Below are 72089 nucleotides of genomic sequence, written 5' to 3' on the forward strand. Positions count from 1 at the left end.
CAAATAAAATGATTCGAGAAACCATAAATAAAAATCACGAAATAATGGTGTGTATACATCGTATATCTGGTATTGTTGTGTCTCACCTTGCTTGTTCGAAGATGTTTTTGATGGAACTAACAACCATTGGAGCAGTGCAGAATCCAACCAGCCCTACAGTCAGTATACTCAACCACAATGTGCTGTTCAAGTAGAAAATTCATATTATTTTCTTCTTCATCACCTTTTGATATTCAGCCAATTAATCGTTATTCACCAAACTGCACACTTTTGAGCGGTAATGCTGGTTGTAAGAAATAACAAATGTGAAACCGGAACCGGAATCGGGCAATATAATAAATTGTCTGTATTGATGTAAAGCAACGTGTTTGTGAGGACTTGCTAAAACAATATCAGCCCATTCATTGTCATGTCATAGATGGCCTCCGTAATACTTGCGTACTCCCGTGCGCGTCTCTTCGGTTTGGTGAAACACAATAACCTCAAACCAGAATTAACTACTTTGCTTTTTAGATTACGTAATGGAGAAACCTCTATGCATTTCCGTCCTAATAACATCACTTGTAGTATAATTAACATCTTCAAATATAGAAAGTTCCATGCGTCTGCCTAGCTTCTCAAGACAGAAGTACTGCTTTTGATGGTATCACTCCTAGTCTGGGAAAAACATATGTCTATTATATATGCAGCACATTTTAACTAGTTGGTGCACTTCAAGTGTAATGACCTTAACCCTTAGTTTTAACCAATCGTAAATTCTAACTAAATTTTCACGTGTTTGATTTGTTCTACATTTGCAAGTAAACATGCAAATGATGCCGGTCATATTTACAGAAATGGGAATTTTTGTGAAAATGGCAATACAGTTTACGAATGACCTTAATTCGTGACCTTTTGTCTTTCTCATCCTAGATAAATGCTTCTCGAGTGCTCAGGCTATGCACTTGAGGACGACCTTGACCCAGACTGATCAATGTGTCCCTAAAGTGTTCGAGGGATATATTGGACATATTCGTGAGATGATATCCCTGAGCCTTCCAAGCATAGCGTGGATTCAACAACCATGGCGGAAGAAGCCACCTTCTGACTTAACAATGGGACTGCTCGAACGTTTTGCTTTGACCATCATACCAGTTTCTTCAACTTACGTTGGTACACACGATATGAAGGGAGCTGGTCCGAGAAACAAAAAGACAGTTGCTCCACAACACATGCCAGCAATTGTCACTGGAACGACTGGCAGCTGAAAGGTGAAGAACCAATACAACATTATTGCATACTTGATCGTAGAACATTCGAGTTCAGCTGAGATGATGAGGATTGATTGAGTGAGTGAGGTGCGTTACGCCGCATTGCTATAGTGAAGGAATGGTCTGTCAGCAATAATTACTATAAAAAAACTATATCACGACGGACTGTACATGTTCCGAGTCTTGGCTAGCAACATCGGGGATAAAATGTAATAACAGCGATCCAAGGAGTCGGCTAACGCTGCAACACAATTATCGCAGTCACCTTGTTTGACCTCCTTTAAACAATCTCTACGATTAGTAAGGCAAACCCTGAACATCCATGGGGGCGCAAATGAACAATCTTTAGCTTGTCCAAGCTGAGCACATCTTGACAAATATATGAATGATAATAATAAACCTGAAACACGTATGGAATTCACAATGTATGAATCAGATAATACAATTGTTTAAACTATGTTAAGGTCGAGATGACGCTGACGAGTAAACCGGTCTTTCAGATTTACTGCGTTGTAACAAGAAAAACCTGGCAATTTTATGTAATCCGACTGTGGCCAATAAGATATACTTACAATCAAGGTAAGTATAAGTGGTGTTGGATTAAATTCGCAATGTTTACTGACGCCTAATTTGGTCTCGATATACTTTTTACTGTTGGTTTAAGATTAATGTATGGGAGAAGAAATGAACTGCTGAAACTGCACCTTCAGCCTGTGAGTTGCAAATTAAAGGTTTTGAGTAGATGGATGACTAAGGGGCAGATTAAAAGGCATGCCACAAAATCAGATTATATGTCCTTTTACTTTTGTTTTTACTTGTTTGATGAATATCAAAGTCGTTAAAAAGGTTTGGCCTCAGCTGCGAAAACTGAGCTTGTTTCCCTGTTTTGTCTGACTTTTCATGTGAGTGACACTTCTGGTTTCATCAGCCGCGAAAAGGCAGAAGACAGAAGTCGGTACGAGGACATGATACTGTAAAGACCTTTTGTCTGGAGATGATTGATTTTGATCCACAGATGTGGAAGCAGCTTGGGTCTACTGCCAAACGCGGACTCAGACAACCCAGTGGATATCTTCCTGTAACAATTCACAAGGAAATCTACCTTTGATCAAAAGCGTATTGCTAACAGTTTCAATAATTTTTTTACACACATATATGCTTCCAAATATTACTCATTTCTCTCTCCCAAAAACTCCCGATCCCTTGTCGGACGAGGTGATCGGGTGGTCAGGCTCTCTTACTTGGTTGATGCAAACCATCATATCCCATTCGTATTCAATAATTTACAGACCACCGTTAAATAGCTGGTATTGATGTGTGCGACGTTAGGCAATAAAGAAATCGTATTGTTCACAACTACAATTTGGTAGCTTGAATTGTTCATTTGTGCCTCAGGATTCGGGGTCAAGGGTTACGCAATTCGAGAAAATATAGCTTAAATTTCAGTACCTATTATCAAAATCAGATTCTGAGAATTAGTCATAAAAAATCATTAATCCTTCATTAAAACTCGTTTATGATTTAAGTCATTTTCGGACTCATATCAATCATATTTTTTTAATTATTACTCATAAGAAAAATATCATTCAGTAGTGTATATATTTCTCCCATCTCGTCAAGTGTTGGTATTCTCAGACCTGGTAGAGATAAATTCACTATGGATAGCGCCAGTACTGTTTATGGCCGTGTGTTACATACACTTTGCACAAAGTTGCAGCCTCTCTCAAATGTACGTACAATCCTTTCCAGAAGAAATCCACAGGTCACTGACGCTATTGAAAAGGCAGCCGGGTTTGCCACAAAAATAAAGCCAATCACACTTTGGGAAAGGTTGAACTGAAAAAAGAATTAGTAATTCGTTGTATAATCTTGGTTAATATCGACAACCTGCTTTCACGTAGCATATTTTGAAAGGTAAGGTTTACATAGATATAATATGCACCTGTCTTTAGTTTACCTGCACAAGATGCTCAGCATACACAGGATGCATGATAACCGTAGCATAGAGAGCAACAAATATACTGAAGATTCCAAACCAAACTTCAGGCGAACGTAGAAGCGTCAAACTCGAGGGGCTCTTTGTTGATTGAATATCTACAAATATATGGTTGTATACGTTAGTCATCCCGTCAAGCGGGGGAGCATTTAGCACTTTTTAAATTTTGCACTTGTAATTTGTAGATATGGGATCACCAATATTGTAATATTGCCACAGGAATAGAAGTATGTTATAATCAAACGGTTCATATACTCGCACATTTTGAGAGAATTGAGGGACACTGTTTAAATGATGACACATAAGTACACTTTCAAATAGTCTATGAACAACATCAGGTTATTTGTTATAATCTTTAGGTGGTGGTTGTTTAAGGGAAGGGCAACATCAACATTACTTCTAACATTTTGAAGCTCACATTTATAATAACAATAACAATAATAATAATAATACACTCCCCACTCGAAACCGTCAATGTGTGATTTTGCATCAAAATGTTAATATGAAATGTAGATTATGCAATAAATTGAATGAGGCTGTCCAATACATTGTCAGTGGATGCCCCGCTTTGGTACAAACACAGTATCATAAGCGACATGATGGAGTGGCTCGATCATTTTATTACCGTCTTCGCCATGCTTTTGGTTTTGACACAGAGGTCCATCCAGAATATGTAGAGGGCGTCATGGAAAATGATGAATACAACATTCTTTGGAATAGGCCCGTGTACAGCCTCATACGTATCCAGGCCAACAAACCCGATCTTGTTCTTTTTGATAAATCGAATGAAATCAATTATGTAATTGAATTTTCTGTCCCTTTTGACACCAATGTGATTGACAAGATTGAGGAAAAACATGGCAAATATGCAGACCTCGATTTTGAAATGTCACGCTTGCATCCCAAGTACCAAGTTGTCCCGACTCCCCATTGTTATCCCCCGCCCCAACGAAGTTGGCGGGGGATATAGAAATGGGTTCCGTCCGTGTGTGTGTGTGTGTGCGTGTGTATCCGTGTGCGTCCCGAAATTGTTCCGGAGCATAACTCAGAAACCGTTAAATATTTCTCTACAAAACTTTGCATGTCTATCAGACTCATGCTGAACTGGTGCCTTTTAGGAATTTTATAATTTTTTATTTTTTACGTTTCCATGGCAACAAGTTGGACTTAGGTTTTATAAGGGTGCTGTTCGTTTCCGGAGCGTAACTCAAAACCCGTTAAATAATTTCTTACAAAACTTTGCATGTTTACCAGACACATACTGAACTGGTGCCTTTTGCTATTAAGGAGTTTTACATAAAAAATTTTTTTACGTTTCCATGGCAACAAGTTGGACTTAGGTTCTATATGGTAGAGTTTGTTTCCGGAGCGTAACTCAAAAACCGTTAAATACTTTCTTACAAAACTTTGCAAGTTGACCAGACACATACTGAACTGGTGCCTTTTGCTATTTAGAAGTTTTATAATTTTGTATGTTTTACGTTTCCATGGCAACAAGTTGGACTTAGGTTCTATAAGGGTGCTGTTCGTTTCCGGAGCATAACTCAAAAACTGTTAAATACTTTCTTACAAAACTTTGCTTGTCTACTAGGCACATACTGAACTGGTGCCTTTTGCTATTTAGGAATTTTACAATTTTTTGTTTTTTACGTTTCCATTGCAACAAGTTGGACTTAGGTTCTATAGGGTAGAGTTTGTTTCCGGAGCATAACTCAAAACCCATTCAATACTTTCCAACAAAAACTTTGCAAGTTTACCAGACACATACTGGACTGGTGCCTCTTCTTATTTGGGAAATTTAGAAATTTTTATTTTTCACGTTTCCATGGCAATAAGTTGGACTTAGGTTCCACAGGGGTGGTGTTCGTTTCCAGAGCGTAACTCAAAAACCGTTAAATACTTTCTTACAAACCTTTGCATGTCTACCAGGCACATACTGAACTGGTGCCTTTTGATATAAAGCACTTTTAGAAATTTTTATTGTTTATGTTTCCATGACAACAAGTTGGATTTAAGTTTCAATATAGGATTGGTTTACTTAAGGAGTATAACAAATAAACTGTTAAATATTTCCTTGCCAAACATTGCATGTCTATATATAAAGCGCATACTGAACTAGTGCCATTTGATATTAAGGAGTTTTAGAAATGTTTATTTTAGAATTTCCATTGCAGCTATTTTGACATCGGCTAAGAGAAATGTTGGGTCAGTTACCTGGTTTGGGACCATAACATGTTACAATGGGCGGGGGATATAGATGACTTTGTCAACTATACGCTTGTTCTCGGTGCCTTAGGTTTGGTACATCCCAATCTGTTGACTGACACTGGGAGAGTACCCGGGTTTGCTACCACGAATACAGCCCTTCTGACAATCTTGGTAATGTGGAACGCTGCAGTGTTGGGGAGTCTTCATATTCTCTGAAAAGTTCCGGGTGGGTTTGACAATGCAGCGCTTCCTAGGAGAATTCCCATTCGCTGTCTGGGCTGCGTATTGAGTGGGCAAGGGATCTGAGCCAATGATGAGCCTAACCAGTCTGACTGCCAGGATCACCCAAACTCTCTTTGCTGCAGTTCTATTTTAATTTGTACATAATAATAACAACAACCATGAATGAACGTGATTTTCTTTTCAGAAAACCTTCATAAAGAAAGATAAGTAATATACGTTTGTACAGAACAGAACGATACGCAAGGCAAATTACACGTTGATATATTTAACTTGACTGGGTAGAAGGTTAAACGTATATTTTCAACATCATTGCCCCACAATCTTTGTAGTAAATGAAGGTCAGAAATCAATGTTTTGCCATGTTTCAAAATAATATAGACTTAAAATATGATATTGATATAAGCAGAAATTGAAAAGTTATTAGGAAATTTGATATATCATGATATGCATGTACACAACTTTCCAGTTTTATGTACCCTAACAACATTCCAGCTTCATGAACCCATACATAATTGCACATTTATGAGCAAAGTTGACATCTTACATATGTTGCCATGACAACCACATGTTAGATCGGATATCAGGTTATACACAACATTCCAGTTTCACGAACCCAAACACCAATCCAGTTTCATGGACCCATACGACCTATACATAATTGCACATTTATGAGCAAAGTTGACATCTTACATATGTTGCCATGACAACCACATGTTAGATCGGATATCATGATATACACAACATTTCAGTTTCACGAACCCAAACACCAATCCAGTTTCATGGACCCATACGACATTCCAGCTTCATCAACCCAAACAACAATCCAGTTTCATCAACCCAAACACCAATCCAGTTTCATGGACCCATACGACATTCCAGCTTCATCAACCCAAACAACAATCCAGTTTCATCAACTTAAACACCAATCCAGTTTCATGGACCCATACGACATTCCAGCTTCATCAACCCAAACAACAATCCAGTTTCATCAACTTAAACACCAATCCAGTTTCATGGACCCATACGACATTCCAGCTTTATCAACCCAATCACCAATCCAGTTTCATGAACCCATACCACATTCCAGCTTCATCAATCCAAACAACAATCCAGTTTCATCAACCCAAACAACAATCCAGTTTTATCAACCCAAACACCAATCCAGTTTCATGGACCCATACGACAATCCAGCTTCATCAACCCAAACACCAATCCAGCTTCATCAACCCAAACAACAATCCAGTTTCATCAACCCAAACACCAATCCAGTTTCATGAACACATATGTTTTCAGTATAGATAGCGTAAACATCTAGGAATACCATTCTAACACAGCAGATGTTTTACTCCAATTCGATGCCTCTCATTGAGAAGATGTGGTAAAACCGTCCATACGAGGAACCGACTGGAATCAACTAGAATAGTTTTTGCGCAGATTATGGTATATTTGGTATAATAGTGGTATTTTGGTGGCTTTTTGGGGAAATATATTTACTCTAAATACTGATGTTCACGGCAAAGCAATTGGTCACTTCTTGCCAAGTTTCATCCTTTTAGATGGTCTTAGGTCCATGCTCATATGACAGGCCCCTTCTCAATATGGTAACAAACTGGGTGCATATAACCGCTAAACTACGATGCGTCAAGGAACTCCTCTGGTTAATATTTCTTGTAGATAACATATTTCAGGTAAACGATAACAAGACACTTGATAATGCACGTATTTCCCATTCGCCTACTAATAAGCCCAATTGTTATATCACAACGTGATTATAAATAGAGAACAACTAATGTAAGTGTATATGTGTCTTGTGTAGGCTAAAACTGAATGTTACCCTTGACGTGAACTATTTCTAGAATTGATGCTTTGCATCACCAATTGGTGTTACATACGGTCCAGACGAGGGAGTAGAGCATAGGAGACACACCCAAAGATAACTGTACAGGCACCCATCGCCCAGAAGGGAAGTCCATACCCTCCAATCTGCGAGACGAAAGCAAGTAACACATTATTAAGATTTCATTGTTTCATTTACGTTAAATGTATATCTTCCATAACACATGCATGAAAATGGTTATGTCGCCTTAATTTGGAATTCCCAAACTGATACCTGATAGAGTCCTCCTCCTATTGCTGGTCCAGCCATAAACCCGAGGCTAATCACCGTCTCCAGTATACCCTGTGAAGATTAGGTTAGAAAATGCGTATTTTTCAGAATACAAAATGCATGTTAACCCACGGCGCTGATACCCAGTTTACATGTATGTGTAAGAATTGGGGAAAGCTGTAGGGGTATATTTTACGTTCAGATGTTGTCCCAATCACGAAAATTGATGATAAAATTGCAAAAAATGCGAATAATCATGCAAACACGAAATATCCCTTAATGCGTATTTAAGTGGAACGTTAATCGCATTGACCGAAATATTTATTTCGTGAATGACAGTATATGAAGATATTCTCACGGCTTTATATTTTGTGTTTTGTGATAATTTCAATTAGTGTGTCAGCAAACAGCTTTTGTGAATCTGATGGTGATACTGCGATGCTCATGCAGTAACTGACAGACACATTGATAAGTGAGTGATTATAATCCCACCCATATGAAGACCAGCATAATGCAACAGGCACAGTTAAACTGAAAGGATAGTATCAGAGATTCAAACTTAAACCTATCTAGACAATAACATGAAAAACAAAAATGTAGTTAACATAGATATTCTCAATATATTTAACAAATCAATTTCTTTCAGATATTGCAAAATCAAATGGCAGCTTACAGTGCTTTGCCGATATATAACAGCTGGAGGGATATTTTTAAAAAGTTCTTCATCATAAAGTTAGGCACAGTTTCAGGAGCACACCTATTGTCAATACGCCATTATCGCAATACAACCTCATCATGCCTTCGCGAAAGAGCAAACTAGATATGACCTATGATTAGCCCACGTTCATTCAGTTTCTTGACATCTACATACCTTTGGCTGGTCCACGTCTTCTGCAAACGACCCGGTATGTATGACGTGTTTACAGTGTCAGAAGAAGAGACTAATAATGTAGTGTAATCAGTATGTTTAGCATCATTTAACAATGACTGAAAATATCCGATATCAATGGTTAGTCATATATCAGAGGGCAAATTAATGGGTTGTCTCTATTAATGGTAAGTAAAACATGGCTCACATATACGGTAACAACGGTTTGGGGAAACGTTTGTCCAACAATAGCAAAACTAGAGGTCAGTACTGCTGCTGTTCCCAAGGCTTCTACTATTCTGAGAATAAGACATGAAACGACAAACAGCGGACCTGCAGGAAGGCAATTCATCCATCTGGAAATACAGAATGGTACATGGGTAAAAACTGGTGTTATGCATGTAAGGATTAGTTTCATAGTCAGAGTCCACATCTCGACAGACGTGATTACGCATCAACACGGATCCAAATCTTGAATGTGTGTGTGTGTGTGTGTGTGTGTGTGTGTGTGTGTGTGTGTGTGTGTGTGTGTTGGTGAGCTGTGTGTGTGTGTGTGTGTGGGGGGGGGGGGGGGGGGGGGGAGTAAATGCCACTGAACCCTTTCCGTAATCAGAAAACCTATCTGCTGAAACCCTAGTCCATTGTTCAGTTCCAAACATATCTACTGAGTGTATATATGTTCGGCATTGAACAACATGTTTGTATTTTACCTTATGGGACTATTGATGTGGTGTAGTCGTCAGATCATTCGATTCATACCTTACTAATTGCATGTACAAAGCTGTATAGAGCTTCCTCGCCTCTTTAGCATTATGCCTGGTCTGGTCTGGCCTGATCAGGCAAGGTTTCAGCTATGACTGATTTTGTTTTCCAGTGTAATTTTGCTCCCGGGTTGCTTACCTTACCCGAAATTTTCAGGTTTAACCATGACATTAAATTTCATGCAAATGCTTGATTGTTTCAATTGCAAACATTGTCGCTAGCATCTCATAAACACAGAGGGTTAGTTAAGTAGACAAAGAAGCATAACTACCTCCTGAAAAATCATTTAAGTGAGCACGTACTTCAAAATGGTTGCGGAAAACCTTTTCTATTATATGCCCAATCTTAAGCATGATACACAAGCATATGCTTCTCACTGAAAGTTGATCATCATGAATGAATGACATGTACCACTAGTGTCATTAGATTTCCATCACTTGTCACTCAAAAGTATTCCAAAAATAGACCCACTTCATACATTTTAAAGTGTGCAGAAATAGTCACGTTTGTGACAGTCAAAGCAGCAAAGTAACATAAAAGGTGTTTAACGAGTATCATTACAGTTATGTCGAGTTGTGTCCCATATAAGAACATTTGTTGTACGCTTCATAGATTTATCTTTGTACCGTTCACAACTGGAAGATAAAGTAATTGCATTGTGATTTGTACTTTGGGCCATTTGGTCTTTATACTGAAAACATGTATGTATGTCTGTCTCTCTGTCATATGTTAAGTTTTCTCCAGGCTGTGATCACCTCGAGGATGACCTTGATCCTTGACTTCACTGCACAATGTGTAAAATATACTCACAGGGCTGTAAAGGAGATATATATATTGGTTTTTTCACATAATAAATATATTCTACAGTCATGGAATAAATGTGGAATATATATCTACGAGCCAGCTCTAGCAAGCTCACAAATCACACAATCAGGAAAATTATTTGTTTTAATTCAGAGGAGAGAAATGTATTTTGTAATAAAATATTTCATGGACTATATGTCTTTTGAATGAACATGTGTTTTGCATGAACAATGATTGCGGAGGATGTCTTCTAATATCCCTTTATTGATGTAATTTGATGTAAGTTGGCAAGTGCATCTAGTGGTGCTAGCTTTACAAAGGGAATATTTTGTAAATAAACAAAACTCAGAAATAATAAATGATGCTTCAAACATACATTTGTTATCTGCATTCCACATTACCTCAGGAAATTAAAGGCATTCTCTCACATAGACTTACAAAATACCCCTTCAAAATAGACTCTACCAAATGGAAGATTATTTACTCCAAAAACATTTCCTTTCATTATTATTTGGCTGGCCTCCAAACACTTCAATTTGAAAAAATAATAATAATAAAACATAACCCTGAAAATGCACCCCAAATATACCAAATGACAAGCGCATAATTTTACCCTCCATAAAAAATGGACTCTTCCAAAGTTGACAAATATGGAGAAAATATGGTTTGAAACACTGATATGTCTCGTTACCGGTTTTATAATCATACTCAACACATAATATGTCTTTTACAGCATAATACCCCCTAAAGTGCCCCTGTATATTGTGCTAAACGTGAGTTGATAATTGCCTCGTCCACGAAAACATGAAGAAAATCCCTATGACCATATTACCAGAAATTACACCGACCAAATTCATGGTAATTCTCACACATTATTAGTGGGAAATATTCAACTTATAAATATCGTACCTGAAAAGTGAATTCCCCGCAAACAAACATTCATAAATAATGACACTGGATGCTCGTGCCTCGGTTCATGTGCTCTTCTGAGAGCGCAGCGTACGACAGACCAAAATACTAGTTTTCAAAGGGCGATCACTCCTGCCTTTTAAAAACAATGCACACCCCAAATAAAATCACGGGCGCAGAACATAGTCATGAAAGTTTTCAAAACAATATGTTAGCGTAGTCATTGTGCTGCATGATTTCAAAACAGTCCGGCGGCGTATGTGCGGCGGTTGTCAAATTCAGGCAAAACCTTAAAGTATCCTCATTTACAAGGCGCTATATCATAAATTTAGCCACCATCTGTTCAAAACGCAGAGTCATGTTCGTAATAACTATGAAACTATTTTCCTTGATTCAGAGTAACATGAAAACGTTGCCGCCGGATACGCCGCAACGACTTGATCACGTTACAGACGACAGTTTGTTTTGCCCTCAGGAAGATCATATTTCTGATTGTTAAACTAAATAGCTACATATGCCAAGCTTAACGTATTTCGAGCGTGAAGGAGATGTGACGTGCACCCCACTGGGCGACCCGACCTGTTACCAGGTCAACAATCCATCCTTTAAGTTAATTGTTTTACACCGCACACAGCAATATTCCAGCAATGGGACGGCGGACGGTAAATAATTAAGTCAGGTCCAGATTGTAAAGGGACCAATATCATGTTCAATGATCAACACCGTATGGTTGCAGTGACAGAGTCTGATTACCTGTCAGTTAAGTGGCTTCTTTTGACCGGCAAGAGGTCCAATTCTTACATTCAGAGATATATAAGGTGTCGCCATATTATAGTTTGTCTTCAGTCTCATGCTGAGGCGCATGTCATACAATAATAATCATATGGAAGCAACAATGAATAAAATCTAGCACTAATTTTACCCGAACAGTACTTCACAGGTGCCAAACATCCACAGCCCAGCAATATAGAAAGAGCGTGGACTAAACTTGGACAGCTGAAGAAAATAATGTTAATGGCTATTAGACAGATGCCGCTGTCAACACAGCTTTATATTGAAAAGTAACCAGTTGATCTTGTACTTTAAAGAGATTATGAATTAGCATCATGTTATTGATATTATTGTAAATGTTAATACAATACTAGTGTCATTAAAAAACGAACGATGACAATGTTTATTAACTTCATTTTCTTCTTTTAAAGTTAAACTTATATAAAAAACCTACCAAGTGTCCAATAATAGGCGATGTCAGAAAAATGACAAATTCAGAGCAACCATAGATGATTCCTGTGACAGTTTCACCCACGCCCTTTTTTGCAGCCTGGAAAAATAGGTGATTTATGTAGGGCATACAATCAGGTTTTGTGTTCCGGGTCAGGGAAGGCATCCTGCACCATATTCTTGTCATAACAGCAGACTTGAATGAGGATATCGGATATTAAAGCTGTCTGACCTGTATGCATGTTAATCATCGTACCCGACCGATTCGAATGTTCCTAATACTATATCAACATGGGTTGCGCATGGTCACTACTGGACTATTTATACGCCGTCGTGATACAGCTGGACTACAGTGTCTGACGCCTAAAACAACATTATATATCCACGGTAATATCCCCTGATTTATCGGGGTTTGAGTTGAGGTGAGGTGAAATGGGGTTTTCCATCGCGTTCATGACTATTGCACACACACACATTTATATATATATATATATATATATATATATATATATATATATGTGTGTGTGTGTGTGTGTGTGTGTGTGTGTGTGTGTCCGTGTGTGTGTGTGTGTGTGTGTGTGTGTGTGTGTGTGTGTGTGTGTGTGTGTGTGTGTGTGTGTGTGTGTGTGTGTGTGTGTGTGTGTGAGTGTGTGTGTGTGTGTGTGTGTGTCCCACTCCGGACTACTGCCGATTTATAGTACTAGGTACTAGGTACCATGCCACAGTTTAACATGAATACCCCACTCAAACACAATCGAACAAACACAATGCCGAGAGCCAGGCAGGGTAACAAGTTCCATCTTTTAACGTCTTTTGGTATGACGCGGTCCGCTCTCCAGGCGGACGTCCTACCACTTGACCACGGAGGCAGTCTCGTGGTTTGAGAGCTGTTACAAACAAACTGTTCGTCAGACACGTCCTATTATATATTTCGTCCAGATACCCTCATGATGTCAGAAGATTGTTTTATACATTTCGGAGTATTATCAGTATTATTGTATATTATAATCCTACTGTGACTCTGCAAATAATTCTGGTTGAGCAGTGAGAGGTTGGCAATGAAAATATCTCTCACTGACACAGCTGCCATAATGACCGTATCAACGTGGATCAGGTATGTAAATGTATTCCATTTGAATAAATATAAGAATGTGTCAAGTGATTTAACGTTTACTATATTTAGTACCTCTATTGCATAGAACGGTGCAATGAGAGAGACACAGCACAGTACGAAGAAGTTTGATGTCGCGATCACTCCCAAAAGAAGCCTTGGCCTTGTCTTTGTTTTTCCGTTACTGCTGGACTGATCCTCTGTTGTGATTGGCTCTGCCATTGCTGGATATCAGTCACTGGCCAAATCCTATGAAGTGCCACGTTTTGTTAGCTGCGAATAAATGGCAAACGTGCAACATCAGGCAGTATACTAAAATTATTTATAATTTGTGTGGAATTGATTTTTTTTAACACAGAATTTATGTTACTAATATTAATGCCATTTCGCTTCAATTAAATTGGAACGGAACTAAATTGCTTTTCATTGCGTGAATAAATCAATACGAATAATTACATGTCTATGAAAACGCACTGGTGTCATCACCAGTTCAAGCTGTAATGTTCGAGTTGTAATGTTATTTCAGAGTTTACATATTTCCTGTCTGTGTTGGTATTACAATTTGCCGCAGTGTGTTACAATTTGTCGTACCTGCCTCTCAATAGAAATGATAGAAATTGAAACAAAATCGCTTTCATATATCATTTTATATGCTGGAGGTTAGAATCGACCATGTTAAGGTCAAACACTGGAACTCGAATTATGTGTGGGGTAAATAAAAACATTAATAATTTAACGTTTAGTAGCAAATGAATAATATTTTATTACAATAAAATAAATAATCGACTCTGGACCAGACAATCCAGTGATTGACATCATGGTCCACGCTTTTGGGATACGATGACATGCATCAACCAAGTCAGCGAGCCTGACCACCCGATCCCGTTAGTCGCCTCTTACGACAAACATAGTCGCCTTATACGGCAATCATGGGTTGCTGAAGACCTATTCTACCCCAGATCGTCACGGGTCGCCCCAAGTGTGACCCCAAGGAGTGTAACCCCAAGCCCACACACTTGTCATTTTGCGACTGTGTATATTGTCTGTCTACTGTATGTATGTGGTTTTGCATTTGGTTACTTTTGAAATGTATATGTATATGTGTATCTACTTGTTTATAGCTAGTATGAATTTATCTTAAAGTATATAAACACTGACCACCATAGCCAGTGCATTCACAACAATGCTACCTACTGTGTTAGTACGCGTATGAATTGTGTGTATTTGTTTGAAATGTTATATTGTATACCCGATTGTTTCAGGGTCTTTACTTTCAATACCATGTGGAATACAATTATTCGAAGAACACAGTAGCTTCTGTTGTCTGTGTGGGTTGGACACAGTCCTACTACATGTTCGCTTGAACAAACAAGGGAATATATGGTGGAAGTCAAAATAGAAATTGCATTGGACATATTTTGATGCGTCAAATTCGTAATTTCCTCCACGTATCTACCTTATAACCTTTCAACATCTTTACTTAGGCCACTACTCATGATCATGTGTCACTGTCGAATATCTACAAAACTCGCCTGAATACTGTTTGAATCTGGCAGGAGTTCGGTATTTTCAGGTAGGTATCCAATCCGCACAAGGCAAGTAGATAAAATTAAAATGAGGGCGTAACAGGGATTTTTATATAGATAGAGCCAGCCATCTAGAAACTGTCTCAAACCGACACTTCACGGACGACCAAATCTACCATGTTTGTTCAAATCATCCAAGGCGATAACTATAAAATACACCTACTCTTCCAACATATACATTCTGTAGTAGTGACAAGAGCATGAATTCTCAGATGAACTTCAAATATAATTAGACATATGCATTGAGGACACTAGGATTTAATCATTATTTTGATATCTGTACAAGTGTAGACGGTAAACTTTCCACCATTACTGGCAATTATTAATGGCAAATCTTGAGTAAAATATAAACTCAAACTAACCCATGTATGTGTGTTGAGATATACATCTATAACCCGTACATTCTTTATGTACATTTCATATCTTAACCATTGTCATCACGGATTTGATTGAATTGGTTCAAGTGTACACTCTATTGCACTTAAAACTAATTAAACTGAGGCCGAACTGTACTGTAGGCAAAGCGAGATTGAACCCTACCAGTTAGAAGACCCAATTATCCTCACAGCTATACCGCTGTGTATGAATCACCACAGACACTTGGGTTAAATCAAAGTGGTAAACGTCGGAGGTCTGCAAAACCTCGGACGTTCCTCTCAAATCAAGCTGAGACGCTGGGATATAACCGAAATACTCACTCGCTGCACAGTGACAGGTGCGTCCTTATCATTAACACATCGTACAGGATAACAACCTATTCAAAACAGAATGGGACTCATTAACATACGAGGTAAACCAGTAAAATAACGTATTGTATAACTATCGCCCTACAATCCTGACAATTATGGGACTCAATAGTATCATACAGACACTGTCCTATTAAGATTAAGACATTCGTGACCAACTCGTGTTATTCCGGGACAAGCCGAATAGCGACTCGTGCCCTTTTCCTGGCCATTTTTCGACCGTGTTCCGTCTTAGCGCAAACGGGCATACCTATAACAATTGTCAACTCGTTGCGTAATGGTTCACATATATTTCCCCATACATTATATACATTTCAGATGCAATTTAAACCACATCGGGACGTGCGGAATTATACAGTATGATTGAACACATCTAACTGTGTCTTGGGTACAGTTTTAGATGCAAGACATATGTAAAATCAAAACTTATTTCTGAAGGGTTCTTTGACGAAGAACTTGAGATTTTACGAGCATTTTGATTGCTTTGTCGTATTTTCGCACATAACATTCATCGATAGGGGGACGAGTCTTCTTGCAGGTTACGGAAAGGGGCGACTGGTGACGAATGAGATTAAGACTGCCATGTTCGTAAAAAACAAGGGGCGGTTAATTCTAATTCCACTCGTTGCCGACCACAGCACTCGACAATTTCAAAGCACTTCAATCATCGTCACTGACAAGTATTGCAAATACATACATGCACTGCCGTCTCTACTGTTACGTAACACATTGTAAGGAATACAACAACTGCAGTCCGATTTACTTTGTGACCATTAACTTAGGAAATGATCATGTGTTCCATGGATAAAGTCATCACACTTACATTCCAAATGTTCAAAGGCATCATAAGCAATCTATGAGTCATCACTGCAAACGTAACAAAGCCATAACAATATGGAATATAAAAGAAATGTTTAAGCTTTGCGAGGAGAAAATGCGTATTACCTGAATAATAAGGAGGTCAGTTGTGTTAAACAAGCCACTTCATCGCCACTAATGGTTTCAATAGGATACCACCAGCGGCAGCGCTACAGGTATCTATATGTCAACATACTTGACACTAACTAACCGCCCAAACCAACGCCTACCTCAGTTTTAGCTTTCGGGATCGATTTTGGCAGATATTCGAGATTGCTGAAACCGGTTTAGGTTCACGAAATATACAATGTACTGACCTTACTTCATAGATATATTACCAAGATTACCATAAAATCATGTGTGACGATATATTTCCAATAATCCACTATACCCTTTACCATTCAGATTAAAACGACATTAATGCGCGCATTAAACAATGCACGTGACATGGTACCCATCTCATCGTCATTGACACGTGACTATAATTAATTATATGATAATCACTCAGTGAAAGTAATGGTCATAGATTAACATTTTATTGGCATGTACAAAACGAAAAAGCTCTCATATTAACAGTAATGTTTATTATTTGGTCTTGTATTTCTGGTAATTTGCAGCGATGATTCGCTCAGAAGTCAGTTGGCAATTTATGTACGTCAATATGGACAGGATTCATGTGATCTCATACACATTATCCCTATAGTTTTGGGCACACTGCGTGGGTACCTTTAATGCGTCTAAGTGTCTTGCAACAGGTGCAGGTACATCTTTGTTGGCTGTTTCTGTGTTGTGTTTGCTGATCTTGTGCCTGGTTGGGACCAACTATGGAATGAAAACTCCGCACAAAACAGACAACATAGAAGGTCTTCCACCTCCAACAAGGCACTTAAAAATTCCAAACCTGACAGTGGCAAAGGTCCAACATAATACACCAAAACCAAATATATTTTTGGGACAAATATATTGGAGATACATCAGATTCAAAAATATATTTTGTGAGAATCTAAAAACAGGGGCAAAATGCAATGGTCAAATGGGGGACACAATTTAAGTCATTGCACAAGAGAACATATGTCTTCAAAACCGCTAACAACTACACTTGCACCAATTTCATATAATTTCATATCATTTTGATCAATTGGTAATATATTTTTCAATATGCCAATTGCTTTGAGGTGACTTGTGTTCGCTAAAATGAATAATTAGTCCTTGTATTGTCTGTTTATTTACATATTATACACGATATTGACACCATCTCGCAAACATTTGATCCTAAGTTGAAGGCCGATGGGTGTGTTTCAGCTCATTGTAGCACTGTATACATTCAAAAGACAAAGCTTTACTCCATTAAGTATCTATGTCAACTAATAGTTATTGTAGTCATTAGCTTTGTTTGTTCCTTTGTTTTTGGCTCAACGTCCCACTGACCAATGATCCAGATATATGACGGCGGCCTGTAAATAAGTAGTACTGCTTGAAAACTGGAGCTATCATGAAGATAGTGACCCATGAAAGTACCAGTAATATCACAAGTGACATCATTCTCATTTGTGCACAAGAAGGAAATATACTTTGAAATTCTATCCTGAAGAGATTCAGTGCTCTCTGTGGTGCTTTGCTCAATGCTAAAACACTAATAAGCAAGTCAATGCCTGGAAATGGGAGAGTTTTCTTGACACCAACTTTCACCAAATCTGACGCAAATCAACAAAATGGAAGGTGCCTGTAATCCCACAAATACTCTCTCATAAAACTAAGTAATACACTTTCGAAATTGTCAGGTAGCTCAGCAAAGACGTAAGTGCCCTGTATCTCTCATAATGACATTGGGTCGCAATGTTGATGTATCAACTTAATGTAACGCATAACCTTTGGAAACAAAAGGCAGAAGCTCGCCCTAACAGCAGCAGACTTTCGTAACTGAACGCCACCTCGTACTCATACTCAGTTTTAATGACATCAGATATAAGCTTGACATTCACAATAGCATGGGGACAGTTCTGGCCCTCAGTATTCAACACTCTGAAATAACATAGCATGGAATGTGATCTACATCTTTCTCTCCACGACCAACCCGAATTCTTTTTCGAACAACCTGGGGTATCTGATTTCTTAGGGAATAATCTATCCCCCCCCCCCCCCCCCCCCCCCCTAATAGGATTTGAACCCGTCTGAACAGCAGTCGTCGACATTTCCTGACCTGAATTACCCGACTTACCTGTTGTGAAAGTACCCAGACCATTTCTGGGAGAGTAACCACACTGCCTGACATTATCCCTGTGAGTAACCGAGTAATCATCTTCCGAGGTCATTCCCCCCTTTCTTTCGACTGCCTGAACTATGAATATATGCCTCAGGGACCAAATCATTAGCCTTTAAAATAGCCCTTGTCACTTCATCATATTGTGGACATCACATTTTGCAACCTTCTCAAAGTACAAGAAAACGTTGTGAACTTCCTTTTCTTGAAAATGAGGCACCAAACAGATATTTCTTGTCACATCAAAGTAATTGTGATCACATTAATTTTCAAAAAAAAAATTCAATTCCAATTTCCTTATTTTGACATCTCTTTCCTCCAATTCTCTTCTCTCTTACCTCTCTGAATGTTTCCACTCTCCTCTTTTTCTTTTTCATTCCGAAATTATAATTCTGTCTTTAAAATATCTGACTCTTCCTCAATCAACAGTGTCAAAGCTCAGCCAGCCATAAGTTCCTACTCAAACAAATATCCCAGAAATAGTTTTCACTCTATTTTTATTGAAGGCTTGGCATCAAGACTATAACCGTTAGCTACAACTAAACATTCTGATTTCTTCAAAACCCTAAATTGCTCCTCACATGATCAACAAATGTCTTAACCTCATATTGTTATTGTTATTGATTTTACGACACATATCCCAGACGGACATAACCACACAAATTCAATAAATAGTAATGTTATTTTGAAATATACAGGGTTAAGTTTTTACGCGCTACGTTCTCAAAGGAAATGGTGTTGGAAGCAGTCACGCTTTCAGATAGTCATCCCTCCAGCTCTTGGCACGTATATAGTCACTAGTCAAAAGGTTGAATCCCCTCGTCTTGTTCTAAAAACGTACATCGGGAAAGCCTTTACCCAGATAGTATGTCAAGGAAGTGAATCAACGTCTGTAAATAAGCTCCTCACAGCGGAGCTTTACTGGAAGCATAACGAAGGTATCGAGCGGTAGGGTTGTGATTACATTGTAAACAACTAAGGAAGGTCACTCTAATTTATCAGGGAACACAGATAACACCAACGCTCGAAACTTGGACATAGCCTTTATGTTTTTAGTCAATGTCCCCAACACCCGGAGGATGGACGTAGGCTTTATGTTAGTCTGTGTTCAAGGATGAGTGTAGGTTTTCTGTTAGTCATTGGTCCCAGCGCGAAGGCTGGATGTAGACTTTATGTTCCTCTATGTTCCCTACGCCCGAACGATGAATGCGAGCTTCATGTTCGTCTATGTTCCCCACGCCCGAACGATGAATGTGAGCTTCATGTTAGTCTATGTTTTCCAGGCTCGAACGATGAATTTGAGCTTCATGTCAGTCTATGTTTAACACGCCCGAACGAAGAAGGTGAGCTTCATGTTAGTCTATGTAACCCACGCACGACGGATGGATGTAGCCTCTATGTTAGTTTGTATTCCCAACGCCCGGAGGTTGGTTTCCTTTGTTAGCTTCTACCCTTTGTTATTTTCCACCTTTTGTTATCTTATTAATTTTGTTGTCCTTACATGTATATATATATGCTCTCTGCCTCATGGCATTTATTCACCTGATGAAGGAGTAAGAATATACTCCGAAACGTTGTGTTCCTTATAATAAAGAAGTTGACATCAATATATTCTCTTCCTCACGTGTATCACTTCTAAATGTCTTTCAAAGACCTAATACGAGGATGATTGAAATGTTTGGCGCCAACCTATGATGGCGGCTTTGATGGATTTGGTTCCTCCAGATGGTGGAATAAGTCATCCACCGCAGAAATGACGTCGTCATGTGCATAATGATCTGACGTTACACGTTCTAGGAAACATGTTTAATGTGTTCAAAGCCAGAGTCATGCATTGCAGCCATGGCGACAACATAAGCAGATTGGCATAGCCATGCATGGTTTGACCTTTCGGGAGATACCCAGGAAACCGACGCCATCACTTCGCCATAACAGACTTTCCCTTCTGCAGACATTAGATGTTTCCACTGCTTTGCCTGTTGTTTAGTGTCTGGTTGATAGTAATGAACCTAAGTCTCATTTATGAACCAATTGCCCAACAAAATCGTCTTGGTGTGCTTCAGGACGGCGTAAATTCTTACCATAAATGGTGAATCTGGAGCGTTTACGATCAGGAGAAGCATTGGAACCCAACTAAAACACTTGTCTTGCAAAAATCATTCCTCAGAATGTTCTCACCTCACTCACGAGACTGGCGTCATATAGCTGGAATACTGTTGAGTGCGGCGTTAAACAACAAACAAACGAAACAAGATGCCTACGGTATTGGCTATGTGACGTGTGGATATTCCCCTCTTAAACTCCTCTGCACACCACTTAAAAGACAAATGGACAAGCTACAGCATGTACAATATTCAGTTGCCAGACTCGTCACACGATGTAGAATGCGCGACCATATAACACCAGTCCTCAAAGAACCGCATTGGTTACCAGTGAGATAGATGTGTGTTCAAGCTGCTGGTATTTGTCAACAAATCAGTCAATGTTCTTGCTCCAGTGTACCAACAAGAAGTCACAAAAAGTACCAACCTAAGCGGGCGTTACGATCTGCAGATGGTGGTGCCTTCAGCCCGGACAACGACGCATGGGAACATGACCTGTAGCAGAACTGGCGCTGTTCATAGAATGAGTTCCCAGTGGATGTCAGGAGAGTCAAGGATATCAGCAGCTTCCGGTCAACCCTCAAGACTATCCTCTTCAAATGAGCATATGCCTGAGTGCTCTTGAGAAGGGACTGTCTGTATGAGATGCGTTAAATTAATCTATAATCTATAATTTAGTAGTAGTGGTAGTAGTAGTGTTGCAAAGGATAGAGCACCATCCTCTAAAGTTTACATAATGTCCGCATGGATGGCTGTTGGAGCTCCTTCAGTTAGAGATATTTTATGACAGTGTAGTAGCCAATCTTGTTCATTTTCAGCAAGAGCCAAGACCTTATCACTGTCATCCCTGTCATGCCATATTGTTGAATGTTGGTTTACACCTGAGAAAGCAATACTCTAGATATAGGCCGGTGACCTCCAAACAGGCGAGTCAGATGCCTGCAAACAAGTGGCACACAGTTAATGTATTAGCAACTATGAAACGAAATAAAATAATTTTGTTCTCTGTCAGACTCTAACCGGGGGATTCTTGAGGCACTGAAAAAGATGAGTGGTCGCTTTTGTGAGTTCGCTGATTGGGTGTATTCGAACCCAATGTCATGGATCGCTGCTCGTGCTTGTAGTGACTGTTCTGTCCGTGGTAGTAGTTCTTGATATCATTGACTATGGCGTTAAACGACACTCATTCTTTTATAAGGTCACATAGGGGTTATCCATCAGTGCCATTTAACACTCAGCAATACAGAGGTTAAGGCCATTTACATTTCACAAGGTGATCGAAATGCAGGGCTCACGATTACTTCATCGTGGCCTCTGCATGATAAAGCATTTGAAATGTTATGGATGTTTTCTGCAGTGGACATCAGAACTGTGTCGTATAGACTCCGACAATGACGGATTGACCAATGGACAGGAACTTGGAGGTCCGGACTGTGCGGACTCCAGGTAAACTACCGCCCAGGACTACAGGCATCACATCCCCTGGTGAGATGCAGTATATCTACCAAACAGGTACCTTAGAACAGTTACTCATCAGGAATGGATCGAGTAAGCAAGCCTGGTGAATTGTTTGATGTTGTGGATCGTGATTTCAACAGTAATTTGCCTGGTCCAGACCAATGTGTTGGCACGTCGCTGTGCTGAGGCTGGAATGTCAGCTACTCACGCACTTCAAACTACTCCCAAGCATAACATTGTAGTGTCGAGTAACGTTTTATGAATTTGATCCCATGCTTGTAGAACGAGGCGACTAAATGGATGGGATGGTTGATTGCGTCTCAATCGTACCCCAACGGCAGGATAAAACAACATGTAATCAAATATATGTGCTCATGCACGCGTATTCATTTTGTTTTTGCACGGATGCCCAGTAGTCCCAAACGCTACAATTAGCTTGCAGAGTTGCGTCACTTAGGCGTGTTAGCCTACTATGATCGTGGGTTCGAATACTACATTAGGTTTAATAATGGTCATTAGCTTGTCAGCACCGTAGGAATGTTTAACCATCTGAGCCCTGCAACAACGCTGACACGTCGTGATAAAACTGAAAAATGTTTAAAGTTTCATTAAACCAAACTCACTCACCCAATCTTTAACTGTCGGGGTGTTTCTTCAGGTGTGTGATCCGTGGGGCGATGCAAAATGTCAGGAAGCAAACAAAGACATATGCTGTGCCACGGGAGAATCTAAATATGGGGGCATCCACGGTGAAGGTACATGTAAGTTGATATACACAATGACGGAAAGTTGATATACGCATTGAAGATGAGTTGATTTCCACACTGATATACACAGTGAGGGGATGTTTCTACGTGCAGTGAAGAGATATTGTATTACATGTACTCAGTAAAGATATACAAGGTATGTTGTATAAATGAGTTACATGATGTTTTAGTTTATTTAAATCTAAACAATGAAGGTTGATTTAAGTGGCAGCAAATCATTGAACAAGTCTTAAAGTATCAAGGGACTGTCGTGACCTGATTTGTTTAACAGAGTGTCATCGAGTGAAACTATTAACGCAGGTTTTGTGCTAGCTCTTAAGCTCTCTGTCCTCGGTGAACATGGCAGACTTGACTCGTTTAGAAGTTTCTTGTTGAGACAGTTTCTAGAAAGTTGGCTGTTCGAGAGGGCGATCAGGGGCCTTTTCGACCTGACTTGTTACCCATGCTTGGGAGCAGGAAATACAATTTTGTGAGTAGATAAAGTTCAGAGAAGATCATCGTTTAGTAATCTAAAAAGAATAATAATGGATGATCGCATTTATTTTGTGCACATTAAAGCGTTCACTCATCACCCCGAAGTCCCGGGCTCGATTCCCTACATGGGTACAATGTGTGAAGCTCATGTCTGGTGTCCCCCGCCGCGATATTGCTGGGATATTGCTGAAAGCAGCGTAAAGCGATACTCACTCATTCACTCACAATTTAAAAAAAAATTAATATTGTTTAAGATGTGTTTAATATTACACTGAGGTTTCCCCCGACTTCAGTCCCTGCCAAGAAAACCACATACATGTGTTTTACATTTGAGTTGTCCATGTTAGAACCTGATGTTGAGTACTATACGATAGCAATTCAACCTTTCACAGACAAGGGGCATCCACGGTGAAGGTACATGTAAGTTGATATACACAATGACGGAAAGTTGATATACGCATTGAAGATGAGTTGATTTCCACACTGATATACACAGTGAGGGGATGTTTCTACGTGCAGTGAAGAGATATTGTATTACATGTACTCAGTAAAGATATACAAGGTATGTTGTATAAATGAGTTACATGATGTTTTAGTTGATTTAAATCTAATCAATGAAGGTTGATTTAAGTGGCAGCAAATCATTGAACTAGTCTGAGTGTCATCGAGTGAAACTATTAACGCAGGTTTTGTGCTAGCTCTTAAGCTCTCTGTCCTCGGTGAACATGGCAGACTTGACTCGTTTAGAAGTTTCTTGTTGAGACAGTTTCTAGAAAGTTGACTGTACGAGAGGGCGATCAGGGGCCTTTTTCGACCTGACTTGTTACCCATGCTTGTGAGCAGGAAATACAATTTTGTGAGTAGATAAAGTTCAGAGAAGATCATCGTTTAGTAATCTAAAAAGAATAATAATGGATGATCGCATTTATTTTGTGCACATTAAAGCGTTCACTCATCACCCCGAAGTCCCGGGCTCGATTCCCTACATGGGTACAATGTGTGAAGCTCATGTCTGATGTCCCCCGCCGTCATATTGCTGGGATATTGCTGAAAGCAGCGTAGAGCGATACTCACTCATTCACTCACAAATTTTTTTTTAATTAATATTGTTTCAGATGTGTTTAATATTACACTGAGGTTTCCCCCGACTTCAGTCCCTGCCAAGGAAACCACCTACATGTGTTTTACATTTGAGTTGTCCATGTTAGAACCTGATGTTGAGTACCATACGATAGAAACACAACCTTTCACAGACAACGCTAATGTGATGCATCATACGACCATTGCTGGCTGTGATGCAACGAGTAAGTGTACTGTTTGTGCGTTTGTGTATTGCCGCACCAGCAATAAATTTAGCTAAATGACTGCAGCCTGTAAAATATCGAGTCTTGTCAACACAAATCAGTGATCGATGTTATGAGCAACAATCCATCCCGTCGGGGTGCGATGATATACATTCAACCAAGTCGTCAGCCTGACCCACCGACCCTTTAAGGCACGTGCCTTCTTGTTTTAGAGATGTATTGTGTTCAAAATGTTTATCTGGTCGAGAACATGAGACCTCTCTGCATAACTTGGGATGATGTGGAAATGTGTCAGTTTGATGGATCATAGCTGTACGGTTGACTTTGGAATGCTCTTCAACAAAACGCATCCCGTTTGAGTCGAATTAGTCTCCAAGGTATCTAATCCGAAATACTATGTTATCATGAGACACGAAGGTATCTACTTAGAAATAAGATGTTTCCGTTAGGGGATAAACATTATCCTATTTCAGACATCCTGAGGTTGTTTATGAGTATTTGAAGCCTGGGGAAAGTTATCGTCATTCTCCATACACTCACTCACTGTTCCAGGTGATTGACAACTGCAGTCCGTGTCCTCCAGCTCTAACTGCAGTCAGGGCACATCCATGTTTCAACGACAAACTGAGTTTCAGGACATCATCCATTGGCACATTCGCATCCCTCGCGGATGTCAAGTTCCTGGCTGCGATGCGCTCATTTGAGTGTCCAGCTGACACAAGTCCCCCTATTTATCCAACCAGTGGAGGTCCCAGAAGCCAGCAATCACTTGGATGGTGTTGCTCCTTCTTGGTCTTGCATCTCTTATACCTTGATGCACATGCATGTAAAGTCCCGACAAACAAACCTGTTAGACCCGCTGCCATTGATACTGATTTAAACGTAAGTTGCATTGATTATCTTGGCTAAAGTCTTGCTAAGGCATGTGTATTGAATTAGCTCTTCAATATCCCCAGAAAGGATCGGGTATGATAAGGGCCCAAATGTTGGATGATTTAAGAAATAGCTATGATAGATCAAACAAGTTAATAAAAATGTGCATTGTAACTTTGTCTTTTCATCATTCGCAATGTTACCGGATATCAGAATTGAAAGTTCTGAAAAGTATTCAAGTTTTATCAGTGCGTGTCAGCTAAATGTGTGAGGAAATATAGAAGTGATGCAGGTCGCAGACGTTTACAACTTTGGTGAAACCCACGAGCAGGTGTATGGCTCTGACAAACCTAGAATATAATCGGGGCGAACCAGGATTCGAAGCCACAATCAGAGGTTTCTTGCGTGCCCAAGGGATGGAACTGCACAGCGAATTACGACGCCTTAGTCGTCTGAGCCAGCCGTGCCTCCAGGGAGGCATCAGAAGCTTCTTAAAGCGTATATTCAATATTGAAGTCCTTTTTTGTTTGTTTGCGTACGAATGTGACTGAAGGCTTGATCACCGTCACATGCCGTCCGAGTACGAAGCCACACAAGTTAACAAGTCACAAAGCCTGATCCCCCGATCCCTATTTCGGACGTCGTATGACAAGAATGAGACACTAATGATCCCTTCTACCCCGGAGGCCCCAAATTGACCCAAAATGTTTTTCTTAAGCGATGAAAATATGAGAATCTGGTGATCAAATTTTGCATTATTCAGTCATTCAGTCTTTCACTCAATTTATATGTAGTCATACCTCTGTAAATGAGAAGCATTTAGGTCAGTTGTCCCATAACGGTCCTACCTTATTAATTCTTTCCAAAATAAAAAAAGTTGGGTGTAGGTAAGTGTCCTACTTTTAGTTTGGAATTGTCCTGTGGGCAAATGTCCATGTAGCAAATGTTCAGTGGAGAAATGTCCTGTGGAGAAATGTCCTGTGGAGAAATGTCCTGTGGAGAAATGTCCATGTGGTCTGTCCGGACCAATGAATTCCTATATACGCACCACAAATTCAAATATATTACCTGTGTGAAGCATTAGGAAGCTGAGAACTGAGGAGCCAAGTATTACTCGAATTCACAAACAAATTATTGTAGATATAGTGAAGAATTGAACGTCAGTTGTGGATGGGGTCATTGACGTGTGAACGATTTAAAAACGCTGGTAAAAACTGTGAGAACCTCAGAGTTTCACCAGCGCTTTTAAATCGTTCACACACTTCAATGAACTAATCCAAACTGACGTTCTGGTATATCGTAATTATATCGTAACAATAATTGCTTACTTTGAAGTTCTCTGGGTTCTCCGAACAACATTGCAACAATGTTACTTTGTCGGTATTTTACGGCTCTCGGTCACATACCCTTCCCTATTCATACTTAGTTACGCAAAGAAAAAAAGTTCTTTGAATATATGCAACATAAGCAGAAAATATATCAATATTAACATAATTTTATTCTCTAGACAAACTTACAAATAGGCTTATAAACATGACTCGATGCATTGAGGCAAGGTAAAACTTCAAGTGCGGATTTATATATAATGTCACAGACGTTTTTAAAGAGGTGTATTTCGTTGGTTGGTTGGTTTGTTGTTTAACGCACTCAGCAATATTCCAGCGATATGACGACTGTCTGTAAATAATCGAGTCTGGGCCAGACAATCCAGTGATTGATATCATGAGCATTGATCCACGCAATTAGGATCGATGACATGCATCAACCAAGTCAGCGAGCCTGACCACTCGATCCCCTGAGTCGCCTCTTGCGACAAGCATAGTCGCCTTTTACCGCAAACATGCATGGATTGCTGAAGACCTATTCTACCCCAGGTCTTCACGGGTCAGGTGTATTTCGAGTTGAACGGGAGCATGAGGATGAAATTTATACTTACTGCTGTTCAAAGTTGAGTTTATGGTACAGTTATGGAAAACACCCCCATGCATGAACCGTCCCATGGCACTAGCAGGTTGTGAATACGACATATTTATGAAGGTATTGCTTGTGTTTGGAAAATCGCAAACCAATACGGACGATGTGGATTGGACTGGTGGGGAATGAACGGATTGCTTTGAAACTTGTGTGTTTTGTGTTTAAACAATAGGGTGTGTAATGTTTGGAGTTTGGAATTTGTCATGTGTGTTGTAATACTTTGCTTTCTGGTGTTTCTTGTCACCTGAGATGGACCTACTCTGTGACCTGTTGTTAGCTTCATTTATGTGCCGTGTCCTTCCTCATGTGCAACCGCTTCTCGGCCTAGAATGCACGGAGAAGGTCGGCACACTCAGAAACCGGAATAGTAATCCAGTCTACGGAAATGTTTCTCGTCTCCGATGACCAATCTGTAATACAGGTGGGCAAGTTTTTATTTATTTATTTGGTTTCCTTTCTTACAGTTTAATACCTTTTGTGGCCAATTAATCAGTTTTCATGAAAAGTCGTCGATAATTCGTCCACGAGATTACGGGAAAACAAGTGTGAGGTTAATCAGTATGTAACAGGAAAACAGCCTTTGTCCGGTATTAATTATTGTGGACTGTTATGTCAATGTAACTAGCAACGAAAGAAATAAGTGTTGTCTGAGCGTGTCATTAATTGTCCCAATTGCGTGAATCGATGCTCATGATGTCAATCACTGGATTGTCTGGTCCAGACTCGATTATGTACATCATATAGCTGGAATAATGCTGAGTGCGGTGTTAAACAACAAACAAACACAAACAGTGTTGTCTGAGGCTATTAGAGATCAGATTCAATCCTCATGATCACATCTATGACAATCCATCTTCAACAGCTACATGTTTTCGTATTCGAGTCTCAATCACCTTGTAAGAGAGCCAATGATGTCTGCTCTATGTGTTCCTCCACTTGATGTATCTGTATAAGCACCAACGATATCATGTCTACGCGGCCACATTCTGTGACACTGACCTAATAGTCAGCAAAGCATACAATCGAATGCAGTGACCGAAATCTCAAGATAAAGACAGAGGTTGTCATTAAAGTAAACTTTATTTACACCTATCCCAGGATTTGGCAATAATATACCATAAATGACCCCTTTGGATTGATGACATACGTATGAGCTCGAGGTGTACCACGCATGACCTTTCTTACATGGTGTTACCACATGATTTTGATAACGAAACACCACAAGAGAAAGAAAAAAAGCAACTATTGTTTCACTCTCGATTACACTGAATTGTTCCTTAGTTAAGTTACTTGCAAACGATTACTGCAAATACGGAGGTAAAGTACACATGAGCCCGTGATGGCTTTGTGCACAATGCAATGGGTATTCTTTGCTTTTCACCCCTATAACTACGGGCTAATTGATTATAATTCCATCGTATGGAGTGACACAGGTTATCTTTTTTTATCGTGTAAAGTTGCATAATATCGTCCTTGACCAAGGCGCTTAGACGATTAATAGTGTGTCGTTATATGGTGGATTATGTAGATCCGGTCACCTTACGTCTGGATGAACATCATCTCAAACAATGACATTAATGGTGATTCATGTACTGCGAAGTACACAACATGAAACAGTATATGTGAGGAAGGTCCAAACGAACGCAGCTTGCAAACGTGTCCTGCTTTCGGCTCTGACACACCAATGTTCACAGTTCATAATCTTGGTGAATTCAAAGGTAAATTCGATTGACCGTTATGTACGGATCTCGCTGTCATGCAATATTGTCGCAGATGATAATTCTCTGGTCATTGATAAGTTGTCATAGCAATGTTGTTGTTAATCACTCCATTCAATTTATCATACTTCTTTTTGTCATCCGTCGATTTATACTTGACAGACGCAGCGTACAACAGGAAAGGACCAAAAAATATTAACTGCAAAAAGACAAATATATATATATATGGTAAAAAAGTGCACAAAAGTCATATTATTATATTCTTACACAGACACTAATACATATCAGTTATATTGATTCAAAAATAGTATTTTTAAGAACCATTTACTTCGTTCCTCTGTTTCGCTTTGCTCTTTTCAACTCAACGCACAAGTTCACTTAAGGAGACAAGTAAAAGTGAAAGAATTAATGTTGTTGTTTACTGAAACCAACGATATTGGCTGATACAAGATCGAGAATGCCAAAATAGGAAATGATCATGTTACCGGAAACAAGGCAATGATAGCTGCTGCTACCATCATCCAGGCAAAGCCGAAACGTTCGGTGAGCAAACCTCCAAACAGTGGACCAAGTAGCGTGCTAGAAGCATAAACATAAAGAAGAAAACTACTTAAGTAAGTTCAAGTCGTACATGGACAGACAGAAAGGTTTACCCAGAACTAAATGTATTAAGTCCAATATATAGGTTTAATCTCAAATTAAAAATGTGAGAGCTTTTATATTTGATTTGGTACATGATATATAAATGTATGCTCGCCCATGGTGAAATATGTTAATAATGCTATAAATTAGGCCAATTAAGTTAAAAGGAGTTGAATTATGCGTTGTGATACTTGTAGAAACACCTTTATGTATTTGCAAAAGAAAAATCATCAGTTTTAAGCAAAGGCACCTGGTGTCATCACTGATTTATTATTATTATTATGAATTATTATTCTCTTGTGTTGATTCTTCTCTTTTGTTATCAGGACCATAATACATTTCTTACCTTACGGGTGAATTTGACCCTCAATTATCAAGATTAAGAATTCTCTTAATGATTATAAAGCATAATAATACAAACAATTATTGTGCAGTTATTTGTAATTTAATGTAACAAACGACATAGTTCATATATGTATGCTACTCATTGAATGCGGCCTTGTCACATGTCCTCTTGTTGCCATACATAAGTATTCAAAGTACTTGTTTAAAGGCACTATTTCCATTCTTGAAGGAGAAGGCATTTAAGAGAAAAATGGCAAATGAATGTGATCATATGCATGTTGGACACTCAAAAGCTATGGCGCCCCACCCTAGGATCACTGACATTTGAAGTTGAAGTTTCACTGACCTAAAGATATTTCTTCTCAATTCAGGTAATTATAAGTATGCTGTCGCTGTTTGCAAGCTTTGTCCTTGAGGATAATCGAGGGTTTTACATAATATACACTTGATATGATAACCTGAGATTCATAGAACTGTGTGTTTTCACAAAGTTATGACAATACTTTCACGCATACCCATTTACACAATGCGCTTCTGAACTGACCACACGTAGAGCAAGCTGTCGTGCAAACTGCACGCACTGTCATTGAGTAAAGTCCTTATCATTAAGCCACTGATTTGTCAATATTGATTGTCCTTTCCTTAAACTTGCAACGCCTTTGTTTACATTCGTAAAAGTATATAAACTTCATATACAGTGAACAAAACACAATGAAATTCTGTATTATCCATTTCTACACTAATCACTTAACAGGTTCCAGCGTTATCAAGTTGACGACATGAAAAACACTTACCCTAAGCAAACCGAGGATTGTACGACTCCTCCTACAATTCCAAAGTTAGCTCCATTCACATCGAAACCAAGGCTCCTGAAACACATGATTACCCGGGTTAGTATTGGTCCCCAGCACCCATAGCTTATCATAAGAGGCGAGTAGATTAGATCGGGCGGCCATGGTAAGACTCTGTTCTTACCTAATTGTCGCTACATGTTTATATTGGTGCTGTCCCCATGGGAATTCAGTGTAGAATTCAGGGTAGAATCAATGCTTATACTATACGAGTAGAATCTGTAGACCATGCGCAGTGACGTGGCTGAATATGCACGTTGCAATGGCGTGTATCGCTGCTTATAATTTCATCCACTGGTGTGTCTGGTACGGACTCGAATTACAGGCAATTGTGATATGTCTCGATCATCAACTCCATGTTGACCCACCAACGTCAGTGTAATATGACACTGTTGGGATTCCGGGTTAGAATTGTAGGCCAACAGCAATGTCGGAGGAGCTATGGGGATCGGGTGGTCAGGGTTGGTGACTTGATTGATTGTATGTCATACTACCAAGATGGCCTGGGACGTTGCTCATTGTATAAAACACTGGTTTGTCTGGTCCAGACTCGATTATTCACCGACCGTTATAATGCAGCTGACTATTGACGTTAACGAATATATTCTGCATTCTATATCGCTGACAAACAAACTATTATCAAGTATGTATTTAATAATCGCTGCTGTCCTGTCAGAAACATGAATATGAAATATTATTAATAAGCGGATAAGGGTATTAACGGACTATAGCATTAACGAACTACGGTATTAACATGACTATACCCTAAAAGAAATACAGCTATTATTTTAACTCACTTTAAAATACTAACTTGCTAACTAGCTTGTTTAGTTAAGCAGCTTGCTCGCACACAGGGTACAAATTTGTTGCGGCCTGAGGAATCGATCGGAACTTGCTTTTCTCGCAAATGTGTCGTTGAATTTCTGTAACTGACAGATTTTTTTTTTTCCGAAGACATTGGGTAAAGGCAAGTGACTCGGTCCGATTGCCTTGTCTGTTACGAGTTTAGCTAAGTCAGTGAAACTGCGGACATATGTTCCGGACCTGTATGATTGAGTGAGTGAGTGAGTGGGTGAGTTAATATCTAACGTCACATCGGCATCAGCCATATCGTGACGAGAAGTTATATATTATCAATGCATACATTTAGACTAAATAAAAACCTATATCGATGGACAGTAAAATAACTAGAATATCACAGATTACTAGCATACAACCATAAAAAGATATCACTATATGTTACAATACAATATAAAAAGGGCTATAGATCGCCAGCAGCTGAAGGTAAGTCACCATGCTAGGCTCCATGGAGACTTATAGTACCTTTGCTACCTGCATGGACCTGTATGACTGAATGTCGGTGACATACATTTGTTGTAAACCTATCCGTCGGGGCATATTATATGTTGTAGCAGGATCACTCGGGGTACATGGGGTTTTAAGCGTCCCGCATAAAACCTAACTAGGGAAACGTAAAAGCCTATGTACCCCGAGTAATCCTGCTACAACGAATTTATCTTACTGCCATGAGTTAATATGATACTGTAAAAAGAATTTTTTTAAATCCAAATTGACAGGAAACATCTGTTCGATTGAGCGAGGTTAGCTTGTGCTGTGTCACGTGATTTCCATTGAAGCATGCGACCTTTTGCTTGGAAACGGGATATAAGGGATTTATTCCACCTCTCAAAAATCCACGTATAGACTGCCTTGCTCGTGGCGGGGTATAAGGCATTTATTCGCCCGCTGAGAAATTTATTCCCCTCCGAGGCGGGATATGTCGTATTTTATCAAGGTCTCATTGACCAATCAGATCTCATCTTTATGACATAGAGATATGATAAGATGTTATGTACCATGTGTAACAGCCTACATGTATGTATCTTGCGGTAAGAGTACATAGGCTCACACACATCGGCTGACAATGTTTATTATTGAACTCCAGCATTAAAGAAGTGGTATACATAGGCTCACACACAGGTCACACCTCGCCATATCCACCTCTTGATCGGCTGACATACTATTGTACTATTGTATTAAAATTTGTTTTGTTTCAAAAGTACGAAAACAATCACTGACCGCATTATTTTGATCACAAAAATTGAACTATGACTATGAATCTTACCTTGCTCCTTCAACCAGGCACTTGATGGAACTGACGGCCACTGGAGCGAAGCACAAGCCCATCAACACTAACGTCACAATGCATGTCACCATGTCACTACGAAATACAATATACCATTTTAAAAAATGACTTATATATTAATAAAATATTTATATAAATAAAAAGGTTGTCTCCCAGTTGTTACACAGTGGATTTTAGTAACATATCCACTTTTTACACAGTGGATATACTATTAACATAAAACAAAACAAGACCGCAACACGGCAGTATTTTCATTTCGAGTATTATTTTACCTCTAAATGTGTAAACATAACACTCACTACCCGCTTATTGAAAATAATAGATCTTTCTAGAGATGAACAATAATGTCCCCTATGTAACTCGCACTTTATTGTTGTCGAATTACATTATTTAATTGGCTGATGGGAAAATCAAAGACAAAAAGTATAAGTGGTCGAGTGTATTACATCTGAAACAATTCCTTCCAAATCATGGACCTTTTCCTCAAACTATGAATGTGCGATATCTGTTGATTATTTGCGTGAGCAAAGATATTATCTATTAAAAACTTACTGCGGCAAAAATGGCAGAAACGGGGCTGGTCCAAAAACAAGGCAACAGATCGAAGTAAGAATAAGACCTACTATTATCAAGAATGTGGGTGGCACCTGACAAAAGAAGAGGGTAATCATAAGTTCATACAACGAAAATGATGTGTAATTGTTGTAACAACTTCTTTCACCGAGAAACACGTGTACGCCATAGGCATGATTAGACCAATAAACCCTCAAGTACGTACTGCTAATGATCTCACCAAATCAAGTAGTATTACTTCACCAAAGATATGTCAACATTATGAAAAAAATATCGGATAAATACTCAAGTACTTCAAGTATATGAAACCAATGCCTTTAGAGAGACGCGGACTTTACCACAAATATTTCAGCCAAGATTTCAAGAGCGCCATACAACTCTTGCTCAGAAGTTGTCCAATCAATATTACAACATTCAAGGCCTCAGTAAAGCTTTCAAAACGTTATATGGTAGAGGACATTTCCCAATTTGACGCATCAGTGACCAGAATGACGTCTGATGCAGTTCCCTATTTTGACTCGTACTATATGTTCAGGTGAACATTTGACTTGCATGTGTTTGTGACGGGTGATAGTGAATCATAAACACATGCTCTTGATATAGTCGAAATCGTACAGTCGACTCTGCTTTGTGCAGAGATTTCTTGTGAATATGGAAAGGGTTTTGTCGCATTTTTAAAGTAACAGAATCAGTGTTTAATCAATGGATTGTCTGGTCCAGACTCGATTATTTACAGACCGCCGTCATATAGCTGTAATATTAAACAAGAAACAAACAATCAAACAGTGTTTAAAGTGACACAGCGATACCCTAGAAACGTCTCCATTTATAAAACTACTGGGCCTGTCACTTGGCTGTGCGAAATTGTCGATCAGAAGTATGTTGTACACCATTGGTTTGAAGATGTAAAATACCATTCAGTTTGTAAAATCTGGTACACAACGTGGGTGATACGGGTACATACTATTCCAAACTAAAGAAACAAAACCGTGCTCGTAGGTTTCTCCAAAGTCATAAACGATCTGCGTCATTTGGGGCTTTCCATTCACAATCTGACATCCCATAAAATGGATGAAAAGGTGTGTAAAGCAGCGTTACACCAAACATTTGACATACCTTCCCGTCAATAAGATACCCCCACAGGGGCGTTGTGATGGCGTACATCCCTGGAGGGATTGTGTACAGTAGGCCGATTACAACCTGGCTTAGATTAAACTGTAACAGAAATATGACATTGTATTGAGCGTGCATGGTGGAAATGAGGGCTGGGAGCTTTGGTTGAGGTACGTTTGTCAGGCAGACATACATATTTTTCTCTCCAGGGAGCCAAACTTTGTTGAGATTTACAACAAATTATGATAAAAATACCCACATCATGTCCAGTGATCGATTAATTCCCGAGGAAAAGGTAAACGTGTTTGTATACACTGCGTTCCTCAATCATCCGTAAATATATGCGATGTAGTCACTATTTTGTACCAATGTGTTAGTATAATATAAGCTGTCAATGCAGTCTTGATTATCCGCCGAAACAGATTCAACAACAAATTCAACAAGCAAAGTCATGGTTGCCGCGAGAGGGAAGCCAATGCTAAAACCAATGACGGTTCAGCTTACCTCGCTGACGGGCAACCACGGTTCTTGTTTGACAACGTGTCATGCTGCTGCAGTTCCACACTGCTACACATTCTGAAATTTCTAGTGTATTTCAAATGTATTTCTATGGATTATCCTACGGTTTAGAATGTTTCAATATGTTCCATATTGACAAGGGTTTCAAATATGAGCATTTCCCTGGGCTGGGAAACATTTGCAAATTTGTAAATTTCAAAGGTTTACATGCCTCATAAAGTCAGTATCACTTTGGACATCAAGGGTATGTACAGTATTATATGTTCCTAGCACTGTTATTAAAACAGGATAATCATATACGTTTCCACCATGTGAAATAAGGTTTAACATTTGCTGATTCCTTTTACAATGTGCTCGAGATGTGTCAATGCCGGCTTTATACCATATGGAGTGGTGTCAATGTTGACTATACTGTGGGGAAGAAGTGTATTTGTCAGCAATTAGAATGTGTGCTTGAGATGTGTCAACTTTTATATGGAAGTAGAGATTATTGTGGGTGTATTTGTAGTGATTGTTTGTAGTCACTCAGAGTTAGTGTAATGTCGTGTACTGCCCTGGTCTGATGTTAGCGGTACGATAATTGACAGTTTTCCCTTCGCATAAACTGTAACATGACAGTCTTGATCTTTGGAGAAGTTTCGTGATGTGGCACTTTCTTGAAGACAGGTATAATATTTACAGTACATAACAGCGACACAACGGTAATTCATGGCTTTTTACGACAATCGACAGCGAAACATTCTGGACGTTCGTGACATTTTTTTGGACCTGTTACTTATAGATGCTACTACGCATTTGACGCCTTGTTTTGCCTTGTGTTATTGTGATCCTTAAACTGTGTTTCAATTTAGTTTGTAAATTATGTTCAATGATCTTGTGGGCTCATTTACTGATTCTACAATTTAGTTCTGCTCGTACAGATTTCTGGGGTAACCTTTGGGTTTTAATTTGGATATCAAATTTGGATCACAAATTTATAGTTTCCTGGAGTTGTGCCTATGGTGACTGTATACCTTACTGAATAGGTGGCTATATATTGTGTCAGAGATGTTCCATGTGGTTTTCATACTGTACTGGAGGATGTCTATGTCTGGGGACTGTCACTGTTACTTGAGTACATTCTTTAAATCTTTATATGTGAACCGTATTATGAAGCAAAATACCTCCTTTAAGTGCAGCGATAGCACAGGCATCCAAATTAAGGCCGCAGTATAAGCACACATGGTGACAAAGCTTCCAAACAAGACCCATGGACTTCTAAAGATGGTCCATCTAGATGGGCATTCAGAGTCACTGCATTGCTGCCCATCTAAAATATACAGAAGATTAACTTCCATAATTACCTGGAGGACCAAAATGTTCAGTAGAAATCAATTGCATGCACAATTGTCACCTTATCGTGACAATGGAATTCAAGCATTCATGCAAAGAACGTAATTACACCAGTGAGTTCAATACATGACAGGCGCAAAGTCATGTCCAACACATGCTTACGCCTATAGACGTTCCATTTTTTCATTTCATATTTTCATGTTTTATCCCATGATTAGTGTATTGTGCATTGGTCATACGGAATGGTCAACACGCTTGTCACAATAAGACCCCTGCAATCTATGTTTGTATGAGGCGACTAAATGGATCGGGTGGTCAGGTCTGATGGCCTGTACACCTTATACCATTTAAGTACATCTTTTAAATACTGATACATTTAAGTTATAAAAGATTACACCGATGCGACTGGCCTGCATTACAACCCTTGCAATTCCAATCTTAGACTTTGTACGTAGTGTTTGGACCTACAGTTTCAAAATGGTTTAACACTAGCCGATCAGAAATCGTGATCCAAAGTTCTGTCTCCTGGTCTTTAAACCCCTGCACATTTCTTAATCTACCTCTGCGAAAGATGTTGCTGAATAAAATCAATGTCACACCTTCACATCGTTATCATGATCAAGATCATTAGTACTTAAATATTCAACCACACCGTGAGGATGCCGGGTTAAAACAAATCCGAGCAATATAAATGTATGGTAGGCTAAGATGGATTGAGTGGCTTAGTTTAATGCGTGTCATCATACCCCGACAGGGTGGGTCGTTGCTCGTGTTATCAGCCACTGGCTTGTCTGGGCTGTACTCAGTTGTTTACAGGCTTCCGAGATACTGCTGAGTACGGCGTTAAAGAACAGAAACAAACTTTGAGGCCAACCTATGTAAGCATAAAGATGTGTCATCATGATGCATTAACAAATACATTTGCACACATATGTACATGTACTTACAGTGTTTTGATGGCAGCAGAATCCACGATACTACACCGCAAGCAAATGTGCAGCCACCAAGAACCCAGAAAGGAAGACCGAATCCTCCTATCTGAATAAAAGCGACAGAATCGTTGTTCGTTATAATTATAACATTATAAATATCATGTAAAATTTCATTTTTGTATACATCTTAACTTCGGTAATAGAACAAATTGAAAAGAGGTTATGACGCTAGCGATGATAGCAAATATCCTGTATGAGGAATACATACTGTATATTCCTAATACTGGATATTGACCATCCCAAAACACACAAGCGTGATAACCTCTTTATCATATAACATGTTCTTAAGTTCAGTTGTCGAAAAGCATGTTCCCATCTCTCACAAACTTTTTTTAATTTTTAACTAAAAATTGCAAGTTTCCCTGACATGTGTGCGTTGAAATTTAATACGTCAGAAGTTAAGTGATTTGTCAGTCGGGCAGTGACAACCGTCAATATAGTTCCAACTAAAAACTGTTTCTTGGAAAGTGGCGTAACTTCATATAGGCAAAATAACAATTGCCCACACATACCTGTTCTACTTGTCTTTCGCGGCAAACCATCTACGGCAACTGCCCTTTATAAAAGGGAAGCTACTCCAAGCCTAGTCCATGAGACGCCACGTTTGTTTAATCTATGTCGTGTCATAACGTTACGAAGTGTCAGATGTACACATAGCGACGAAATGAAATGAAAAGTTCAGACATATTTCGGCTAAATGCAACTGTTTTAGGTTGGGGGAAACCGCAGAGGTCTTCACGCAATTGACCTCGCTAATCTGTTTCGTAAATTATATCGCCAAAGTTTCCAAGTCTTCTAAAATGCATCAGTTACCACACACAGAATTTTAGTTTTTGTGACTAAAGTTTGATAAAAATTTGATACAACATATATGATAATAATTATCCTTATAGTTTCTACAGATTCAGGATGGTTAATTCGAGTCGATCGCCGATAGACAAGGGCGACGCTGTTTGTTTGTAAACACTGAGAGTAGTACCTACCTGACATTTCATATTTGCGTATTTATCCGTATATGACCCCAAATGATACCGTTTTTATCCGTTGGCTTTATCGTGCCGAGAACCCTACCCATGATATGATAAATTGAGTTATTATTCGTTTCACTTCGTCAAGGGTATGCAGTTACAGCCTCTCAAACGCGGATAAATCGACTAAAACAAGTTTGTGAAAATAACATCTCGCTCTAGATTACTGATGATGCTTAGAGCGTATGTGGGATCGTTTGACAGATAACTGACCTAATATTCTAGTTAACCGGCTATAGTCTAACTTGTCATCTGATAACATTGTCAAGTACCCGTTGAGTACTATAATGCCTGAAAATGCTTTACTTTGGGATAGTCTTTGATCGAAAATGAACTTTTGACACTGCTTGTACTGTGTTTGAAATGACATTTCAGCTTCGGTAAAAGGCTCACATTCACATGTTAGAAGGCACATCCTTAAACTCTTAAATCTATCGACACATATTTGATATTCTCTTTACACTTGAATATAATTACAGGTAAACACGGCTTTCTCAAGTCCATAATTATAACTCTGGCTAAACTACTGGACCTTTAGCGTCCCGTATAAAACATAATACCTCGTTATTTAAAGTGGATATTGTGTTTGCCATGCATTTGCGTCCTGATGCATGGAACTGATAATGCATATACTTCGTTATATTATTTATTACCTGATACAATCCACCGCCTATCGCAGGCCCTGCCATAAAGCCCAAGCCAACCGCCGTCTCCAAAATACCCTGAAACAGAGGTAGTTGTTAGACGATACACAAATATCAATATCAAATTACATTCATGCCCCAAGTGAAATATTTGTTTCTGTCTTTAAAGTCTAATTATAGTTGTCGGTCAAAGCTAAAATGTTCCTGGACATTGAAATATTGATACTCAACTCAACTTTATTTGGAGGTCACCGAGAGAGTTTGTTGAAAATGTGGAGTCCGTTATTGAGGGCAGGGAATTGGTATTAGACCAGATATATGTTCAGCTACAGCTGCAAAACCGTATACTGTATTCCAACAATATGAAGCATAACTATTTCTTCAAGAATGTTCTGGGACAATTAATTTTTATAAATGGTCGGCCCGTTACAAGATACCGAAGGGACTATAGTCGTTTCAGTTTTCATTTCCAGCGTGAAAAACGCAGATCGAAATATGCTGAAATGGCTGTAAGGAAAGCGGTCTCATAAAGGTCAAAGTTCACAATCGAATGCCAAGCATGACAGAGAAGCGATATGCGCTCACCCTGAAAATATACGAAATGTATGCACGAATTTTACTTCAGGGGTAATAATAAAGCATACGTAATACTAAGCTTGTCGTACATATTAACCATATCAACAGTTTCACAGTAAATCAAAAGATTTGTCTCTGATACTATTTAAGAGGTCTTACATATATCGACCCTAAGTTATCTGGATAGTTTTGGCTTGCTATCAGGAAGGATGAAGATATCAATGAAGATACTCCCGTTGCTTCGATCATCCTGACAGCAAAGCAGGTAACGATGAAGGGAAGGCCAGGCGAAGACATGTCCAAAGTCCTGAAGTTCAGAAAGGCAACAGTACATAAATATGCTCTACATGGAACTTAACTAGAACTATACTTTTTTCGCAAACACCTGATGTCATCACTGATTTTTAGTGATCCATTCATACAATTTGAAACTTTAATTTGCCTTTTACGCCCTGTGGGATATGTTTTGGCAGTTAATCGTGAGTGGTTATTCTCTGGCGTTTTACCTATATTATCTCATAAGAACCTTATAAGAAGCATGTATAATGTTAATCCCCATTGTTTTGTGACAATCATTACTTTTACGACCACTACATACAGTACACTACGTAACTATCAGTCGAAATACAGTTGAGTTTGTGACGTCGAAATTTGAAACTGCATGTTCACGGTTACGACTTTATGTCATGAGTACGTGAGTGAGTGAGTATGGTTTTACGCCGAATTAAGCAATATTGCACCAATATCACCGCGGGGGACACCAGAAATGGGCTTCACATATCGTACCTAGGTGGGGAATTAAACCCGGCCTTCGGCTAAACGAGAGAACGCTTTAACCACTAGACTACCCCACAGCCCCTGACATCATGATATGAATCAACGAAAAGCCTGAAACGTTGACAGTCAAAACGCATTCCACAGTTGCATAATATGTTATGCCGCGCAATTCTTACAACTATATCAGTTTGACGTTAATATGTACATGTTTATTACTTGTTAGTGCGGTTGATTACTGTTTTATGCCTACATATTTCATATATACAGTAAGGTAGAGTTTTCCATGTATCACATAAAAAACGCTGGAATTCAGCAGGAATGTCTCTAGCCCCGCATATAGTCAATGTAAGAGCTTTTTAACATCTCAAACGTTTGCTAGGTAACGTTGATACACTACATCAATGTCCTCTTGTTTATTATTGGCCTCCATAGCCGGACAAAAGGGGTAGCCTATTGATTAAGGCGTTAAGGCGTCTCACCCAAAGAGAATCGTTGTCGAACCAATTATCAATATGCCGGTAATGTAGAAGAAACGTGGACTGGCTGTAGATATCTGAAATAAGAAACAATGTTTAGAAAATTCACCGTTACTTATATATGTCTGAGATGATGCAAATGCGCAATGGCCAAGTAATATACTACCTGGCAAAAGACTCCCGTGGCTAAACATGAATGCCGACCCTTTTCGATGTCAATGTTCATTGGTCAAGGCCATATTCCACGTATGAGGCGGTAGACTCCAATATCTGCGACTCGGAGATGTCTTAGCACAGACCGTCGTCTGATGCGGTGTTCTAATGCTGTTGTTGCCGTTTCTGCTTCTGTGACGAAACTGTTGCGCAAGGTGCTCAGTTACCGGTCATCATGTGGCGTCGTCATGTGTGGTCTACCCGTATGTGTGTTATTATGACGATGGAACAAGGTTACACATGAGCAATTGTAGTTTCTTGCAATTGGTTGTGGTTGGCACCATTCTCCTCATATCTTCACCCACTCCCTACTCTCTAAGTTGTTCAGTTTTAGGTGACTTATTGTTTGTGCGTTTATATTACCTGTGATGGTTTGGCAGTGAACAATTGCATTTAATACCATTTCTGCACGTACAGTTTTACGGGTACCTGAAAAAGGTATTTGGTGAGTTTTCGCTGCTGCACTTCCAAACTAAGTGGTTCTGTTTTGGCCTTTTCACTCTTGTAACGTTTTGATAACGTTTATATTTTTTGTCGGGCAGATCATATCAGTTACGGAGCGGTGGAGTAGCCTAGTGGTTACAGCGTTCGCTCTTCACGCCGAACACCCGGGTTCGATTCCCCCATGAGTACAATGTGTGAAGCCAATTGCTGGTGTCTCCCGCCGTGATATTGCTGGAATATTGCTAAAAGCGGCGTAAAACCATACGAGTTCACTCACTACTGTTATCAGTTAATGCGGTGCCACATCAATTTGACTTCAGGAATTGCTTACTACTTTTCGAAATATCTGTGCTGGCTGGCGATATACAGTGATATATATTTTAGCAATAATACAATGTATGTACTATATCATGTTCTTCCCCAAACCGGAAGTGTGGTGTGTAAGCCGGAAGTGGTCATAACATTATCTGGAGGCATTGGCATTTTCTTTCAAAGATGTTCTGCATTTGGGGATGTGTGGGGTCGTATCGGCATTATTTCAGCCATATAGCGAAGAGTCATCTGATATTGAAAGGTCAAACTGTAGATGGGTCTGCTCCTATTTTAGCATTTAATGCAAACACATTTCAAGGCAGCATACCATTCAATGTTAGACTGGTATACTAGATAAGTGTGAGGTAGCAGATAACCAAAGTGGTTCATGAACGAATTGAATGACACTTGCAGAAAGCCCCCTTCACCTCATTATTGTCTTTTTATTCCAATTAGATCCTCGAGAAAAGACGAATAGAGAGTCTTTCATACTCTGCCAATATAATGTAGGCAGTCTATAATGCTTTTTTTATGCGTGGTTGAATAGTCATAGTGCAAACAAGTCAAAGAGGATGGACCCGATCTATCTGAAGAATCTTCTGTATGTAGCATCACGAGAATAAGGCCTTATGTGCCGAGGTGAATGTTTGTTGTAAAAAGAAACTTTCGGAGAGGGTCATCAGACGCACAAAATCCAGTAGCAGAAGGTTATTAAAGTCGATCTATCAGCGTTATGGAGCAGCCTAATCTAGAGAGTTACTAAACTGTAAGACATTTGACTTACCAACATTCCTATTAGCGGGGACACCAAGAAGATCACTAATTCTGAGCTACTGTAGATTAACCCTATGAGGGTTTCCCCCAATCCTTTCTTTTTTGCCTGGAAAGAAACAGGTAGTTTACCATAAGACAAGATGACACGTTATTATCCCGAGGGAAATTTGAGTTACAAGGTCTCAGCTTATTAATAAGCACACATATACTCAACAACAAAAGTTCCTGTGACACCAATATTTGAGTGTACTTTTCAAACAAGTAAAGTTTGGTTTTCAATATTGTAGTACATGTATGGAATCAAGTCACAAAAACGCACCTGCTACAGAACAGCATGCATTACATGCAAAAGTTGATTTTTATGCAAGCCCCATGCATCTCACTACCCAAGAATGGGTATTAAAACATGTGCGTTAACGGGATTCCATATGCATTGTTTAGCATCGTGTTGACAACAACCACTCAGAAAAACAACAAAATTACGCAATTATTCAACATTACAAAATGCCACGCCTGTCCGAAAATGAGCGTCTGCGAGCCATTGGTATGCTTGAAGCAGGATCGAGTCAACGTGATGTTGCAAGACAATGTAACGTCCACAGAAACACCATTTGGTATTTATGGCAACGTTGGCAACAGACGAATGCAGTCAAAGACCATCCTCAGAGTAGCAGGCCACGCGTAACCAATAATCGACAAGACAACTGGATTCGAACAACACACCTACGAAATCGATTCCAGCCAGCAAGAGTGACTGCAAGAAGCCTCTCTGGCCTTCGAAGAATATCTTCACGAACCGTACGTTGTCGCCTCAGATGTGCCGGGGTTGTCGCCAGAAGACCCGCCAGACGTCCCATTTTACCGTCAACCACCGTCAAGCACGTCTACAGTTGTGCAGACAGCCTCTACGCTGGTCGGCCATGCAATGGGGACAAGTTCTATTCACTGACGAGTCTCGTTTTCACCTCAGCCACAGCGATGGACGGGTTCGAGTGTACCGACGTCAAGGTGAACGTTACGTCAATCATTGTGTCATGGAAGAAGATCGGTTCAGGGGCGGTAGCGTTATGGCATGGGGTGGGATTACAGCAAGACAGAGGACCCGTTTGATAGTGTTAGAGGGAAATCTCAATGGACAGCGCTACCGCGACGAGATCATCGGCCCGGCCTAATATTGCTCGACTTGTCGGGCTTCTCTTCAAAAACGTGAATGTCATCCCCTGGCCGGCTCGTTCCCCTGATCTCTCCCCAATTGAGCACTTGTCTGATGAGATGGATCGGCGCCTTTGACGTCAACCACGTGTCCCACAGACACTCCAGTAACTTCGAAACATGCTCCAGCAGATATGGACAGATATCCCACAGAACTTTGTGCGACGCCTGGTCCATTCCATGAGACGAAGATGTGTTGCTTGCATCGCAACCAGAGGTGGACACACATGCGATTGATTTGCAAATTGACATTTTGGCATGTTCATTGTTTTTTTTTATGAAATCACGCATTTTCTGAAGTCAGATGGCAAATTAAACCATTTGAAGACTTACAGAAGTCTTTTATCTGTTGCAAACCGAAACTGTTTAGATTTGGTAAAAAACATAAAAATTTAAATTTAAATCTTATTCAATGTCACAGGAACTTTGGTTGTTCAGTATACAAATAAATAAGAGCACACAAACGTAATTAACATTAAATCTGGCACAAGCAAACAAATGCTGAACAATGATTTATCACAAAACCTATTATGAAACCTGATACCAGCTGGTATGAATGAATTCCGGGCCCTGTTTGTTGTCAACATCGGCATTTGTAGTCGGCGGCAAGAAGGAAGAAGTTGATACTCCGAATATAAAACATGCGAGATAAGCTTAACAATTTATTTACTTTATTAACTTTTTGCTGTGTATAAATACTACCGATATCTTGGAGAGAGATGGCAATGGTGTTATTCTCCATGTTACAGATTTTGCACAGGTTTCAGAACCAGCTTGAGAAGTTAAAAGTCAGACTTCATAAATGTTATACAAAAACGATGACATGATATATATAAATACAGCTCCTAAAAGACTAATCGTCATTATCCGACGGATAATTGCATGTATGTGCTTATTCATGATATGTCATTGATCCATTTTTTGTTTGTTTGTACGTTTGTTTGTTGTTTAACGCCGCACTCAGCAATAGTCAAGCTATATGAGGTTTTCTTTTATATTAAACGCCGCACTCAAACATATTTAAGCTGAGTTTGGCATGTAAATAATCCAGTCGGGACCAGGTAATCCAGTGATTGACATTATGAGCATCGACCCTCGCTCTACGATGACACGCTACTGACAAAGTCACCGTGGCTGACCCCATGATCATCAAGTGACCTCCCATAACATGCATGGGTTGATTTGTGCATTCACTATTCCGGAATACCAACGTGGTCAGTAATATACAGGAGCATTAGTGGAGAGAAACATATCTTTGACGTGCCAGTAAGCCGCTGCTGGTAGGCCCAAATCTCAGATTATTCGTATGTAATCACCATGTCTCACTACAACGCAGAAGATTATCGTGGTGTGCCTTTAAAGTACGAATACGACTGGGTACGAATAATCCGCGTATTCCTGCATGACCTAATGTAATGTTTTATTACCCTCATTCGGTGTTGTTTGGGACGCAAATATGCCACAAAAAATAACTATGGAGTTCTATGATGCCCAAGAGGGAATTTGACGAAATAGTCGGCTGTAGTGTAAGCTCATCTCACCTGTTTAGTTCTATACATACCTCGATTGGAAAAAATGGGGCCATCAACGATAAACCTGTCCATGCAATAAAGTTTGATATGACCATCGCGGAGATAATAAACTTCTTCTTGATACTCTCCTTCGCGTCCCCTTTAGGCAAAAGAGCTTGTCCATCTGATTTGGTGGAGCCTGTCACTCCCATGGCTCGTCTCCAGTTACTCTCCTAGATTTGTAATTGTTCGTATCTGAATGGCAACAAAATGTATTGTGTGGTATTAAATGTTCCAAAAGATTGGTAGATTGTATCACTCGGAGTTTGTGGCATTCGTTACAAAATAAAAAGCTTTAGAATGAATTTGATGGAAAATATTGATTGATGTGTTGTGTTTAAAATAATGTATAAACAGGGCATATAGCTGAGGACTATAATTTATGTTCTTGATTCATACTCTTGCTACAGGCAAGGCCGTAGCTGTTGTCATAATCGTCGAGGCAATGAGTAGGTTTTAGGCCACTCTTTACAGACTTCAAACCCGGAATGGGCATTGCACCAATTAATTTGGACATGGAATTTCAACCCGGGTTACAGGCAATGCTTTAACCCTGATCGTGGATGTTCTGTGTCGGATGTGGCGATGTCCATGTAACAACAGTGCGTTTAAATGTTTTCCGTTATGCAGTGAGTTGTATCAAACCCCGAATCAATAAAGGTCAGACATGCTTACAACATTCAACAGAGACACTGGAAACATTCTGTGGTTCACAGAACTGGTACGGACATACCCGCGAACAGCCTTGTCTTATCATATGCTCAGTATTGATATAATAATAATAATAATAATAATAATAATAATAATAATAATAATAACAACTACAACAATAAATACAAAAGTCTTTGGAATAGTCCCGTACAGGGCATCAGACCTATCTAGGCCTACAAACCTGATCTTGTCCTTTTTTTTAATAAATCCAATGAAATCATTTGTACCACTGAAGTTTCAGTCCCGTTTGACACTAATGTGATTGACAAGATTCGGGAAAAAACATGGCAAATATGCAGACATCGTTTTCGAAATGTCACGCTTGCATTCCAAGTACCCAGTTGTCCAACTCCCCATTGTTCTCGGTGCCTTAGGTTTTGTTCCTCCCAATCTGTTGACTGACATTGGGAGAGTACCCGGGTTTTCGACACAGCAAACCTGACATAAATTATGCATAGGGATACGGTTATTGAAAGTTACAGCGTAAAACTGCAGTTAGATCCCTTGCTAACAGATACGATTTCTCGACTTCATATTACATCAAGGAAAATATGCACAAAACAAATCTTACCTTGTTGTGTTTAAACCCAAGGCAAATAGGCTAGAATACAACCATATCATAGTTCTATCTGCTTGCGCTTCACTTCCAGTAGCAATATAAGATATTTCTACGTATACATATTTTACCTGGACATCAGTTCCCGAGACTGTTGTAAAATGTCACGTTGTCTATTATAGAATCATAGCCCCAGTCGCCAAACTTCAAGAATCAATATCTCCAATGGACGTTGTAGGGCGTATTAATTAGTTGAAAACGATAACTGGCACATCATTGTTCAGGATATCACAATATGTTATAGGAAATACAGCACCATTATCTTGCAACATGTTGTCATGTAATGCTCTTGATGTCCCTCAATTAGGGATAATACAGTGACAGCCGGAGCATAACAAAATAAACAATGTTCGGGAATATCATTGCATGAGTAATGATACAATGGATATGGTTAATAGAATCATTAGAGCGTATCTAATTATGTTCATCCTGCTGAGAAACAGACTTAATTCATAATTAACAACGACAATGTACATTTCCGTTTTTCCTAGCTGTACTCGTGTTTCAGTTAATAGAAATGATTGCTTTATACATTATGCTACACGTTTTCTATTTAAATAAATATGTTGAATATGTATAGCCTTGTGAATATAAACCATATTTTATGTATTTTCTGATATTGCATTTCGAATGAACCCCCAAAAGTAACTTAAAAAGTTGAATCCTAGATCCATTTTTATCGATCAATGGTGTTACTATAAACCACTGCGAAACTGCGGGAGATGTCAGCGATACTAAACAAAGGGCTACACAGACCTTTTCGCAATGCACTTTGACTTAATTTTGGTTTACCTGACTATAAGACACACCAACGAGACAATGCTCTGTGACGTCTGTCCAGTTAACAATGTTGCTTGGGTCATTGAGTTCGTGTAAGTTCCCCACACTGAATACTCTTCAAGTTCAGTGATTTAAATGTAAGAGAGATGTCTAAAATTTTCAATAAATATTTTCTAACATTTGTCTGTTCACCCGATACAATGAATTAAGCTGTCTCGTAACATCCCCATTATCGTTCCGCAAGTCTGTTCCACCTGTATTCTTTTGGCTTAATATTAGGATTCCTTTTATTGTCATATAGTCTTATCATCTTTTTAAATGAGGATGTTCATATTGATGAAACAAACAGAAGCCAAATCAAAACAAACTCAAATGGGTCTGCTTTGTAAGGAAGTGCAAATCCCTACAAGTAAAAATTATTTTTGGTTGGTTCTACCTACGGGACAGGGAACTAGTATGATAATATTAATAATATACTATTTTTGTAATCCCGCCCCGACTACCGCACCCCTATATGTGTATAATTGTTTTACGTTCCAAGAAGGCCTTGCATTTGTGGCAAAAACAGACAACTGATACCAAATAAATTGCAAAGCGTATATTTTGACAATTTGAAAATCTATTTTATTAACATCAATATATTGATTTTGTTTGACTAAAACTCGACAGTAACAAACCAAACATAAATACTGACAAATCCTTTGTTTTGAAATAATCACATATATTTCAATATTTCAAGCTATGTATCCGTTAAGCTAATCCACGAAATATAATGTTTACTGTCAAAACAAATTCCTCTCAGAAGACAACAAAGTGTAATACAAGATTTCGAAATATTTACAATTGTATCAAGTTGATTATATTATCATTTACTATTATAATTCCTTCTTTGGTTTATTACTCGATTTAATCATGCCAGTCTCATATATGCAGAATGCGTTTGCCTATATCACATGACAACACAGGCTTTAAAGCTTTCCCCTGCTCCACTTTAATATCACTACTGGCCACTTTAATATCACTGAAAGAACTGTTCTCCATCTTTTCCGGGGTAGCTGTGTTGCACTGCATAACAAATGTGAATCCACAACATTGTCAGATAACGAGGTAAGATAAACAAGTTATTTGAATGGAAAATGAGTGAGTGAGTTAAAGCTTTACGTCACATCGGCAATATTTCAGCCATATCGTGACGAGAACATTTATAATACTGACACTAAAATAAAAAACCTGTCATCGACGGACAGTATAACAACTAGCATATCACAGTTTATAAGTAAAACTAGTTTAGAACAATTACAAGAATAACCTATTATTCAACAATACATTATAAAAACGGGCTACAGATCGCCAGCAGCCAAAGTTAGGCCACCTTACTGGGGACCGTGAGGACTTACGATACTTCTGCTACCTGCACGGCTCCCCAGCATGATTTACACCATCCCTTCAGCTGCTGGCAATGGTACGCAATTAAGCCATAATTAAAACGAAACAAATATACTACGTTTAAAAACAGTGGTAAGAATAAACGTACTTTCAGGACGTGGTCTTACATATGCTCTCAGGTGAATGGAAAAGACATTTGATCTATTATTCTATATGTATTTTCTTACTGATATTTGTGATCTTTCTCTCAAAGCTATAGCGTCTACAGGTAGTTGGTAAGGATAAACTGTTTTCTTACTCGATTTAAACTTATTATTTCACCCGCGTGACATGACTCTCACATGTTCAGATAAATACAGTATTATATTACTAAATACTTTATGAAGTAGTGTTATTTAACACCCAATAATAGTTCCTCTTTACCACCAAACACACCAATATTTGTGTGCCTATAGTACATGCTATACAATGAGTTATTCGAGTCATCAAGCACAATAGGATATTGGCCGTACGTCTGACTACCATATATAAATGAAGAAAATTAATCATAGTCCTCAGTAACATGTATATGTCCTGTGTTAATAAGGCATCACACGACTCCTGCTCAAAAGATGTTTGATCAAGGTTACAACATTCAAGGCCTCGGTAAAGCTTTCAAAACGTTTTATGGAAGACATGTGGATGACATTTCTAAATTTGACAAAAATGATGTCCGATGCAATTCCCTTTTTAGAACCGTGGTTTTTTTCAGGTGAACAATTCTATGGTTTTCCGCCGCTTCTAGCAGTATTCCAGCAATATTACGGCAGGGGCCGCCAGAAATGGGCTTCACGAATTGTACCCATGTAGCTAGAGAATCGAACCCGGGTCTTCTGCATGACTAACGAACGCTAAAGCAATAGGCTACCCCACCAACCATTGCTAAACATAACATTATTTGTTTTGAGGGTTAGGTTTGTCTACAGTTTGATTCTCCTCTAATATATCGCGAAATGTCCATAAAAGGGAATGTGGTCAAGGCATATCTATTATGAAAACAGAAATGTCAATAATTTGGTTACAGAGAAAATATCACCCGGTGAGACGGAGGATTGGACCAGGAACATAAAGCTTGGTCTCGCTTGAGGGCCAATTATAATGGAGGATTCTGTAATCATTTTTGTAATTGTAAAATGATTATCCATCATCCTCTCTTTACGTATGTGAGGTTTTAGTTTGGTTTTTAAAATCAAAATGAATTCTCGTTGTTTTATATACATGTTAAAAATATTTCGTGGATATCCCTAGCGGGTTGACCTTTATCCATTCAACCCTGTACCACATATATTTTGTACGAATTTATTGTCTCACAACATGTGGTTAATAAACGATTGTTGTTTGGTCTTCGGCGTGAAAAGCGAACGATTAAACTACTAGGCTACCCCACCGCCCCTACCAGTTTTGAACTTGGATTCGAAAATTTGACTGAAATATACAGGTTATATAACTTTATGACAACGGAGAGGATACAAGTGCTAAGTGCAAATAGATATACATGTAGGTGGAAGAACTATAAGACAAATGCTGAATGGTAATGGAAGATGTGACAAGATCAGCTGACCTTCATTTTTTTCTGGTGCACTTCAGGACATGTTGGGTAATTTGTTCTCGAGACAAAGAAATCAGATACGCTGCTCCGAATGCTTCGGACGGCCTACAGATAATTAAGAAATTTGATATTTGAGAAACCACAGCCAACATCGAGAGTTTGTTGGATTTTGACAGAGATGTATCGAATTGGAGCAAAGGATGTTATTTTGATTAGATTGAACCATAAAAATCTAAGTTAAGAACTCACATGAAACTATTTATCTTGGTTTCTAGGTTTTCGTCTGAAACGAATGATGCATTAAAAAAATCAAATTCATTGTTTTAATTTAAATATTAATTCAAGTGATTCTGAAACGGAGAGACCGGATCCAAACGGATTGTTGCTGCACCATCTTGAATCTCCTAATAGTCATTCATACGCACAATGTTTCTGTCATCGTATCCCAAATGCGGGATCGATACGCATGATATCAATCACTTGAGTGTCTGGTCCAGACTCGATTATTTACAGACCGCCGTCCTATAACTGGAACATTGCTGAGTGCGACGTTAAACATCAAACAAACAAACAAACCTGTTTACTAAGGTGAGATGCTTTTGTGGAAAAGAGGAATATGAATGAAAGTTGAGTTTTTGTTGTTGAATGTCAATAAAATCACAATGTCAGATGAACCAGCTACACTGCATCATGGTATCGTTCAATAATAACACGCATGCAGAATTGCAGCTTCATTCATGTATCATCTTCAAAGGTGAACATTTACAGAGCAAAGAGATGCATTTTAAGAGAACTTAAAATGGCGGCCATTTTGGACATCAGAGAGCAAGCATGTGAAGTACATGTTTCAATGGTCCTGCGGTTTCTCCGGAGAAGTTAGTTCTTTACGGATCACAAGCAGGCGATAACATAAGCTCACCAGAGCTAATTATGGATGCATTACTCCACATTATCATTTTATCCTAAATCCAAATTCTGTAACTTACATTGCAAGAGCTGTATTTTTATTAATCCTCCGAGATTGTAGGTGGAATTGTGCGTTCTCGGGCGACTATTACAGTTTTCCTATAATTAATACAGCGTTAAACCAACCTTATTAATTGAAATGAATGCATCATTTACCGGATTGTACACCCTGTTAAGCTTTAATTAACACTTTTCATACATAGTGTTGAGCAAGAATACTCCAAAAACGGATAATCTGAAAGGAATTCGAGAATAAGCTTTAAAGTCGCTATGTACTTGTCGTTCTGTGTGCAGGGAACATGCCTTATTGCAAGTTGTATATGTACATTTACGGATCAATTTCTGATATGTTTTTCTGCATCTTAATTATAACTATTCGCAGCCGAAATGTTTGTGCTGATTTTAGGCATAAATCAACAATCAAGAGAACAAGAACCTTTTCCAAGATTCCGAATGTTTTGTTTGTTAGTTTGTTGCGTAAAGCCACACGCCGGGGCCTGCGTATAATCGAATTCTGTTTCAAGTTCTTCTCAGTTTGTTCATCCTTTAACGCCACAATCAGCAACAATCCAGCTACTGGTATATGACGGCTGCCTGTAACTTTGATAAACATTATGAACACATTATGCTGTTGGTTTTGACCTAACGTTCGTCTGTACGTTGCCCCAGTTTTGTTTGTTTTGTTGTTTAAAGCTGCTCTCAGCAATTTTTCAACAGTAGTCTGTAAATAATCGAAAATGTATGGTTGAGAAATCATACAAAATGTATACACACACATACATACGCTGTTACCACTAAATGTACCACCAAATCAAAGTGGAATTATCACAGGGTGAATTCTCAAACAAGGATTTGTTTGCATTTATGCAATCTTATAAAGGAATCCAGTTCAATTCTGACGAAACATTTAATTTTTGAATTCTGTACACCACTATCGCACTATGACTTCATTCCTTGGTCAATTTGGCATTTGTTATGACACGTTGTGAAAACAGCAGATATGCTTGTATCCGTCTTCAAATGTTCAGGTCAGTTTGAAAGCAAATCTGAAAAAGATTCTGAGAGAAAACTCAATATGTGAAACTCTGGACGTCCTCCATAATAACATCAATGTGAAAATTGTAGACATTCCCATGGGTAACATTTCTGTTCCCCACTTTGCTGATCTGTTTCGTTATGCATATAAATCGGACTTTCCGTCGGGTTGGAAAAATTAAAACACGAGAATATAAAATTCGGGCATTTTGATGACCTGATTTGCTTCAGTTATGGCCAAATAGGCAATTCCCTTTCAAAGATTTACCCACTTATACTAGAACCAGTTTCCTCATCACCGCCGTCATAGAGCGGAGAAACAAACAGGATATTTAGACCTATGCATAACAAGATTCTAACTGACAAATAGTAACCACAAGTATCCATGACTAGAGGGAGGACTTGTCTCCTATTACAGCAGCACCAGTCTTTGGTGTCTAAATGTCACAACTGTTGAGGTATAATCAAGCATGCTCTTTCTACGGGGATTTCAAAGAGTGTCATACAAATCTTGCTCGAAAGATGTTTAATGAGGGTCACATCATTCACGTGAGTGGTGAAGCTTTAAAAAGTGTCACAGGAGACATATGGAGGGCATTTCCAAACATGATTGATGAATATGATGCAATTACTTATTTTGAGTTTTTCCCCGTGTGTTGCACGTGATGAGTCTTAGCATGAATTTGTGGTGGGTACCACCAGTGGCGCCATCAACGGGTGCTGTTGATGCTTAGTCGTCGCCGGACTATACAAGCAGGTATTGGATATTTCTTGCAAACAAACATGTGATGTTTGGTAATAAAAGTTTGAAAATAAATGAATCTACATCACAAAACCGTTATGTAACATGATCATATCAATCAATAAGAATGATCAACCGCGCGTTCAGGTGCCCGAAATGTAACAGTTATAATGAATTCTAATAATGTCGTATCAACTGTTTTGTTTTTTCATTCCCATCCAATGATTTCTTTCTGTTATTAAAAAGTGTTTTGTTTATGACATTTATGGAAACGTCCTCTTGGTAACGCTTCATACGTTCATATGGCTACCGTTGGGCTATTGTGTGTGGTTATTGTGTGTGTGCAATGCATAGATGCTCTGATTACTTTGGTAATTAGATAAATTGATGCAGTGGTGAATTCTACAAATATACCTACTGTAAACATATACTTGCATTAAGGGTCATATTTCGCGCGAGGTCTTCAAAATGGCACAATGTTTATCCGTGAAGCAAAAGACTTCACGTATATGCTTAACATCAGGTGGGTGGAATCTTATGTTAATCTTCGGAGTGATTGCAGTATCAAACTAATTTGCCTGGTGTTACCTGTCCCTCTTACCACCGTTTTCCCATTGGAGGTAAGACTGAATTTTAAAAATATTCTTTAAAACATGTGCCTGAATAAAACAAGACAGAACGCCTATTCTAAGAGTCTTGATACAAATATAATTACAACTGCTGTAACAATTTGTGGGCCACAAATGCAAAAAAAAGTAAATGCTTCGTGGGCATTGGTGCCTCACTTCAAATACTGCACGTCAGTAACTTTTATTACGATTACAGACTTTTGAAATTTCCTACGTAAAATGAAGCATTTGCTGACATATTAAAGAGCCGAGATCAACGCGTGCCCATTTCTGACTGTTCATATTCCAGGCCTATCAAAGAAAACCAGCACTCTGGAACAACTAAGCTATGTGTCCTGTTTAGCTTTTCAGAGCAATCAATAAGTATTTTAGATTACATACTCAAGATATGTCTTAGTGATGACCATGATGTTCTATTGTGGGCGGTTCTGTTGTGGTCAGAATGCGTGTTGTTTGAGACGATTGGCAGCCTGTGTTAAGAAGTGTAGGTTCCATTATAAATCTATTGCAACATTTGCCGATAGTATTGCATGTATCTTGCTATCTTTCACGTGAGAGGGGGCGTTTGGGTAGCCTAGTGTTTAAGGCGTTCGCTCGTCACGCATGTTTCTGGCGTCCCCTCCCGTGATATTGCTGGAATATTGCTAAGAGCGACGTAAAATCATACCCACTCTCACTTGAGAGGTACTACTATCAAGTGAGACCTGCTGAGAGGTGTTACATTTCAATTTTAAGACCTGCTTGGAGGTTTCACTGTTGAATTGTAAATGAATAAATAAATAAATAAATAAATAAATGCTTTCCATATTCATACGAAAAGCTAAACGTCGATTCTACCATTCCAACTATATCATGAGCATGCGTTTATGAATCACCATCAAATAGTTGTGATACCAGGTGTTCGCATCCTGCGCCTCCGGTGACACCCGTCACAAACTGGCTCTTAATTTGGATCTAATACTGATTTTTGACTGGTTAACGTGCAACCTAAAATATCATGTCTGGTATAATTGCAACCCACTATTTTCCCAGTGAGCCACCAGGGCAGGTGAAGAAAGGGTGTTCAATCTTACAATTCATGTGTATAGTTGTCTGCATGCTGCATGTGGTCTCTCCAGCCTGCTGTTATCGAATCCTTTTATACCATGCCTGCTGTATTGTTTCACTATAAGGTAACCCGATGTTTTCTTATCAGGTATTTCTTTCAAATACAATGCTCTTGGCCCTTGGCATTGCTCGTCATTCCGCCTGAAGAGGTAACCCAAGCTGTGTCATGTTGGCGGTTACTGGGTATCGGGTGTAAATTCTCCGCCCCAGAACTTCCTACTGATGTTCTGTTTGGGTCATGACAGGTGACGTACCTGACAAGTCCAATGTCCGAATGCCTTCTCGTGGGAGATAATCGCTGTCGACCTAGAAACGATGTGGTCTGGCATTGTCATCTTGCACTTCAAAATTTCGGCCGATAATTCTACCGAAAGGATCAACGACAGGACGCAAAATTTGGTCAACATACGAGGGGCGTTCAATAAGTTTTGCAACTTGGGCATTTGTGTTTACACAAGCAATGTCAACTTGTGGCAGGTGTGACACGTGTCATAACATCAGGTTGACACGTGTCATAACAAGTTCCAGACACAACAATAAGTTAGATGTGATGGCTTCATTCACCTAAGGGTGGTCACAATCATGGATTTTCTCAACATGAACAACACACTGTAATAAAGTTCTTTACAAAGGATGGATGCAAAGCAAAAAAATCCATGATCGCATGTGTAAAGTGATGCCATTGGTCTCTACAGTTTAAAAGGGGTAGGGAGTCCATAGACGATGATCCAAGGTCAGGCAGGCCTTCAGACGCAACCCAACCGGAAACCATTGCTGCTATAGAAAGACGAATTTGGTCTAACCGAGGAGTGCAAGGATCTGAACTTTCTAGGGAATTCCAAATATCAGCTGGAACTGTTGTAGCCAGCGGATAAGGGTCCAATATGAAGACATAACACGAACAATGATTAAGGTCAATGTCCTGAGAACTCCATATCTCGGCAGTGTCTACTGCCTGACATTTCCTGCCCATGAGAGTATGGACCACTGCCGATTTCGAGGGCGACATGAGGACCTTACATTGTCGTTCAATAGCAATGTTGCTGTTACATCTGCTGTATGCGATCTATCACTGTGGAGCCTTTCATCAAATTGTTCTGCCAGTGTATCCGCCCACATCATTATGTTGCCAAGGCAAAATTTGCCCTTTAAGCTCCTACGATATGGTACACAATGTCCTCTCATCAGCTCGATGCAGCAGAAATCGTAACTGGTCGCTGAAATGGTTAATTTCTCCATTAGGGATCGGGCAATTGCAGTTGACGATGTTGTTGTCTGGCAGGCTGTTAGTCTGTGTGGCCTGATTCAAAAAGGCAGTTCCTGGTCATCCTTCACGATCCAGAATTGTTGTTGTTATAGAACTTTGGTGCCGTTTGAAGCTGCCCTGGACAACTATTTTAACAGTCAATCAGACCTGGGCCGGTTACGTGACGTTCTACGCTGTTTGTAGCGACATCTTAATCCAGAGATTACGGTTCTCCTGACAATCGTCCGACGACGTTGTGCAGATGTACCCGTGTTTCTCGTGTGATATAATTTTCTGTATTGTTACTTTCGGCTATAAAGCATTTGGTCGTTGCTGCGTTTTGATGATTCCAACAATGACATTAATCGGCTGCCTACTTCGCATCACGACAAACACATCCAGCAGCATCTAAGGGAAAATCCTTACAGTTGGATGGGATTTGGTTTGGTTTGTTTGTTTGTTGTTTAACGCCGCACTCAGCAGTATTCCAGCTATATGACGGCGGTCTGTATATAATCGAGTCTGGACCAGACAATCAGTGATTGACATCATGAGCATCGTTCCACGCATTTGGGACATGATGACATGCATCAACCAACAGATTATTGAAAATTGGTACATCGAGAAAATGTGAAAATGTGGGTTTTCTGGTATCATACGGAAACATCAGCTAAGTTACATGTGTCATTTTCAATTATTTGCGACAGTACGTTCATATAAGAAATCTATGGGCCTCTTAATTTGTATAATGCTTAACAAGAATTACTCTCTAGCGTTCTGAGAGATAACCAAGAGTTTGTTTCCCTGGGCGTGCGTGTGCACGTGTTCGCATGAGTAAGTGAGTGAGTGGGTAAGTAAATAAGTATTTGTGGCTTTTACTTTATTACATCATATATTAGTATTGTTATTAGTAATAGTATTATTAGTATTATCAATAGTGTTATATTCATGCTACCTGTGGTGAGAGTGAAGGTGGGTGCCTCGTTAGTTCTGACCCTGATCTCCACCACAGCAGTGGAGGCCTCTCCAGCTCCGTCTTTACACTCCACCTCCATGTTGTAGGCCGGAGTCCTGCGGTAAGACAGCGTCCCCTGACTCGCCAGGTAGTACACGCAGTATCCTGAAACATGCAGGCAGTTCACCCTCGGTAATCCGTTTAACTGTCCTGAATAACTCGGCGTTTTGATCGACGTTTTATTGGCATGGACTATATTAAATATGTATTCATCCGGACGGTGATGTTTCGGGAGTAACACGGTTTGAGCGAACGGGTTGTTACCGCGCACACTGAATTGAGACATTGACATTCTATATGACATTACAGCGCCATGCTGATGGTGAACAATAATAGGCAGAGTTGTCATCAGAAAGAACGCGTAAGCTTAGTTGATGAAGGCAAATCCTCAATTTCACTTGATATTGGTATCTTTATCATGATAACCGGAAGTAGGTCATTTACAAAGTAGATGAAATCTCGCAAAGGTCTTCCCAACAAACCCTTCTTCATCATGGCCTCAATCGCCAATTTGCCAAGTAACCCTTTCGGTTCCTCTCTGTGACAGTGTGAACCACAAGCGTGTAAGAAAAGCGTCAGATTCAGACCTTGGCCATTCACCAGGTGAATCTGATAGCCATTCTAGATCTAGTTCCGATTTTGACTCTGATATTAATTCGATTTTCGAAACGTCTTGAAATATAATAGTCAGCACTAAAACTTCAAAGTCTGATAATGCAGTTATGGCAGATGAATATGTTCCCTTCTCGATCCATGCAATCTTCAATTTTGACCAAGTTATCGCAACACAACGTTGAATGTGTTCCTTTTCTCACAAAGTGGCTTCAGTCGCTTTGTCACTTTACAAGGCAAATACAAAATGCTGAAAAAGGTCAGGATAGGATACCTTCATCTGGATTTACTTGGTAGACGTTGAAGCATGTTCCACATGGCGAGGATGGGGAGATGCTGATGCCACTGACCGCGACGTTCAGGTCGCTGGTACAGTTGATGCACACGAGTTTGGTTTCAACCTGGGTGCCTTCATCGATGTTGCAGACAATTGGGGTGCCGCCTATCACGGGAGCAACCTGTATAACGGCAATATATTCAGAGTGAGATAATCAGATTTCAACTGTATCACCATGTTTACCATAAGTACCATCAGTCACACAACAAAACTTTTAAGAACGCTTAGAATTTCAACCATCGGCGGATAGGAACCTGCAGCCACTTGTTTTGTAGTTCCCATGCTAGTACCTGTGCTACTCAGACTGTTGTCCTCACAAATGTCAGCTTTCCGAGTCAACTGTTCACCGAGCTTGTTTTATTCATACATATTTATGTAAATATTGTTCCAAGTTAGTTGTTAGTTCTGGTGGTATATGTGTTATGCAGGTGCCTGTGAATCTATGAATATATATCATACACCGTATTTCACTTATTGCCCAATGATACACATTATATGTAAACACTTTTAAGCTTTAAACATGTTTAAATTTTTAACATGTTTAAACCTAAACACGTTAAAATTTTCAACATGTTTATACGTGTTTAATTCTAAACATGTTTAAATGATGGGGATCGAATTTAAGCACTTTCCTAAATTTAGATCTAAACATGTTTTGTACGTGTTTACATTCTAAACACTTTTAAACAGTGAACAAAAAATGTTCTTAGTATCGACTGTGATAACATATATGGCTGCACTATAGCTATGGTGCTAAAACATTTTGTGTAAGTCCGTTTTTGTTTCTGATGGGTAGGCAACGATTCAGCTAACATCATCATTTTCTCTTCAGGTGTATGCATCTTTCTGTGACCTTGGCCTTACTGTTACTGACCCAGAGAGTGACACAATCACGGACATATTTCTTCTTTCCGGTAACAACAGTGAACGCTTCCGGTACGACGACGCGAACAAACGGTTTGGATTTAACACTGAGTACGACATCGATAACGGTGTCTACCCGAACACTGCTGTTTTGACCATCGCTGCAGTTGACTCCAATACGGCAACGGGAACCTCTCAAGTTCAGGTCACGATCTTGGACCAAAACGACAACACTCCAACATTTGCCAATACGCTCGGCGCTTTCTCAATTTTTGAGGGTCTGGCACTTGGGTCCCTGGGGTCGATCACAGCTACAGACGGAGACTTGACATCCCCAAACAACGCAGTCACCTATTCACAAGTCGGGGGATCTTCGGCACTTCTTCCGTACGTGACAGTCCTCAGTTCAGGAGAGGTCAGATACACCAACACCTTTGATTCCTCGCTACACGGGACAACTTACTTTGCCCTGGTGGAGGCCAAGGATGGAGGAACTCCGCAAAGATCGTCTACGAAAACTGTCGCCGTTAGCTTCGTAACTACGACATCCACTACAACAACAACTACTACAACAACGACCGCAATCACAACTACAGCCACTACCACAACGACACAGGCACAAGGATATTTTGACGAACCCGCGAATGTCGCGATGTTTACATGTTTTATGATTATTCTATTTATTGCATTGTTTATCGGTTTCTATTTCCTGTACAAGTGGTACACGACGGGTCGCTGCTGCGGACAAAGCAGGTATGTGTGATGACAAAATAAATAACCCCATTACACTGAGTGAGTATGGTAATACGCCGCTTTTAGCGATATTACAGAAATACCACGGCGGCGTACACAAAAAAATGGGAATCGAACCCGGTCCATCGGCGTGGCGAGCGAACGCTTTAACCACTAGGCTCCGCCACCACCCCTGCCATCTACATCTAAATCAAATAATTAGATAATGTCCAATTAGGGTAGGAATCCCATGGATAGGCTAGGACAGTAGACCTCAACAACAGAACACGCGACAGAAGGATGTTAAGAAATGAATGGGTTTTAGCGCCGTGTTGGTCAGTGTGACAGTTATGTTCAGAGTGACAGCTGGAGCTTGAGTGGAAATTCAAAAGGGACGCAGGTCGTGGACATATCCCACATAGGTATATGCAAACCGAGGTTTATAATCAAGTGAAATCGTGGATTCGCAGAAAATCGCGGTGCCGAAAAATGGCTTCAGTTCCAATGACAATTGAGACCAACTTGCATCGTTACTGATTCCATCGGTGGCAAAATACTGTCCAGTTTTAACAGCTCCTATGTTAACAGCAACACATTGTTTAACACATCTACAGAAGAACGCTGTCTAAGATGAAGAAGTTTGTAATTAATATTGTCTAAACTGATAAACGTGTCACTGAGAAAATATTCCTTTTTCTGAATCATATGGAATTTGAATTGTGTTTTCAGTGTAAAAAAGAAGCGAGTTGAACCTTATGATGAATATGGGTAGGTATAATGACATTACAGTAAATACGTTTATGACGAACACGCTTGTAACGAACTGACGGGTATTACGAATTTAAATTTTGGTCCCTGTCATTTGCTGTATAGATGTTGTATATATGCTTATAACGAACTACGGTTATAACGAACTAAAATTATTGGTCCCTTTGAGTTCGTTATAACCGTAGTTTACTGTATGTTTTAGAGGACACAAGTAACTGAAATCCTCTACAAGGCTCTCTATAACACAACCCTTTTCATGATTGTATATTGACAAATGAGTTTAAATGTATCTTAAAGTGTCGATATATTTACGATGACATGATGATCGCGTAACCTCTTTATCTATTTTTACCATTAAACAGGAACAAGCGAGATAGGGACCCAATACATGTATATGGTAAGATTTTATCGACATCGCTCAACACATTTACTACAATAGCAGCTATGGCTTTGCGTGTTTTTTGTTGTCATGTCGGATATGTGGGTGCGCGTGTCTGTTACAAAGAAAGTATAGCGTCTGTTACAGGATTGTACATGTCTGTAGATTTGTCTGTTACACGACTGTACATGTCTGTTACACGACGGTACATATGTCTGTTACACGACGGTAGATATGTCTGTTACACGACTGTAGATATATCTGTTCGGGACTGCACATGTCTGTAGATTTGTCTGTTACACGACTGTACATGTCTGATACACGACGGTAGATATGTCTGTTACACGACTGTAGATATGTCTGTTACACGACTGCACATGTCACAAAATCGTACAGCCCGAAAACAACCAGTTGTCAACAGCTGCACGTGCAAATCAGAGTATGGACACGTGGTTTTAAACCCCCCAAACAGTAGTGAATGACAGAAAACACGTGTAACAATGTGTCGATTGAGTGTTGAAAATCTAGGCAGAGCTATTGGGATGCTCCAAACAAGCAATGGTCAACGTCAGGTGGTTGGACATTTTAACGTCACTCAGAGTGTGATTGGGAGGTAGTGGCAGCGGTACCAGGCCACTGGAACAGTACAAATCAGATTGCCTTCTGCTGGCCTCGGTTTTCGACGTCCGGCAGTTCATCCACCACTGACAACACGTCACAGACAAGCTCGCATGCAATGGTGCCAACACCATCATCAGAGTCATTGGTCATCAGTGTTGTTAACTGATGGCCGTAGGCGAGTATACAGACGGCAACATGAACTTTCTTTTTTATGACGCTAAGGTAGTGGCGCATAATCTATTTGGGGTGGTTCCATAAAGGTCCGGGGTAGCATTACAGCTACTGCACTCACTTCAGTCTCACTTCACAACCCTATCGAGACGAGATACTGTGGTACCATGCGTCACTACAGAGGTGTCCCGATCCTGCAGGATGATAACGTACGTCCTCACCGTGGTAAAGTGGTCAACGCCTTTATTCAACAAGGAATACGAAGGATTGAGTGGCCGGCTTGCTCTCCCTCCTTTAGCCCAAGCGAGCATGTCAGGGGTGCGCTAGGACACCGTGTTCAAAGGAGTCACCCTGTTCCACGTGATCCTGAGACTCTGCAAGCTGCTCTGCTCCGGGAGAAGAACGCCATAACCTCAGCTGTGATTACGAAGAAGAAGAAGAAGAAGAAGAAGAAATGTTTATTTAAGTGTCCGAATTGTACATAAAACACATTTTAAACAAAAGCAAGTTGCCATTAAAAGTACAATATCCAGCCTCTAGGGCTTATGAGACACTCTAAAAGCATTTAAAACATATAACATTATTAAATATAAAACACAAAATAAAAATATTATATACAATGTTAAGTCTAGAAGAGATGCACTCTCCTTCTATACATGCTGTATAATGTGTTTGCTAAAAGCGGCTGTAAAATCACTTCTTGCATCAAATAAGATATTTGCTGAATGCTATTAACATAATAATAAAAGTCCTGATTTAATTCAGCTGCCTTGTGTAGTAGTTGATATCTCAGGTCACTGTATACAAAACAATCTATTAAAAAGTGTGATTCATCCTCAATAACATAATTATTTTTTTCTGCACAAAATTTACATATTCTATCATTTAAAGGAATAGGTGGCTTGGAATAGCGGCCTGTTTCGACTTATAGAGGGAGGTTACCACACCTAAACTTAGATAAAACACTTCGATATTTCAAATTATCGAATTATCAGATTACGAACCTGATCAGATACTGACTCTTCACACGCGTCCTGTGCGCTACAGCAGTTTATGTGAACATGGAAATGTCCAAAACAAAAACGAAAAGGTCAAAAACTAAAATGAAAATACAGAAAAGTATTTCAACCGCGGTGATAATATTTCCAACGCGGTGGGAATATTATCACCGCGGTGAAAATACTTTTCTGTATTTTCATTTTAGTGTTTGACATTTTCGCTTTTGTTTTTGACATTTTCGTATTTGTTTTTGACATTTTCATTTAAGTTTTTGACATTGTCGTTTTTGTTTTGGACATTTCCATTTTAGTTTTGGACATTTTCGCTTCACATTTCAGTGATTCACTAGCTACAAGAAAGTACATTTTCCATGTTTTCGGGTGTTTTTATACACGATTTATCACATATTTGTATGACAAATTGTGTTAATTTGCAAAAGGTTACGATAACAGTAAGTGAAATATCAAAATATTGAAAAACAGACTCCATGTCCCTTATGGGCCACCGCACCATTCCACCTGTAGCACCCGCCACTCACATAATTTGTAAAAAAAAGGCTGCCTGTAAAAAATATTACACGCTGATTTACTACTAGTCTGGAGTGACAGACACTTTGACTGACATCCATCAGCCGTTGTATTCCCACAAGTCTGGCGCGGCAGACATGTTATTGATCTCCAGTCGTTGGTATATTTACTTGGTTTACAGAACTGCACGTGGGTTCCCAAACATTTATAAAGATTCTTGAATTATGTTTTTGTCTGCTATAATGCTTGCACATGATTCCATGTTGCAGTTTAAATCCCACTCAGACACAACATACCGCGAGCAGACCAGCCCTTGTTTTATCCCCTTAATACCTAGCTCCAGGCAAGCTAACAACAAGAGCCATCTTTTAACGTCCTTTCATGACTCAAGCAGGGATCAAACCACTGACTTTCCGTTCTTTGGGCAGACGCTTTATCCACTCGACCATATAAGCGATGAATAACTTCTGTCAAGTTATTGTTTGGATGAGATTTATGCAGTTTTCTCAAGTTCAAATAATATTTTCCGAAAGTTGACGAGCGAATATAGTAAAATAAAAATAAATGACTTGTCTTAATGTGCAGTTTAAACTAGCAAATTATCATCGTAAGGCTGTACATAGTAGGTCTTTGTTCTTACAGTGATCGGAAGCGACTGTGACAAGGGCGACGAGTGTGACTTCGTCATGGGTGCCACGTGCCAGCGAGGAAAGTGTTTGTGTGAGCCAGGCCTCAGCTTTAATCAAGCTAAACGGTGCACTAGAGGTAAACCTGACCCGACAGTCCGACGAGACGATACACTAAACTGCTACAATACCCCATCATGTGGCGACTGGAAGCAGTGGTTAGCAGACCAGACAATGATCTTTAATACTAGTCACTAGGAGGCAAGACAATAAACTATACCAGCAGTAAGAAAACGAATGAAAAGTCTTCATCAGCAGTTAACATACGGAACTATCAATTATATATTCCAAATGACTTTCCAGATGTACGCGATGTTTGAAACATTCTGAACAACTTCTTTACACCATGGACCAGGGGGCTTATCTTCCGCCATCACCACCTACTCATGATTAATCATTCCCTCGACGCTGTCCATAAATCAACAGACATCGTAGGGAGACTTCCTCTTCCTTTTTCATTATTCAACGCATATATTTTAAAGGTCATGTACTTAAAAAAATGTTAGTGAATACTCGCACATGTTTCCATTTTTTACTGTTGAGGAAAGTTGGTTTGGACTTCTTTCTGTTTTATCTGGCTTTTTTAATTACATGTTGGATACCTTTAGCCATTTATATATTCTAATATATATCTATATACAACAAACGATGTCTTGCACTCCTAATATTTATACCTTGATTTTCTACTTAGGATGTTTTCACTATGGAAACGACTTCTCCAAATATCCCGACCTTTCTACTAGGGAGCACAACACAGAAAACGTATTCAATGTGAATGAAGCGGTCTGCCTTGCTTCATGCCTAAATACAACAAAGTTCCTGTGCATCTCGGCCGAACTTGGCTTAATGTTTGGGCTAACTCACTGCCATATGAGTGAGGAAGGATACCTGGACGTGCCGATGGAGGACAGGTGTCCAGACTCCAAGGATTATTTCTTCTATACCCGAAACTGTATGCCTAGGTACATAATCAGATGTCGCTAAGCAATCATGTACTGTGGCACAGATGTGGGTATGGTGGATGCGGGTAGTATGCCACAACACAACCCCAATATTTGTCAAACGCTAACAATGATTATTAAATTATACCTAGCTGAAATGGCTGTTCGTATCTAAGTGATGTTTCATTGCATTACACCGGATTTTGAATACAAATTTCGTTATATTACCAGAGTTCATTAAAAATTGAACGTCAATGTGGGTTGGTTCATTGAAGTGTGATTTAATAGCACTGGTTAAACTGTGTTAAGATCAGATGACTGCCCTTTCAGCCAATTTCATGAATAAAACAGTGTAAAAAAATAAATAATTGATATATAAAATCTACTACATTGCGTAAAATTTAACTTTTAATCTTTAATTTATATGATAGCATCATGATGTCAATATTTATGACGTATTCTTATCAATATTATAGAACATAGTTTTAGTGGCACTATCGATAGTTCAAAGTTCATTGTGACAGTCATGAAACACGCGCAAGGGGTGGTATACCATTGCCACTCAGATTCGGTTGTGAGCATTAAGGAAGCCCCAGCAATGTTCATGCGACGTTGACAACATGCTTAACGTTGACGTGCCATCGCCATTTTGCAGGTGGGCACAAGTCAGAATATTGTTTCCAAAATGCTGCGTATTTCTCTATCTGTCATCAGCAGATTGTGGGTCCGATGCCAACACATAATGTCGATGATCGACGGCGCTCTGGACGTCCATGGGACACAACTCAGACCCGGGGCAGATTAGGCATTAAGAAATCGGTTGCAAACTGTCATTCAGATAATGGACCGGCTGCAACAGGCAACTGGTGTAAGAGTACATGACCAGAGGGTGCGACTCCGTCTGCACGAACGGCATTTGCGTGCACGACGTCCACGTGTCATCCAACAACTGACTTCATTTGAATCGTTAGTGGTGCAGGGAACGTCAGCTCTCGGATAATCGACGTTGGGCTAATGTCACGTTTTCTGACGAATCGAGGTTCACTCTCGACTTCAGTGACCGAAGGAATCGAGCTATGGCGACGTCCGAATGAGCGTTTTATGAAGGTTAACGTCGTACGCACAGCTTGACCGTTTTAGGTTTTGCTGTTGTTCTTGTTTTTTGAAGATGATGTTGCAGGTTCTCATCATGCCTGAGTTCTGACCTGTATCTTTCAACAGCAAAACAGCCATGCCATGCCATGGTAAAAACACTCGTCTTGGACGTCATTTCCAGACGCGTACGTCAACGTCAAAATCGACCCACCACTCTCAGCTCTCAGTAAGCTCAAACCCGCCACCCCAACCCCTCAACCCTCCACTCACCCCCCCCACCCCCCATCCCCCACCCCTCACCCCGCCTCCAGCAGATATGATCATATGATTTCCGTGTGCCATTGGCTTGATGATTCCCTCTATCCCCTACATTTTTCGCATTGTATATGTAGGCATAAAGCACTGATAGTGAGGCTATTACGAGAGACTCGAACACATGCCTTTGTGAGAATTATCATGTGGTGCATTAAGTCAAGTATTGTCTTGTCTTGTAGACTATTATTTCTGACTTCATGTATGTTCGTTTCTCTGATGTCTTTCAAAGTATTATTACCATTTAAGTGCCGTGTAGACCGTATCAATACATCTAAAAATGTCATTCATGTTGCTTGTTGCGATTTGTAACGAAAGGAATTTATACTTTATACTAAAGTAAATTCTGACCTTCTCGTCAAAGGTTCAGGACAATTTGTAAAAAATTAGGGGAAACCGTTGTTCTTGCTTGACAACGGTGTAAGGATCTATACCGAAACGACGTCGCCATTACATAAAGTTGTAATCCATAAACCTTTTGTCTACTATGTTGTATGAGGAATGCAGAATTTGAAATAAATGAGTATCGCAAAACATTTGAGCAAAATGTGTTATGCTAACGTATTATATGAAATACAGTAAATTGGACAAAAGATTACTTTTAAGATAACCATGAGTCCTGGTTATTGCCAGGGGACCATTCAAAGTTGTAAAAGGTAAGCTTGCATTGTAGCAACCATTCGAAGCAGTCCATGAAGTCACTGCGTGATCATGAGGCACCACCATTCAGCCAATGTGGGTGATCCAACCTGGTCTTCTGGTGACCCATACACCACTAGGCTACACCGCCACCGCTTATTGCTAGTGTAAAAATAGGGTATCAAACGCTATACATGGTGGTCTAAAGATAACCGTCTACATGCTTTCTATTGTGCTGAAAATAGTGGTTATTGTGTTAGTCATCATAAATAAATAAATAATTATGTTGTTGCGTGTAACATATCTTTAAAATGCTATATACTATCATATGATAAAAATATATGATGTCAATGCTACACTAGCTCAGCGATATACTGCTGAGAGAGGTATATACGCCCATTTGCAAACTCCATCCCAGAATGTCACAAATTCGTTTCGCCCTTGGTACATGAAAGAGAGAAGATCTCTTTGAGAAGCTTAAGGTGCACGTGGAAGCAGGTAAAAATCTTGTGGTGGACGAGAGAAGAGATGGCTTTCCCGCCTTCAGTTTCGGCCGCGAGAAAAAGATATCATGAGACGAGTAAGCGATTACACGAGACGAGAAAGCGATAGCACGAGACGATAAAGCGATAACATGAGACAAAAACTCCATCGCACGAGACGATAAAGCGATAACATGAGACAAAAACTCCATCGCATGAGACGAGAAAGTGATAACACGAGACGAGAAAGCGATAGCACGAGACGAGAAAGTGATAACACGAGACGAGAAAGCGATAGCACGAGACGAGAAAGCCATGAAGCGAGAAATCGATAAAGTAAGAAATCGATAGAGCAAGAAAGCGATAGAACGATACGAGAAAGCGATGGAGGGAGCAAGTGATAGAACGTGAAAGCGATATTTCCCACAATGCCGTACATTATAAAAAGGATTTTGCTGATAATCAGTGAAGCATTCCTATAATTTTCACCGCTATTTTGACTTTAATGCCTGGAACTTTTCAACATTTTGTAGTACAGATAAAGTTGTTAGAGATGCAGAATGCTACCTCGTTTCGTTTGCAAACACGCATGTGTTTACTTTGTTGTATTGTAGTAAATTAGAAAAATTCACATACACCACAACGGTAACCTCTTTTACTTTTACACATTTTGTCGCAAAACCTAATTATTTGCGAAACGTAATTGACCCTTTTATGGGAGTAATTAGTTATGTGCCTACAACCACCCCTCCCCCACCCCGTCGACGACACAAACGTTTTGTGTTGGATGATATTAGTTATATATTCTCATGTTTAAACATCGTCTGGGATACTTGTGAATGTTTTTCGCTATTTATATTTTCATGTTATTCAAAATACTACCCAATTCTTCCTTCAATCTTAGAATTGAAACTTTAAAATACACATTGAACATGAACAAATAATTAATTACATATAGATTATGCATTGACAAATAGATGCCAGTATTATCAGTCACTGTTTGTATTGTTTGAATTGTCCAAAGAATTATTTTATCGATTAACAGATTTTGAGTTGAAGCCGAATACGTGCTCGTCCGAATTAGGATGATATTTGTGTTGATTATGATGCATGTAAATTATTCAGACAAAAGTTATACAAGCACACTGTCATGTTTTCCTTAAAAAATATAGATCCACTTGATACTTGTTTTTACCTTAAGTTACATATACAGTAGAACACGGATATAACGAACTACTAGGGACCAGAGAAATCAGTTCGTTATATCCGTTGTTCGTTATACACGTTTTCGCTCGGAAACGTCCGCCATCTTGGATAAGACAAAACACAATACACACATCGTTATATACGTAAATTTTATATGATATTATATAGGAGATAAATCGGGGATTTTTTAACAGTTCGTTGTATCCGTTTGTTCGCTATATCCGTGTTCGTTATATCCGTGTTCTACTGTACGACTTTTGAGAGCGCCATCAACCCGTAACCTCATTGCTTGAGAGAAGAAAATTATGGAATGATTTGTACTTATTGTTAAAGAAATCCTAATTTCTTATAATTCCTTTCAGTCAAACTGTTCTCGGAAATTAAATTCAGTGCTAATGTACTTGTAAAATAGAGTCGGCATTGTTTCATTGTCAACTATCTTTAAATATTTATGTGATATTTCAGTTCCTCAACATAAAGACGAAATTGTCGAAACAATTATTCCACAAACGGCTGTAACTGATAAGGATAGAACGCATTCATGGATGATTATTGATAACTGGAGACAAGTCAAATACATTATTTGCGTGTGCTGTATCATTTAATTTCAATAACATTTATCAATACCGTTTACGACGTCGTCTAAATGTACTGTTTGAGTTTACAAGTTTTGTAAGACGTCGCTTTGAACAGGATTTCATACATGGCACTTAGTTCGATTGACATGGTGCCTATAGATCAAAGTAGCGTACTTAGGGCAAATCTGGGATTCGAACTGGGAATCTGTTATGCTGGCATGTTTAAGGGGCGTAAAACCCCATAGCGAATTGCGACGACCTAGACGATCCCGTCCGAAAATACGTGTTGAGTTGGGTAAAAGAGGACCTTTGAAAATATATGTTTAAACGGTGGGACAAAGACGAACTTCACCCATCTCGTTTTATGTAATTGAAATATTTTAACGTTTTCGGCGGAAAAAAGTAAAGACTCTGTCGGTTGACCAGTTAAAACGATTTCAACATTATTTTTTATTATTTGAAAGACGGTTACTATTTGAGTTAGATGTCGCACTTTACAAGGAGGGTCTTGATAACATTATTGTCTGGGTGACTAGTTTAGTTTACAAGCGTAGATGTCAAGGAAGCTTTCTTCAACAATTTAGTTTTTAGTCGGCTCCTCTGTATAACACAACATAACAATGAACCGTGCGACCATGTGTGTGAGTGTGGGGGTGTGTCAATGTGATCCTTCAGAAATTGAGGTAAATACGTCGATAAATGTCCACACTTAATCCCGAGGATAGAAGGTAAAATGTTTCATTAATCATTCATGTAAACTTATCACTCGAAACTGATTACCTTGTTTTCCATAATAGTTGTAAGTATAGCACTCACAAGTGTTAAAGGGGAAGTGTACACACAAAAATCACTTTCTTTCTTTTTCTAAACAAAACGCAATTTTAGAATTAGTTAGTATCTGTGTTTGAAAATATACACTCATTTTTTTCACAGTGAAAGTAGGAAGCTTACAATAGTGTGAAAATGATATGCCGTTATGAGGCCTTCGTTTTTCGAGCTAAACAGGCCTGCGTTATCCCCCTTAGATTATGACGTAATTGGTGCCAATTCAACTGGGTCCCTGTCTATTCTCAACGCAAAAGATATCAAGTACAAGTTTTCGGTAAAACAACATGGCCTACGACACACTCCGGCGCAGTGGTGACTCAGCATAACACTATGCTGGCTGGCATCTGAGACGCTAGAATCACACACCTGTACCTACACCACGTGAAGCGGCTCTAACAAAGCATGATGACGTCATAATGTTTATCAATTGGCACCAATGACGTCATATTGTAAGGGGCATAAGCCATGGTGTTTTTGTTATGGAAATAGAACACTTGGTAAATGTGAAAAATATAAATCGTTTTAATACAAAACATATGTTAATTAATTGTGATATTTTTATATTTTTGTCTATGACACTTCTAGGTTAACACTTTTATTGTGGAAAAAGTACAAGAAAATTAGGTTCATTTCCGTGTGAACTTGCCCTTTAAGGACCACTCATAAAACAAGTCGATAATGGGTACAGTTAATCTCGAGAATAGAATATATAATGTTTCATTAATCTTGTATGTAAACTTATTATTCGAAACTAATTACCTTGATTCCCATAGCTCTTGCAAGATAATGACAACCCACTTTTTCACATTACTATAGTTAATGTGTCATGTAATGAGTTGATAAAAGTGAACAATTCCGAGGCTTGCCGAGGATTTTTGCCACTTTTATCAAAGAGTGTTGATATATTTGATATCAAAAGACACGAGGGTGATATTTTTTTTATCATCCAACATCATTCTTCCAACTTTTTCAATTTGTAGACAATAATTTGCAGTGTCTTCAGTGTAAAAAAGTACTGCCAACAGCTTCAGTAGCAGAGCCATTGGTGATGTCATTTGATTGTGACGTCATGGTAACCAGTGACGTCACAACGGTCTGCAGAGCATTGTGATGTTATTTATTGCAGCGATATCTACACTATAGATATCGCTTGATCTTATCCAAGCGATATCTCCTGTGGGAGCCAGTTTTGGATGATAATATCCTCATCTGTCCTGAAATTTCTTGATTCGGACAATGTCGGTTTAGCACCCCGCCGACCTGATTAACATGGTGTCACTATAAAAATGTGTTTTTATGTGGCGATCCGACAGTCTAAATTGTCAGTGAAACAAATTCCCTGAATTATGATA

The 72089-nt window shown here is 39.3% G+C and overlaps 1 protein-coding gene across 2 annotated transcripts; it reads right to left on the reverse strand.

The window, feature by feature from the left end:
• Positions 1 to 28942: 28942 nt before the first annotated feature.
• Positions 28943 to 47705, reverse strand: LOC124131595 (MFS-type transporter SLC18B1-like). 2 transcript variants are annotated; one of them, XM_046494963.2, is made up of 14 exons: positions 47538 to 47705; positions 46130 to 46334; positions 43367 to 43462; positions 41617 to 41690; positions 40520 to 40667; positions 39794 to 39862; positions 38068 to 38158; positions 36952 to 37097; positions 35273 to 35371; positions 34136 to 34230; positions 33563 to 33658; positions 31381 to 31455; positions 30085 to 30178; positions 28943 to 29798 (listed from the first exon to the last, which is right to left on the reverse strand). In XM_046494963.2, exons 2-14 carry the CDS (start codon positions 46289 to 46291, stop codon positions 29670 to 29672), a joined length of 1374 nt encoding a protein of 457 aa, XP_046350919.2. In that variant the 5' UTR covers positions 46292 to 46334; positions 47538 to 47705; the 3' UTR covers positions 28943 to 29669. The 2 variants fall into 2 exon arrangements, with proteins under 2 accessions (XP_046350919.2, XP_046350918.2); XM_046494962.2 differs by having other exon boundaries at positions 47422 to 47704.
• Between the last annotated feature and the right edge of the window lie 24384 nt (positions 47706 to 72089).

This window comes from Haliotis rufescens, unplaced genomic scaffold (assembly GCF_023055435.1).
Source record: "Haliotis rufescens isolate VD_foot unplaced genomic scaffold, xgHalRufe1.0.p SCAF_1, whole genome shotgun sequence".
Taxonomy (NCBI): domain Eukaryota; kingdom Metazoa; phylum Mollusca; class Gastropoda; order Lepetellida; family Haliotidae; genus Haliotis; species Haliotis rufescens.

Excerpts from the sequence above, each read along its gene's own strand:
- LOC124131595 (XM_046494963.2), bottom strand. The coding sequence starts at position 46,291 with ATGGGAGTGACAGGCTCCACCAAATCAGATGGACAAGCTCTTTTGCCT. Across the intron at positions 43,463-46,129 it reads CCCCATTTTTTCCAATCGAG|GCAAAAAAGAAAGGATTGGG; the intron begins GTATGTATAGAA and ends GTTTCTTTCCAG. Across the intron at positions 34,231-35,272 it reads GGTATCTTATTGACGGGAAG|GTGCCACCCACATTCTTGAT; the intron begins GTATGTCAAATG and ends TTCTTTTGTCAG.